The following is a 72,089-nucleotide window of genomic DNA, read 5'->3' as shown; positions in this document are numbered from 1 at the left end:
TTTACTGTAGCAAATAGTGTTTTACTGTAGCAAATAGTGTTTTACTGTAGCAAATAGTGTTTACTGTAGCAAATCACTGTAGCAAAGTCGTTTTCACTGTAGTACTGTAGCAAATCACTGTAGCAAAGTCGTTTTCACTGTAGTACTGTAGCAAAATACGGTTTCACTGTAGCAAATAGTGTTTTACTGTAGCAAAGTCATTTTTACTGTAGCAATTAATGTTTTACTGTAGGAAAGTCATTTTTACTTGTACATCTTATAATATATATATATATATATATATATATATATATATATATATATATATATATATATATATATATATATATATATATACATACATATATGTATATTTACATAATATTAAATCATAAAGAGAATTGGTTTAAATTAGTCGAAATTTTTCGGGTCATCACAGTACCTCCCCGTTAAAGAAAATTTCGTCCCGAAATTTTGAGTAGTACCTGTTTCATGAGCGATATCAGTGAACAAATGTGGATACTTTTGCTTCATTTGATCTTCACGTTCCCAAGTAAACTCGGGTCCTCGTCTTGCGTTCCAACGAACTCTAACTATCGGTATTTTGCTTTGTTTTAATTGTTTGACCTCACGGTCCATGATTTCAACAGGTTCTTCGATAAAATGGAGTTTATCATTGATTCGTATTTCGTCAAGAGGAATTACGACATCCTCTTCAGCTAAACATTTATTCAAATTTGACACGTGAAATGTGTTGTGAACACTACTAAGTTCTTGCGGTAGCTTTAATCGATAAGCAACTGTTCCAATTCTTTCCGTGATTTCAAAGGGTCCTACGTACCTAGGACTTAGCTTTCCTCGTTTACCAAATCGTACAACGCCTTTCCAGGGTGACACTTTCAACATGACTTTGTCGCCCACTTGAAATTCTAGCGGTTTTCTTCTTACATCAGCATAACTCTTTTGGCGACTCATGGCCGTTTTCAATCGCTGTTGTATTTGAATGATCTTTTCGGTGGTTTCATGAATAATTTCTGGTCCAGTAAGTTGTCTTTCTCCTACTTCACTCCAACAGATAGGAGATCTTCACTTTCTACCGTAAAGTACTTCAAATGGCGCTGCGTTGATGCTCGTATGATAGCTGTTATTGTATGAAAATTCTGCCAACGGTAAGTGTCGATCCCAACTGGTTCCAAAGTCAATCACGCATGCCCGTAACATGTCTTCCAATGTTTGTATTGTTCTTTCACTTTGACCATCTGTCTGTGGGCGATAAGCGGTGCTCATATCTAATCGAGTTCCCAATGCTTTTTGTAATGACTGCCAGAAACGTGATGTGAATCGGGTGTCGCGATCAGATATGATAGAGATGGGTACACCATGCCTGGAAACTACTTCCTTCAAATATAGGCGTGCTAATTTCTCCATACTGTCTGTCTCCTTTATTGGTAGAAAGTGAGCTGATTTAGTTAGACGATCAACTATCACCCAAATAGTATCATGACTACTTGCAGTCCTTGGCAATTTCGTAATGAAATCCATGGTTATTCTTTCCCATTTCCACTGCGGAATTTCTGGTTGTTGCAGTGATCCTGACGGCTTTTGGTGCTCAGCTTTGACCTTTGCACACGTTAAACATTTGCTTACATAAGTAGCAATTTCTGTTTTCATATTAGGCCACCAATAAAACTTCTTGAGATCGTGGTACATTTTTCCGTTTCCTGGGTGAATTGAGTACCTCGTTTTGTGTGCTTCATCCAGTACTAGTTGCCTTAGGTTACCATGTTTTGGTACCCATATCCTACCAGCAAAATACAGGGTTCCATCGGCTTTTTCTTCAAGTTGTTTTTCTAACCCTTTGCTTATTTCGCCTTTTTCGTTTACTTCTTTTAAAGTCTCTAACTGTGCTGCTTGAATTTGTTTTGTGAGATCAGTACGAATTGTAATATTCAAAGCTCGGACCCTAAGAGGTTTTACTCTTTCTTTTCGACTTAGGGCATCAGCTACAACATTAGCCTTTCCGGGGTGGTAACGGATTTCACAATCGTAATCGTTTAACAACTCTACCCAGCAACGTTGTCTCATATTGAGTTGTTTTTGATCAAAAATATGCTGAAGACTCTTATGGTCGGTGTACACTGTACACTTGGTGCCATATAGATAGTGTCTCCATATTTTGAGTGCAAAAACTACAGCTCCAAGTTCCAAATCGTGTGTCGTATAGTTCTTTTCAAGAATTTTTAGTTGTCGTGAGGCATATGCGATAACTTTTGTGCGTTGCATTAATACACATCCTAAACCTTGGCGCGAAGCGTCACAATAGATCACGAAATCATCATTTCCTTCTGGTAATGACAAAATGGGTGCAGACGTTAACTTCTTCTTTAATAACTGGAATGAGGATTCCTGTTCCGTGGACCAATCATATTTCTTTCCCTTTTGAGTCAATGAAGTTAAGGGTTTGGCGATTCTAGAGAAATCTTGAATGAATCTTCGGTAGTAACCAGCAAGACCTAAGAATTGGCGAATTTGTGTTGGAGTCTTCGGGGTTTCCCATTTACTAATGGCTTCGATCTTGGCGGGGTCAACTTTAATTCCATGTTTACTGACAACATGGCCCAAAAATTGTACTTCTTGTAACCAGAAATCACACTTCGAAAATTTTGCGTACAATTCTTCTTTCTTGAGTATCTCCAGTACCAGTCTTAAGTGTTGCTAATGTTCTTCCTTGTTCTTCGAGTAAATCAATATGTCGTCGATAAAAACAATGACAAATTTGTCTAAATACGGTCTACATATGCGATTCATTAGATCCATGAATACTGCTGGAGCATTAGTTAATCCAAAAGGCATGACTAGAAACTCATAGTGACCGTAACGGGTTCTGAACGCGGTTTTAGAAACATCTTCTTCCTTCACTCTCAGTTGATGATATCCGGAGCGTAGATCAATCTTAGAATAAACACTTGATCCTTGCAATTGATCAAACAAATCATCAATCCTCGGTAATGGGTACCGATTCTTGATCGTTAATTTGTTTAATTCTCGGTAATCTATGCACATTCTCATAGATCCATCCTTCTTCTTGACGAACAGAATAGGAGCACCCCAAGGTGAAAAACTAGGACGAATAAATCCACGGTCCGATAATTCTTGCAACTGGTCTTGTAATTCTTGCATTTCTGAAGGTGCAAGTCTATATGGAGATCGGGCTACAGGTGCAGCTCCTGGTATGAGATCAATCTGAAATTCTACACACCTGTGTGGAGGTAGCCCCGGTAATTCTTCTGGAAATACTCCGGGATATTCTCTTACAACCGGCATGTCATTAATGCTTCTTTCTTCAGTATCGATCTTCTTTACGTGTGCCAGAATAGCATAACAACCTTTTCTTATAAGTTTCTGGGCCTTCATACAGCTGATAAAGTTCAGCTTTGAGTTGCTCTTCTCCCCATAAATCATTAATGACGTTTCATCCTTACGAGGGATGCGGATTGCTTTCTCAGCGCAAACAACTTCCGTTCTTGTTTTGGACATCCAGTCCATGCCAACGATTATGTCAAAACTTCCTAATTCTACGGGTATCAAATCGATTTTGAAGGTTTCACCAGCGAGATTCATTTCGCAACCATGGCAAATTTTATCGGCTTTTATCAGTTTACCATTAGCTAATTCAATAGTATATTTATCGTCTAGAGGTAATGATGCACACTTTAGTTTAAAACTAAAGTCTTTACACATATAACTTCTATCAGCACCCGTATCAAACATAATAGAAGCTAGTTGATTATTAACGGTAAACGTACCCGTGACAAGATTAGGATCCTCACGTGCTTTACTGGCACTAACATTAAATGCCCTCCCACGTGCGGGTTCTTTGTTCTTCTCCTTATCAGGGCATTGATTTATAAAGTGACCAGACTTCCCGCATCCATAACATTTCTTGACATCGGTCGATTTTGTCTTTACTTCAGAAACAGTGGCATAACAATCTTTCGCCACATGTCCTTTCTTGTTACACTTGTCACAGACCACTTGGCAATAACCTGCATGATGTGTGTAACATCTTTTGCAGAATGGATGGGGTCCCTTATAGTTTGGACTTGCAGTTGCCCCATCTTGGTTACCTTTAAAAGTTTCTTGTTTCTTCAGGTGAGTACTTTTGCCCTTATAGTCTTCCCATTTCCTCTTTCCTTCAGTTGTCTTGACTTTGGTAATTGGTGCCTTAATCGAACTCTCTGTGATCTGGTCCATGAGTTGGTGTGCCATTGTCATGGCTTCCTGCATCGTATTCGGTTTGGACGATGTAACATTTCCTTTGATATTGATCGATAAACCGTCAATATACATTTCTATCTTTCGTTTCTCGTTTGGCACCAATTCGGGACACAACAAGGCTAGTTCCATGAAACGCTTTTCATAGTTATTGAGATTCGCGCCGATAACCTTCAGATTACGTAACTCAGATTCCATTTTTCTGATCTCGTTTCGAGGACAGTACTCCTCGATTAGCATCTTTTTCAGTTCTTCCCAAGAGATATCATATGCCGTATCTATTCCTTCTACTTTAGCATAATTGTTCCACCAAGTAAGTGCACCGTCTTGCAACGTGTACGAAGCATACTTTGACTTGTCTCCGTTCGCACAATTACTGATTTTGAAAACGGACTCCATCTTTTCAAACCATCGGGTTAGACCGACTGGTCCCTCGGTTCCACTAAACGTCTGTGGTTTGCATCCTTGAAAAGTTTTGTATGAGCATCCGTTTCGTGAGTTTGTGTTTAAGGCTGCTGCTTTGGCTGCTGCTTCGGCTGTTGCTTTTGCTGCCTCGGCTGCAGCAATTCTTTCATTCACACGTTTCTCGACTAGTTGCTCAAACTCAGCATCCGACATTTGAGACATGTTTCTTCAATAAACACAACAGATATAATTTAATCATATAGAATATTATAGGTAAAATGAGTTGTCAATAGTTAATCGTAGCATATTAATAATATGAACCGATTATTATAAAAGCCTTTTCTTCTTATTAGCATTTTATAATTATTTCTAGGGTATTACCTACCCGTTAAGTTCATACATAATAGCTAGTACAAGGAATCAACTACTAAAATCCTAATAATATTCCACTATGAAAATTATAGCGAGTTACTACATTATTATGTAATAATAATAATAAGAAGTAGTAATAATACAAATAATCATTCCATGCATTTATTATTAATAAACCAAAATAATACAATACCATACAATACTGATATTTTACATATGCTTATTTTACATAACAAGATAGAGTAGCACACATAAGCAATAAAATAGCGCATGGAAGATTTATGGTTGCGAGGTCGTTCATTCAGAACTATCAGAAACTTCTTCCCATTTGGTTCTCTCTGCCAATTGTTTGTGTGCACATGGTCCGACAGACATTCTGGCAGTGTATTTTATTTTTAGTTGGGGTTTTGAGGTACCCGTTGCCTCAGTGGGTTTAATAATTTAAGGGTGGTTACAGATCGAATGGTCCTGTTCTTTTTTAATAATTAAGGACATTTTATTATTGTGGTTGTTTTTATTATCTATAGCAAGTTGGAATTTCTCCTTAGTGATCTCTTTTATTTCATTAGCGAAATCCTCCTCCTTACTGATCTCGTCTGATGACGAACTGTCTGAGTCATGTGTAGGAGAATATGATGACGAACTGCAAGAATATGTACCGGTGGTCATGAACTGAAATCTGCCAGGCGTAATCGGCACAACCCGCCCGTCGGCGGTATATCTGGACCAATGTCCATATTTGTTTAGAAATGGACGATCCTCGTTTACTCCAGGGATCATGGGTCCATGCCAACGATACTGTGGCTCCGGAAAACTAGAGTTGGGTGGAGCTGGAACCTCCTCTGGGTTTACCGGGAGTTGAGATTCCCCGGCTAACACAATTTCTTCTTTAATAGGTATTGGAACGCCCTTTTCAGTTGTGGATAGAATAGATTCAGTGTCCGATTCCGAGTCGTACAAAATGATAGGATTAGAAGAAGTCATCTATCACATAATTGAAACAACAATTACGTTAGCATATAAATATATTACATATAATGTTTTTGACCAAATGATAAGCAAAAATCAGTAAAAACAAATATGGTCATAGTCCAGACTCACTAATGCATCCTAACAATTACCAGTTAAACACACTAATGTAATTTCTGGTTCCCTATGACCTCAAGCTCGGATACCAACTGTAATGACCCGTCAAAATCGCTATTGACGCGGCACGTTAATCATTGATTCCACAGTGAGGTTTTGACCTCTATATGATACGTTTTGATAAAATATTGCATTCATTAAAATAAGTGACTTTCTAAACATAGAAAGTTATAAACATGTGGGCGAGTGCTTAGGTATAAGCAAAACCCCAAAATACATAAGTCTTTAATTTACAGGTTGACATCACAGTCCAATTATTTATTACACAACGTAGTTCTATTTTGAATGCAATAAACTTTGTACAAAGCATGAGAGACTCCATGCAGGCAACAAGCACATCACAGCGGAAGCATTCTAAGGACCTGAGAATAAAACATGCTAAAAAGTCAACACGAATGTTGGTGAGTTATAGGTTTAATTGCTCGAGTCATAAACATATATAAAGATAGACCACAAGATTTCATCAAAAGTTTATCAATAGATTCTACGTAACAGAGCACCCTGGTAACTAAACTTAACGCTATAGTGATAATTACCCCATTCGTTTTAATACGCGCAAACCAACGTGTCTTAAACTCAAATAACATACGTCCGTTAAAAGGCTAGCGCTCTAGCTCGGATGGGGATGTCAAGCCCTATGGATCCATATACAATTATTCGCGCCTACCAGTCCATATCCTATGTACTGGCAGCTACTAGTTACCAAAGCTAAGGGATTTTCGGTTTAACTCAGTGTAGAATTTTGTATGTACTTGTGTCTTATTGCGTTTAAAATAAATTGCATGTATTCTCAGCCCAAAAATATTTAAAGCATTTAAAAAGGGAGACTATAACTCACAGTTCAATATTGCGATTCAATATTGTAGGCAAATTGCGTAGACGTAATGATGGTAGATGACTGTATAGTTGGCCTTGGATTCAAGAACAATACCCCGAATAATACCTAATATTTCCTTAGCTTAAAGCGGTTTGAAACCCGAATTAAAAACACCCTCGTATATACCTTATTATTATTAAACTTAAATTTAAAATTATAATTATAATATAAATATAAATATTAAGAGAAATGTGAAAAACTTCGTCGAACAAACTGCGTATTTATATTACTTTTCGATTTACTGTAGGTCATGCGATCGCATGAGTTTTCAGTGTTTTTGCCATGCGATCGCATGGCTGCCTTTTCTGTTTTTGTTTGCTAGTTCGTCGACATCAAATAGTATTTACTGTAGCAAATAGTGTTTACTGTAGCAAATAGTGTTTTACTGTAGCAAATAGTGTTTACTGTAGCAAATCACTGTAGCAAAGTCGTTTTCACTGTAGTACTGTAGCAAAATACGGTTTCACTGTAGCAAATAGTGTTTTACTGTAGCAAAGTCATTTTTACTGTAGCAATTAATGTTTTACTGTAGGAAAGTCATTTTTACTTGTACATCTTATAATATATATATATATATATATATATATATATATATATATATATATATATATATATATATATATATATATATATATATATATATATACATACATATATGTATATTTACATAATATTAAATCATAAAGAGAATTGGTTTAAATTAGTCGAAATTTTTCGGGTCATCACAGTACCTCCCCGTTAAAGAAAATTTCGTCCCGAAATTTTGAGTAGTACCTGTTTCATGAGCGATATCAGTGAACAAATGTGGATACTTTTGCTTCATTTGATCTTCACGTTCCCAAGTAAACTCGGGTCCTCGTCTTGCGTTCCAACGAACTCTAACTATCGGTATTTTGCTTTGTTTTAATTGTTTGACCTCACGGTCCATGATTTCAACAGGTTCTTCGATAAAATGGAGTTTATCATTGATTCGTATTTCGTCAAGAGGAATTACGACATCCTCTTCAGCTAAACATTTATTCAAATTTGACACGTGAAATGTGTTGTGAACACTACTAAGTTCTTGCGGTAGCTTTAATCGATAAGCAACTGTTCCAATTCTTTCCGTGATTTCAAAGGGTCCTACGTACCTAGGACTTAGCTTTCCTCGTTTACCAAATCGTACAACGCCTTTCCAGGGTGACACTTTCAACATGACTTTGTCGCCCACTTGAAATTCTAGCGGTTTTCTTCTTACATCAGCATAACTCTTTTGGCGACTCATGGCCGTTTTCAATCGCTGTTGTATTTGAATGATCTTTTCGGTGGTTTCATGAATAATTTCTGGTCCAGTAAGTTGTCTTTCTCCTACTTCACTCCAACAGATAGGAGATCTTCACTTTCTACCGTAAAGTACTTCAAATGGCGCTGCGTTGATGCTCGTATGATAGCTGTTATTGTATGAAAATTCTGCCAACGGTAAGTGTCGATCCCAACTGGTTCCAAAGTCAATCACGCATGCCCGTAACATGTCTTCCAATGTTTGTATTGTTCTTTCACTTTGACCATCTGTCTGTGGGTGATAAGCGGTGCTCATATCTAATCGAGTTCCCAATGCTTTTTGTAATGACTGCCAGAAACGTGATGTGAATCGGGTGTCGCGATCAGATATGATAGAGATGGGTACACCATGCCTGGAAACTACTTCCTTCAAATATAGGCGTGCTAATTTCTCCATACTGTCTGTCTCCTTTATTGGTAGAAAGTGAGCTGATTTAGTTAGACGATCAACTATCACCCAAATAGTATCATGACTACTTGCAGTCCTTGGCAATTTCGTAATGAAATCCATGGTTATTCTTTCCCATTTCCACTGCGGAATTTCTGGTTGTTGCAGTAATCCTGACGGCTTTTGGTGCTCAGCTTTGACCTTTGCACACGTTAAACATTTGCTTACATAAGTAGCAATTTCTGTTTTCATATTAGGCCACCAATAAAACTTCTTGAGATCGTGGTACATTTTTCCGTTTCCTGGGTGAATTGAGTACCTCGTTTTGTGTGCTTCATCCAGTACTAGTTGCCTTAGGTTACCATGTTTTGGTACCCATATCCTACCAGCAAAATACAGGGTTCCATCGGCTTTTTCTTCAAGTTGTTTTTCTAACCCTTTGCTTATTTCGCCTTTTTCGTTTACTTCTTTTAAAGCCTCTAACTGTGCTGTAGCACTGTAGCAAATCACTGTAGCAAAGTCGTTTTCACTGTAGCACTGTAGCAAAATACGGTTTCACTGTAGCAAATAGTGTTTTACTGTAGCAAAGTCATTTTTACTGTAGCAATTAATGTTTTACTGTAGGAAAGTCATTTTTACTTGTACATCTTATAATATATATATATATATATATATATATATATATATATATATATATATATATATATATACATACATATATGTATATTTACATAATATTAAATCATAAAGAGAATTGGTTTAAATTAGTCAAAAATTTTCGGGTCATCACAGATAGTCATTTCAATAGAGGAACATGGAAATTGTCAAGCGGCGCTATGATAGTCGCTCGAGGAAACATTTGTGGCACACTGTACAAGACTCATGTGAAGATCTGCACAGACAGCATTAATGTTGCAGAAAAGGAGGCTTCACAAAATTTATGGCACCAGAGACTCGGTCACATGAGTGAGAAAGGGTTGTCTACCCTAATAAAGAAGGAGCTTATCAATGTAGACAAGGACGCTGCACTAGATCCTTCCAATCATTGTCTGTTTGGTAAGCAACATAGTGCCTCGTTTAATTCCTCTTCAACGAGAAGATAAGAGTTACTCAGTCTGGTACACTCTGATGTTTGCGGTCCCTTAGAGGTTGAATCAATTGGCGGCAACTGATACTTTCTAACGTTTATCGATGATGCTTCTCGAAAGGTGTGGGTATATTTCTTGCGGACGAAGGACCAGGTGTTCGATTACTTCAAACAGTTCCATGTCATGGTAGAACGTGAGACAGGAAAGAAGTTAAAGTTTCTTCGATCCGACAACGGCGGTGAATACTCTTCCAGGCAGTTCGATGCCTATTGCAGATCATATGGCATCCGACATGAGAAGACGGTCCCACGTACCCCTCAACATAATGGTATAGCAGAAAGAATGAACCGAACAATCATGGAACGTGTTCGGAGCATGCTCAGTATGGCTAAGCTGCTAAAGCCATTCTGGGGAGAAGCAGTCAGAGCCGCTTGTTATTTGATCAACCGATCTCCATCAGTACCACTGAATTTTGAAGTTCCGGAGAAACTTTGGTCTGGAAAGGATCCATCATACTCTCACTTAAGAGTATTTGGATGTTTGGCGTACGCACATGTATCCAAGGAGCTCAGGCAGAAGCTGGATGCAAGGACCACTCCATGCATATTCATAGGCTATGGAGATGAAAAATTTGGAAACAGATTATGGGATCCAAAGGAGAAAAAGGTGATCAGAAGTAGGGACGTGGTGTTCCATGAAAGCCAGACAATAGAAGATATTGAAAAGCCCACAATATCTCAGAAGTCAAATGTTGCTGCTCAGGTGCCAGAGGCAACAACGAAATCATTCATGAGAAATGAATTTTCAGTACAAGAAGAAATGCCAGAAGTAGAAGATAATGAGGAAAATGACGGTGCTGAGCAGGGGGAGCCACAACCCCATATGCCAGACGTTCCAGCACCATCACAAGGTCAAGATGATGGTGGATCTCCTCAGAATGTTCCAGAAGTTCGTAGATCTGAACGAGGTCGGATTCCATCGAGTAGATATCCAGAATTCGAGTACCTTCTACTTACTGAAGATGGAGAACCGGAGAGTTTTCATGAAGCAGTAACTCATAAGGATAAAGAAAAATGGTTGCTCGCAATAGAGGATGAGATGGATTCTCTGCATAAAAATCAAACTTATGAGATTGTAGAACTTCCACGCGGAAAGAAGGCACTGAAAAATAAATGGGTGTTCAAGCTGAAAAAGGAAGGTAGTGGAAAAGTGGTGAAATACAAAGCACGACTTGTAGTCAAAGGATTCCAACAGAAGAAAGGGATTGATTTTGACGAGATATTTTCACCAGTAGTCAAGATGACTTCAATTAGAGTCATACTTGGATTGGTCGCAAGTATGAACTTGGAGCTTGAACAGATGGATGTAAAGACAGCTTTTCTTCATGGAGATTTACATGAAGAAATTTACATGGAGCAGCCAGAAGGTTTTGAGGTTTCAGGAGATAACCTCGTATACAAGCTGAAGAAAAGTTTGTACGGTTTAAAGCAGGCACCTAGGCAGTGGTACAAGAAGTTTGACTCGTGCATGGTGAGTCACGGGTACAAGAAAACTGCAGCAGATGAGTGTGTCTACATTAAGAAGTTTTCTGGAGGAGATTTCGTTGCTCTTCTACTATATGTAGATGATATTTTGATCGTAGGGAAAGATACAACGAAGATCAACCAGCTGAAGAAGGAACTCTCTAAGTCTTTTGACATGAAAGACTTAGGACAGGCTCAACAGATTTTGGGAATGCAGATAACCCGAGATAGGAAGAATAAAAGGTTATGGCTATCTCAGGAGAAGTATATTGAACGAGTGCTTTCACGTTTCAATATGAACAATGCCAAATCTGTTAGCATCCCATTAGCCAACCATTTCAAGTTAAGCAAAAGTTCTTGTCCCTCATCCAAGGAAGAGATCAGGGAGATGTTGACAGTACCATATTCTTCAGCAGTTGGAAGTTTGATGTATGCAATGGTGTGTACAAGGCCCGATATTGCTCACGCAGTGGGAACAGTGAGTCGTTTTCTCTCGAACCCCGGGAAAGAGCATTGGGAGGCGGTAAAATGGATTCTCAGATATCTTAAAGGTACAAAGAATCTATGTCTTTGTTACGGGGGAGCTGATCCAATCTTGGAAGGCTATACAGATGCGGATATGGCCGGAGATCTTGATAGTAGGAAATCTACTTCAGGATTCATTTACACTTTTGCAGGGGGAGCTGTTTCATGGCAGTCAAGACTACAGAGGTGTGTTGCATTATCCACAACTGAAGCAGAGTATATTGCTGCCGCAGAAGCTGGAAAAGAAATGTTGTGGTTAAAGCGTTATCTTCAAGAATTTTGAATCAAGCAAAAGGAGTACAAGGTATATTGTGACAGTCAAAGTGCTATAGATTTGAGCAAGAACTCCATGTACCATTCTCGTACAAAACATATTGATATTCGCTATCATTGGATACGCGAGGTAATTGATCGACAACTGTTGAGACTAGTGAAGATCCATACAAAGGAGAATCCTGCGGATATGTTAACAAAGGTGGTGACTCGAGAAAAGTTGAAGTTATGCAGAGACATAACTGGAATGTTCGTGGATTCGGCTGGAGGGGGAGAATTGATGGTTTCCAGTGGTTTCCAGCCGTCATCTAGATGGCTCTGTTCCAGCTGCCATCTAGATGTTCAACGTTTCCAGCTTTGAACAACTCATACGGAAGTAGCAAACTTGAACACGATGACGGCCGCCAACTTCCGCCAACCTTCTTCGTTCACACCATTCACCGCCATAGAATTTTTGCTATAAATAGAGATGCAAACTTTCATTGTAAATCATCCAAAAATCACTCAGAGAAGTGTAATCACAACCTAGAGAGTGTGTGTGAGTTTGAGAGTTTTTTTGTAAGAGTTTTGTAATACTCTGTAAATCTATTCTTGTGAGTAATAGAGTTGTTTTTCTCTCAAATTTATATCTCCCAACGTCCAGGCGATCCCCTCTTCCTAACAATATAGATAGATTTTGAACTATTGGATTTATTTGTATTGTAAATTGTAATAAACTGCTTTTTATTTTTAAAAGTAAAAAGGGTTTGTATACATAGAGACATCAGTATGCATTCATTCATCATGGATATTGCAAGGCAACTTAAACTCTTACAGGCTGAGATATACACCAAACAAAATTGAAAAGCACTAAATCGAGCAGGGAAAAAACATAACATCTCAGCAAGTGACTGCCTCGCATATGGACAAAAAAAATTCATATCTTACTACTCGTACTATATAAGAACTACTATATAAGAACAGGTATTTTCTCAATAGCTACCTCCAAACCTTCCACTTGTCATCTTATCATTGGTTGCAAGTTGTAGGAAGAAACTTATAACTTATCTCTCGCAAATGCAAACGTGTCCAAGGCACTAAATTAAGGAGTCCCACGTATATATTTTTAAGATCCATACGCTTTTTTTCTCTCTCTACCAATAAACCCTCTCTTCACTGTTCCGATTTACTTTTTGATTTCATCTACTTCCGATCCAGTTTTTTTTTTCCTCCAGTGGCTTTTAATCAACTTTTTTTACTTACCTTCAAGAACTTCATCTTCAAATAAACCTTTAACCACCACCTTAAATCCCTTCATTTTCTTATTTTTTATTTATTTATTTTTTCTTCTTCAACAAACATCACTATTTTGTAGATCTTAGGTTGGTACCCTTTCCAACCACCGGCATCTCGCCGGTGGTTCGGCTTTACTTGCTTTCCGTCGTAATAAGGTACAACTGCTCTTTTCTTTGTTTCTCCAGTGTCGATCGGCCTGATTCCTTCTCCGGTCACTTAAACGGCTTCCAGGCGGCGATTTCGTGCTTGTTGCTCGGGATTTGGGGTTTGTTTGAGTTTTGGAAGTTTGGTTTAGGATTCGGTTCATTGGGGATGACGGGGTTTGCTGTTGATCTCACTTGACGGTTCATCGCAGCGCTTTTTTCTTCCTAGGTGGTTGTAGGCGGCGAGTTCCTTTGGAACTCTACAGGTACTTTGGTCGATTTGGGCTTTGTGGTGGGCTTGGTGGGTTCCTGGCAGGTTTGCGGTTGTATGTGTTTATTGTTGAAATCCGGCGGATTCCGGTGGCTGGATGCCTGCGGCTACCAAGGGGCGGTCGGTGGCTGTTGGCGGCCTTGGGTGGTGGCTAGCAGTTGCTGCCGGTTTCTTGGTGGTTGCGGGTGTTGCTTATGGTTGCTGGCTGCTGCTGGCTCTGTTTGCTGGCTGCTTGGGTCCGGGGGTTTGTAAATGTCCTTAGAAAATTTGGCGGAGATGACTGGTCCCTATATGGTTTGATTCTGTAGTTAGTGCTGTTTTGTTGCTGCTAATTTGGGTCATTCATTCCATTTTTCCCGTCATCGGGTCTTTAGTGGGCTGGATGTTGTTGCCGGCGTTGTTGACTTAGTTGACTTCGGTAAATAGGCCTCGGGTTAGGTGTTCTTAGGTTGCCCGGTGATTGGTTTGGATTGGCGGTTTCTGAGGAGTGATGATGCGGGGTTGGATACGGGCTCAGGTTTTTGTGTATGTTTTAGGCTTAGATTTGATGATTTGTTTGTTTGTCATTTCTTTTATACTTTCATTATTGCTCGCTTTGCAGTAGTCGTTCATAATGTTTAGAACGAACAGAGTGAGAGACAATGAGTTTTGGTCATTTGTGACCAAGTACTCCCACCACAGATCGTTATGATCTGCTCAATGTTGTTACACTGGAATCTCGGTTCTATTATATATACATATTAATATTTTCGCTAAAAAAAAATATATATATATTTTTAAGATCCACGTATCCATATTTTATTACAGTTCAAATCAATGACTTAAAAACTGATTTGAAGAAGCCCAACAAAGCTCCCACATTTTCTTTAAGGTCGACTCATATTTGATATTTATTCTCATCACATTTTTCATCAGTTATATATTATGCACAACAAAAACATTCATATATATATATATATATATACATATATATATATATATATATATATATATATATATATATATATATATATATATATATATATATATATATATATATATATATATATATATATATTAATATATTAGACGGATCAAATGACAAATTTTTTGGTGTGAGAACCCTAAGAACTCAAAAATACACTGAAATTCGAACAAAAAAAGGGAAAATCGAGCAAAAAAAGTGGCGGGCGAGCAAAAAAAGGAGAATTCGAGTAAAAAGGGGCAAAGTCGAACAAAAAAGAAGGCGGCCGAACAAAAAAACGAAAGTCGAACAAAAATTATGATATTCGAACAGAAATGTGTTCTACGTTTTTGATAGTCGAAAAAAAATGTAGAAAACAGTGGTAGTCGAACAAAAATATTGAAATTCGAACAAAAATGTGTTCTACATTTTTGTAATTCGAACAAATTTTTTTTTTTTGCTCGACTATGAATTTTCGTTCGTCCGTGTTTTTGATTTTTGCCGGAATTTCCTTTTTTTGCTCGCCCGCCACTTTTTTTGCTCGAATTTCAGTGTAATTGGAGTTCCTAGAGTTCTCACACTAAAAAAGTTCTCACTCACTGGATCATATATATATATATATATATATATATATATATATATATATATATATATATATATATATATATATATATATATAGGGGCAGGATCAATGCGGAAGTAACCAATCGGGGGAAGCAAAATTTTTTTTTCGTTTTTTTGGAATTTTTTTTCCGACATCAAGATCACAAGAAAATATGAACATTTAGAAAAGACACTTCGTGATGAATGTTATTATTAATTATGCGGGAAAACGATCGACAAAAATAACATTCAAGATAATATTGTTCGTGAAGAATGTGAACGCTTTTTTTTCTCATGTTTTGTGAAGTAAAATTTAGCCCGATTTAGAGTTTAGGGTTTAAGGTTTAGGGTTTAGGGTTTGGTGTTTTGGTTACTTCCCTCTTGATCCTACCACTATATATATATATATATATATATATATATATATATATATATATATATATATATATATATATATATATATATATATATATATATATATATATAGTGTGAAATGTCCCGTTCTTATTGATTAAAAACGTTCCATATTAATTGATTTCGTTGCGAGGTTTTAACCTCTATATGAGACGTTTTTCAAGGACTGCATTCATTTTTAAAACAAACCATAACCTTTATTTCATAAATAAAGGTTTAAAAAGCTTTACGTAGATTATCAAATAATGATAATCTAAAATATCCTGTTTACACACGACCATTACATAATGGTTTACAATACAAATATGTTACATCGAAATCAGTTTCTTGAATGCAGTTTTTACACAATATCATACAAACATGGTCTCCAAATCTTGTCCTTATTTTAGTATGCAACAGCGGAAGCTCTTAGTATTCACCTGAGAATAAACATGCTTTAAATGTCAACAAAAATGTTGGTGAGTTATAGGTTTAACCTATATATATCAAATCGTAACAATAGACCACAAGATTTCATATTTCAATACACATCCCATACATAGAGATAAAAATCATTCATATGGTGAACACCTGGTAACCGACATTAACAAGATGCATATATAAGAATATCCCCATCATTCCGGGACACCCTTCGGATATGATATAAATTTCGAAGTACTAAAGCATCCGGTACTTTGGATGGGGTTTGTTAGGCCCAATAGATCTATCTTTAGGATTCGCGTCAATTAGGGTGTCTGTTCCCTAATTCTTAGATTACCAGACTTAATAAAAAGGGGCATATTCGATTTCGATAATTCAACCATAGAATGTAGTTTCACGTATTTGTGTCTATTTTGTAAATCATTTATAAAACCTGCATGTATTCTCATCCCAAAAATATTAGATTTTAAAAGTGGGACTATAACTCACTTTCACAGATTTTTACTTCGTCGGGAAGTAAGACTTGGCCACTGTTTGATTCACGAACCTATAACAATATATACATATATATCAAAGTATGTTCAAAATATATTTACAACACTTTTAATATATTTTGATGTTTTAAGTTTATTAAGTCAGCTGTCCTCGTTAGTAACCTACAACTAGTTGTCCACAGTTAGATGTACAGAAATAAATCGATAAATATTATCTTGAATCAATCCACGACCCAGTGTATACGTATCTCAGTATTGATCACAACTCAAACTATATATATTTTGGAATCAACCTCAACCCTGTATAGCTAACTCCAACATTCACATATAGAGTGTCTATGGTTGTTCCGAAATATATATAGATGTGTCGACATGATAGGTCGAAACATTGTATACGTGTCTATGGTATCTCAAGATTACATAATATACAATACAAGTTGATTAAGTTATGGGTGGAATAGATTTGTTACCAATTTTCACGTAGCTAAAATGAGAAAAATTATCCAATCTTGTTTTACCCATAACTTATTCATTTTAAATCCGTTTTGAGTGAATCAAATTGCTATGGTTTCATATTGAACTCTATTTTATGAATCTAAACAGAAAAAGTATAGGTTTATAGTCGGAAAAATAAGTTACAAGTCATTTTTGTAAAGTTAGTCATTTCAGTCGAAAGAACGACGTCTAGATGACCATTTTAGAAAATATACTTCCACTTTGAGTTTAACCATAATTTTTGGATATAGTTTCATGTTCATAATAAAAATCATTTTCTCAGAATAACAACTTTTAAATCTAAGTTTATCATAGTTTTTAATTAACTAACCCAAAACAGCCCGCGGTGTTACTACGACGGCGTAAATCCGATTTTACGGTATTTTTCGTGTTTCCAGGTTTTAAATCATTAAGTTAGCATATCATATAGATATAGAACATGTTTTTAGTTGATTTTAAAAGTCAAGTTATAAGGATTAACTTTTATTTGCGAACAAGTTTAGAATTAACTAAACTATGTTCTAGTGATTACAAGTTTAAACCTTCGAATAAGATAGCTTTATATGTATGAATCGAATGATGTTATGAACATCATTACTACCTCAAGTTCCTTGGATAAACCTACTGGAAATGAGAAAAATAGATCTAGCTTCAAAGGATCCTTGGATGGCTTGAAAGTTCTTGAAGTAGAATCATGACACGAAAACAATTTCAAGTAAGATTTCCACTCGAAATAAGATTGTTATAGTTATAGAAATTGAATTAAAGTTTGAATATAATTATTACCTTGTATTAGAAAGATAACCTACTGTAAGTAACAAAGGTTTCTTGATATTGGATGATTACTTGGAATGGATTTAGAAAACTTGGAAGTAAACTTGCAATCTTGGAAGTATTCTTGATTTTATGAAACTAGAACTTTTGGAATTTATGAAGAACACTTAGAACTTGAAGATAGAACTTGAGAGAGATCAATTAGATGAAGAAAATTGAAGAATGAAAGTGTTTGTAGGTGTTTTTGGTCGTTGGTGTATGGATTAGATATAAAGGATATGTAATTTTGTTTTCATGTAAATAAGTCATGAATGATTACTCATATTTTTGTAATTTTATGAGATATTTTATGCTAGTTGCCAAATGATGGTTCCCACATGTGTTAGGTGACTCACATGGGCTGCTAAGAGCTGATCATTGAAGTGTATATACCAATAGTACATACATCTAAAAGCTGTGTATTGTACGAGTATGAATACGGGTGCATACGAGTAGAATTGTTGATGAAACTGAACGAGGATGTAATTGTAAGCATTTTTGTTAAGTAGAAGTATTTTGATAATTGTCTTGAAGTCTTTCAAAAGTGTATGAATACATATTAAAACACTACATGTATATACATTTTAACTGAGTCGTTAAGTCATCGTTAGTCGTTACATGTAAATGTTGTTTTGAAACCTTTAGGTTAACGATCTTGTTGAATGTTGTTAACCTATTGTTTATTATAAAAAATGAGATGTTAAATTGTTATATTATCATGATATTATGATATATAATATATCTTAGTATGATGTATATACAGTTAAATGTCGTTACAACGATAATCGTTACATATATGTCTCGTTTCGAAATCATTAAGTTAGTAGTCTTATTTTTACATATGTATTTCATTGTTAATACACTTAATAATATATTTAGTTATCATTTAACATAATTAACCAAGTGTATCAATATCTTAATATGATTCATATGTACCTAGTAAGACGTTGTTATAACGATAATCGTTATATATATCGTTTTCGAGTTTCTTAAATTAATAGTCTCATTTTTATGTATATAACTCATTGTTAAAATACCTAATGAGATACATACTTATAATAAAATCATGTTAACTATATATATAACCATATATATGTCATCGTATAGTTTTTACAAGTTTTAACGTTCGTGAATCACCGGTCAACTTGGGTGGTCAATTGTCTATATGAAACCTATTTCAATTAATCAAGTCTTAACAAGTTTAATTGCTTAACATGTTGGAAACACTTAATCATGTAAATAACAATTTCATTTAATATATATATAAACATGGAAAAGTTCGGGTCACTACAGTACCTACCCGTTAAATAAATTTCGTCCCGAAATTTTAAGCAGTTGGAGGTGTTGACGTATCTTCTAGAAATAAATGCGGGTATTTCTTCTTCATCTGATCTTCTCATTCCCAGGTGAACTCGGGTCCTCTACGAGCATTCCATCGAACCTTAACAATTGGTATCTTCTCATTATTTCGACGGGTTCTTCGGTAAATTGAAGTTTTTCGTTGATTTGGATTTCGTCTAACGGAATAGTGAGATCTTCTTTAGCAAAACATTTCTTCAAATTTGAGACGTGAAAAGTGTTATGTACAGCCACGAGTTGTTGAGGTAGCTCCAGTTGGTAAGCTACTGGTCCGACACGATCTATAATCTTGAATGGTCCAATGTACCTTGGATTTAGTTTCCCCCGTTTACCAAATCGAACAATGCCTTTCCAAGGTGAAACCTTAAGCATGACCATTTCTACAATTTCAAATTCTATATCTTTTCTTTTAATGTCAGCGTAGCTCTTTTGTCGACTTTGGGCGGTTTTCAACCGTTGTTGAATTTGGATGATCTTCTCGGTAGTTTCTTGTATTATCTCCGGACCCGTAATCTGTCTATCCCCCACTTCACTCCAACAAATCGGAGACCTGCACTTTCTACCATAAAGTGCTTCAAACGGCGCCATCTCAATGCTTGAATGGAAGCTGTTGTTGTAGGAAAATTCTGCTAACGGTAGATGTCGATCCCAACTGTTTCCGAAATCAATAACACATGCTCGTAGCATGTCTTCAAGCGTTTGTATCGTCCTTTCGCTCTGCCCATCAGTTTGTGGATGATAGGCAGTACTCATGTCTAGACGAGTTCCTAATGCTTGCTGTAATGTCTGCCAGAATCTTGAAATAAATCTGCCATCCCTATCAGAGATAATAGAGATTGGTATTCCATGTCTGGAGACGACTTCCTTCAAATACAGTCGTGCTAACTTCTCCATCTTGTCATCTTCTCTTATTGGCAGGAAGTGTGCTGATTTGGTGAGACGGTCAACTATTACCCAAATAGTATCAAAACCACTTGCAGTCCTTGGCAATTTAGTGATGAAATCCATGGTAATGTTTTCCCATTTCCATTCCAGGATTTCGGGTTGTTGAAGTAGACCTGATGGTTTCTGATGCTCAGCTTTGACCTTAGAACACGTCAAACATTCTCCTACGTATTTAGCAACATCGGCTTTCATACCCGGCCACCAAAAATGTTTCTTGAGATCCTTGTACATCTTCCCCGTTCCAGGATGTATTGAGTATCTGGTTTTATGAGCTTCTCTAAGTACCATTTCTCTCATATCTCCAAATTTTGGTACCCAAATCCTTTCAGCCCTATACCGGGTTCCGTCTTCCCGAATATTAAGATGCTTCTCCGATCCTTTGGGTATTTCATCCTTTAAATTTCCCTCTTTTAAAACTCCTTGTTGCGCCTCCTTTATTTGAGTAGTAAGGTTAGTGTGAATCATTATATTCATAGATTTTACTCGAATGGGTTCTCTGTCCTTTCTGTTCAAGGCGTCGGCTACCACATTTGCCTTCCCCGGGTGGTAACGAATCTCAAAGTCGTAATCATTCAACAATTCAATCCACCTACGCTGCCTCATATTTAGTTGTTTCTGATTAAATATGTGTTGAAGACTTTTGTGGTCGGTATATATAATACTTTTGACCCCATATAAGTAGTGCATCCAAGTCTTTAATGCAAAAACAACCGCGCCTAATTCTAAATCATGCGTCGTATAATTTTGTTCGTGAATCTTCAATTGTCTAGACGCATAAGCAATCACCTTCGTTCGTTGCATTAATACACAACCGAGACCTTGCTTGCGTCACAATAAATCACAAAATCATCATTCCCTTCAGGCAATGACAATATAGGTGCCGTAGTTAGCTTTTTCTTCAATAACTGAAACGCTTTCTCTTGTTCATCCTTCCATTCAAATTTCTTCCCTTTATGCGTTAATGCAGTCAAGGGTTTTGCTATTCTGGAAAAGTCTTGGATGAATCTTATGTAGTAACCAGCTAGTCCTAAAAACTGGTGTATGTGTTTCGGAGTTTTCGGGGTTTCCCACTTTTTAATAGTTTCTATCTTTGCCGGATCCACCTTAATACCTTCTTTGTTCACTATGTGATCGAGGAATTGAACTTCTTCCAACCAAAATGCACACTTTGAAAACTTAGCATACAATTCTTCCTTCCTCAATACTTCTAACACCTTTCTCAAATGTTCACCGTGTTCTTGGTCATTCTTTGAGTAAATAAGTATGTCATCAATGAAAATAATGACAAACTTGTCAAGGTATGGTCCACACACTCGGTTCATAAGGTTCATGAACACAGCTGGTGCATTAGTTAAACCAAACGGCATGACCATAAACTCGTAATGACCGTAACGTGTTCTGAAAGCAGTCTTTGGAATACCATCTTCTTTCACCCGCATTTGATGATACCCGGAACGTAAGTCAATCTTTGAATAAACAGATGAGCCTTGTAGTTGATCAAATAAGTCGTCGATTCTCGGTAGTGGGTAGCGGTTCTTGATGGTAAGTTTGTTCAACTCTCGGTAGTCGATACACAACCTGAATGTACCATCTTTCTTCTTGACAAACAAAACAGGAGCTCCCCACGGTGATGTGCTTGGTCGAATGAAATCACGCTCTAAAAGTTCTTGTAATTGGCTTTGTAGTTCTTTCATCTCGCTGGGTGCGAGTCTGTAAGGAGCACGAGCTATTGGTGCAGCTCCTGGTACAAGATCTATTTGAAATTTAACGGATCGATGTGGGGGTAATCCCGGTAATTCTTTCGGAAATACATCGGGAAATTCTTTTGCGACGGGAACATCATTGATGCTCTTTTCTTCAGTTTGTACTTTCTCGACGTGTGTTAGAACAACATAGCAATCTTTTCTTATTAGTTTTTGTGCCTTCAAATTACTAATAAGATGTAGCTTCGTGTTGCCCTTTTCTCCGTACACCATTAAGGGTTTTCCTTTTTCTCGTATAATGCGAATTGCATTTTTGTAACAAACGATCTCTGCTTTCACTTCTTTCAACCAGTCCATACCGATTATCACATCAAAACTCCCTAACTCTACTGGTATCAAGTCAATCTTAAATGTTTCGCTAACCAGTTTAATTTCTCGATTCCGACATATATTATCTGCTGAAATTAATTTACCATTTGCTAATTCGAGTAAAAATTTACTATCCAAAGGCGTCAATGGACAACTTAATTTAGCACAAAAATCTCTACTCATATAGCTTCTATCCGCACCCGAATCAAATAAAACGTAAGCAGATTTATTGTCAATAATAAACGTACCCGTAACAAGCTCCGGGTCTTCCTGTGCCTCTGCCGCATTAATATTGAAAACTCTTTCGCGGCCTTGTCCATTCGTGTTCTCCTGGTTCGGGCAATTTCTAATAATGTGGCCCGGTTTTCCACATTTATAACAAAATACATTGGCATAACTTGCTCTGACACTACTTGCTCCGCCATTACTCGTTCCGACACTATTTGTTCCTTTCGTTCTGTTAACCCCTGGTCCGTAGACCTCACACTTCGCCGCGCTATGACCATTTCTTTTACACCTGTTGCAAAATTTGGTGCAGAACCCCGAGTGATACTTTTCACACCTTTGGCATAGCTGCTTCTGATTGTTGTTGTTGTTGCGATTGTTATTGTTGTTGGGACGATTGTTGTAGTTGCTGTTGTTGTTGTTGTTGTTGTTGTTGTTGGGCCGTTTGTTGTTGTTGCGATTGTTGGGATAATTGTTGCGATTATTATTGTAATTGCTGTTGTTGTTGTATTGGTGATTCTTATCACCGTTTTTCTCCCACTTTCTTTTGACTTGCTTCACATTGGCCTCTTCAGCCGTCTGTTCTTTAATTCTTTCCTCAATCTGGTTCACTAGTTTATGAGCCATTCTACATGCATGTTGTATGGAGGCGGGCTCGTGTGAACTTATATCTTCTTGGATTCTTTCCGGTAATCCTTTCACAAACTCGTCGATCTTCTCTTCCTCATTTTCGAACGCTCCCGGACATAATAGGCACAATTCTGTGAATCGTCTTTCGTACGTGGTAATATCAAATCCTTGGGTTCGTAACCCTCTAAGTTCTGTCTTGAGCTTATTGACCTCGGTTCTGGGACGGTACTTCTCGTTCATCAAGTGCTTGAATGCTGACCACGGTAGTGCGTACGCATCATCTTGTCCCACTTGCTCTAGATAGGTATTCCACCATGTTAACGCAGAACCTGTGAAGGTATGCGTAGCGTACTTCACTTTGTCCTCTTCAGTACAATTACTTATGGCAAACACCGATTCGATGTTCTCGGTCCACTGTTTCAATCCGATCGGTCCTTCGGTTCCATCAAATTCCAAAGGTTTGCAGGCAGTGAATTCTTTGTAGGTGCATCCTACACGATTTCCTGTACTGCTAGATCTAAGGTTATTGTTGGTATGTAGCGCAGCCTGTACTGCGGCTATGTTTGAAGCTAGAAAAGTACGGAATTCCTCTTCATTCATATTCACGGTGTGTCGAGTAGTCGGTGCCATTTCCTTCAAAATAGTCAAATGGAACAAGTTAATCATACAGAATATTAAGAGTAGTTAATAGTTTTTCGTAGCATAATATGAACTCATTTATAAAAGCTTTTTCTTTATATTAGTGTTTTATAAGTTTAAATTCGGGTAGTACCTACCCGTTAAGTTCATACTTAGTAGCTAATATACAATTCAACTACTACAATTCTATATGAAAAACTGATTATAATAATATTTCGCGTTCAAACTTTTATGCAATATTTTACAAACTTACAATACCGCTTATTTTACATAAAGCATGAAATATAGCACACAATAACTTTGATACAAGATAGTTGTGAAGATAATTCTAGCTAGTACACAAGTCATTCAGCAAAGGCAATAAAGACACGTAATTCATACTTCCATAAACACGTCATGCATTCTGTTTTTACTAGGACTACTTCCCATCCTTGGTCTTGTGGAACATAACCGTTATGGCCGTTGATAAGACAGCGTGTTGTAATATCTCAAAGGGACGAGGGTTACGTAATGACCAACAGTCTCGTAATAACCTAAAAACCTCATTTCTTACCCCAATTACCGACTCCGTCACTTGTGGGAACATTTTGTTTAATAGCTGTAGCCCGATGTTCTTTTTCTCACTTTGGTGAGAAGCGAACATTACTAACCTGTAAGCATAGCATGCTTCTTTATGTTGCATGTTAGCCGCTTTTTCTAAATCATGAAGTCCTATATTCGGATACATTGAGTCAAAATAATTTCTTAACCCCGTTGCGTAAAATAGCATTTGGGTTCCCCGCAATATATGCGTCAAAGTAAACACATCGTAACTTATGGGTTTCCCAATGTGATATCCCCCATCTTTCAAACGAAAGTCTCTTATAAACCAAGACATTCTTGGAACGTTCTTCGAATGTCTTACAAACTGATCTCGCCTTAAATAGTTGTGCCGAGGAATTCTTACCAACTCTAGACAAGATTTCATCAATCATGTCTCCGGGTAGGTCTCTTAAAATATTGGGTTGTCTATCCATTTTGTGTTTTTAAACTATAAAATAGACAAGAGTTAGATTCATAAAAAAATACTTATTAATACAAGCAATTTTTACATATATCATAAAGCATAAGCACACTATATTACATATATTACACCACACGAATACAACTATCTTATTCCGACTCGCTCGTTTCTTCTTCTTCGGTTTTGGTTTGTTTTGCCAAGTTTCTAGGGATATATGATGTTCCCCTAATACTAGCTGTCGTTTTCCACAACGGTTTAGAAAAACCTGGTGGTTTAGAGGTTCCCGGGTCATTGTTACAACTTAAGGACTTCGGGGGTTGACGATACATATAAAGTTCATCGGGGTTGGAATTAGATTTCTCTATTTTTATGCCCTTTCCCTTATTATTTTCTTTTGCTTTTTTAAATTCAGTTGGGGTAATTTCTATAACATCATCGGAATTCTCGTCGGAATCCGATTCATCGGAGAATTGGTAATCCTCCTAATATTTTGCTTCCTTGGCGGAAACACCATTGACCATAATTAACCTTGATCGGTTGGTTGAGGATTTTCTTTTACTTAACCGTTTTATTATTTCCCCCACCGGTTCTATTTCCTCCTCCGGTTCCTCCTCTTCCGGTTCTGATTCTTCTTCCGGTTCTGATTCTTCTTCCGGTTCCTCTTCTGGAACTTGTGAATCAGTCCAATATATATTTGACTCTTCGTTATTATTAGGTGAGTCAATGGGATTTGTACTAGAGGTAGACATCTATCACACAATATCAAACATGTTAAGAGATTAATATATCACATAATATATACATGTTAATAATATATAGTTTTCAACAAAAATGTTAAGCAATCATTTTTAAAGAAAACACGGTCGAAGTCCAGACTCACTAATGCATCCTAACAAACTCGATAAGACACACTAATACAAATTTTCTGGTTCTCTAAGACCAACGCTCGGATACCAACTGAAATGTCCCGTTCTTATTGATTAAAAACGTTTCATATTAATTGATTTCGTTGCGAGGTTTTGACCTCTATATGAGACATTTTTCAAGGACTGCATTCATTTTTAAAACAAACCATAACCTTTATTTCATAAATAAAGGTTTGAAAAGCTTTACGTAGATTATCAAATAATGATAATCTAAAATATCCTGTTTACACACGACCATTACATAATGGTTTACAATACAAATATGTTACATCGAAATCATTTTCTTGAATGCAGTTTTTACACAATATCATACGAACATGGACTCCAAATCTTGTCCTTATTTTAGTATGCAACAGCGGAAGCTCTTAGTATTCACCTGAGAATAAACATGCTTTAAACGTCAACAAAAATGTTGGTGAGTTATAGGTTTAACCTATATATATCAAATCGTAACAATAGACCACAAGATTTCATATTTCAATACACATCCATACATAGAGATAAAAATCATTCATATGGTGAACACCTGGTAACCGACATTAACAAGATGCATATATAAGAATATCCCCATCATTCCGGGACACCCTTCGGATATGATATAAATTTCGAAGTACTAAAGCATCCGGTACTTTGGATGGGGTTTGTTAGGCCCAATAGATCTATCTTTAGGATTCGCGTCAATTAGGGTGTCTGTTCCCTAATTCTTAGATTACCAGACTTAATAAAAAGGGGCATATTCGATTTCGATAATTCAACCATAGAATGTAGTTTCACGTACTTGTGTCTATTTTGTAAATCATTTATAAAACCTGCATGTATTCTCATCCCAAAAATATTAGATTTTAAAAGTGGGACTATAACTCACTTTCACAGATTTTTACTTCGTCGGGAAGTAAGACTTGGCCACTGGTTGATTCACGAACCTATAACAATATATACATATATATCAAAGTATGTTCAAAATATATTTACAACACTTTTAATATATTTTGATGTTTTAAGTTTATTAAGTCAGCTGTCCTCGTTAGTAACCTACAACTAGTTGTCCACAGTTAGATGTACAGAAATAAATCGATAAATATTATCTTGAATCAATCCACGACCCAGTGTATACGTATCTCAGTATTGATCACAACTCAAACTATATATATTTTGGAATCAACCTCAACCCTGTATAGCTAACTCCAACATTCACATATAGAGTGTCTATGGTTGTTCCGAAATATATATAGATGTGTCGACATGATAGGTCGAAACATTGTATAGGTGTCTATGGTATCTCAAGATTACATAATATACAATACAAGTTGATTAAGTTATGGTTGGAATAGATTTGTTACCAATTTTCACGTAGCTAAAATGAGAAAAATTATCCAATCTTGTTTTACCCATAACTTATTCATTTTAAATCCGTTTTGAGTGAATCAAATTACAAAGGTTTCAAATTGAACTCTATTTTATGAATCTAAACAGAAAAAGTATAGGTTTATAGTTGAAAAAATAAGTTATAAGTCATTTTTGTAAAGGTAGTCATTTCAGTCGAAAGAACGACGTCTAGATGACCATTTTAGAAAACATACTTCCACTTTGAGTTTAACCATAATTTTTGGATATAGTTTCATGTTCATAATAAAAATCATTTTTCCAGAATAACAACTTTTAAATCAAAGTTTATCATAGTTTTTAATTAACTAACCCAAAACAGCCCGCGGTGTTACTACGACGGCGTAAATCCGATTTTACGGTATTTTTCGTGTTTCCAGGTTTTAAATCATTAAGTTAGCATATCATATAGATATAGAACATGTGTTTAGTTGATTTTAAAAGTCAAGTTAGAAGGATTAACTTTTATTTGCGAACAAGTTTAGAATTAACTAAACTATGTTGTAGTGATTACAAGTTTAAACCTTCGAATAAGATAGCTTTATATGTATGAATCTGTGATGACCCGGAAATTTTGACTAAATTTAAACTTAATCTTTGTATGATTAACATTTCCGACACGATAAGCAAAGTCAGTAAAACTGAATCTCAAAATTTTTGAATTACTTTTATATATTTAAATACCCTTCGGTTGTTTTCGACGATTCGCGAACAATTATATGTAAATAGATACATATATACTATAACATGAAAAGGTAACAATGTATTAATTGTTTGATACCGTACATTAAACTTATTGGTTTAAATATCTATTTGAATGTATATGATAAGTTGAAATATTTATTATTAAAATTTATTTATAAATAACTTCCAATGTGTATTTAAAAACTGATTTATGTATATTAAAAAGATATATACATATATATTATAAACGATAGTAACATTCGTTTATTGATTCAATTGATATTTAGATAAGTTAACTAAAGCGTTTAAGATGAACCAGTTAAACACTAATTTGCTACAGTGTTTTCAAATTGCCACATTACTCAAAATGCTACAGTGTTTTCGAAAATCACTATTTGCTACAGTGAAATTGACTTGCTACAGTGAATTGCTACACTAAAACACTATTTCAAAATGAAAATGCATATATTATATATATATTAACAAATAGCGAGGCGATGATTTATAGAAGTAAATGACCAAAACATTTGAAAGTTTAAGTTATACTATGAGTGGTATAGTTTATGAATAATTTAAGGCTATATTTTGACAAAGGTACGTGACACGAAACGTAAAATGCAAGTGTTCTAAAGGTACGAAAGGACATTCGAAAAATCAGAACCGGGACATAAGTCGAGTGATGACGTACGACTTATCGGAACAAAAATTACAAGTCAACTATGCACATGAATTTAATATAATATATAATTAATTATATTAATTATATATTATATTTATATTAATTTAATATTATGTCGACAAACAAGAAAATAAAAATTTGTGAGCTGGAATCTGAGGCCATGCGATCGCATGGCCACAAGCCTATAAATCCATGCAATCGCATGGAGGCAAAAGTCTGGCCTGATGCTATAAAATGGCATTTTGCTCGACACATTAACACACACACATGCATATTACTCCGTATTTATTTTATTATTATTATTATTATTATTATTATTATTATTATTATTATTATTATTATTATTATTATTATTATTAATATTATTATTAAGATTAATATTATTAATAATCTTATTATTATTATTAATTAGTATTATACATAAAATACTACGACGAGGTTATGAGCTTGTCACTTTCAAAATGGTTTCCAAGCGAGCTAGAGCTAAGAAAATTATGGGTTATTGCCAAGAAAATTATGGGTAATGTTCGGGGGTATTTTTGTAAATCAAACCTCGTGTTTATCATCTCCGATGCGTCTACGTGCTTTCCTACAATATTGTATATCAATATTAAACAATGAGTTTCATAAGATCCCTTTTACTCTCTACATTTTTGGGCTGAGAATACATGCAAATGCTTTATTAACCGATATACAATATTTATATGTGTGAGTTTCATTTGCTCCCTTTTTAATTGCTTTTGAAATCTATATTTTTGGGCTGAGAGTACATGCAATTTATTTTAAACGCAATGGATACAAGTACATACTAAATTCTACACCGAGTTTGAACCGAAAATTCCTTAGCTTTGGTAACTAGTAACTGTCAGTTATAAGAACTGGTGGGCGCGAGTAGTTATATATGGATCCATAGGGCTTGATATCCCCGTCCGAGCTAGAGCACTAGCCTTTTAACGGACGTATGCTATTTGAGAAGCGTACACGTTGGTTTGCGTGTATTATTAAGATGATTATACAAAGGGTACAAATTATATAAACGTTAAAGTTTAGTTACCAGGGTGCTCAATTTTGTAGAACCGATTGATAAACGTTTCGGATGAAATAACTGAAATCTTGTGATCCACCTTTTATGTAAAACCTATTGATAAACGTTTTGAATAAAACAACTGAACTTTTGTAATCCACATTGATATACGGATTATGTGTAATATTAAAACTATGAACTCACCAACCTTTGTGTTGACACTTGAAGCATGTTTATTCTCAGGTTCCCTAGAAGTCTTTCGCTGTTTGCTTATATGTTAGACAAGCTATGTGCATGGAGTCATACATGGCATATTTTTCAAGGAAACGTTGCATTCACCAAATCATCACCATGTATCTTATTTTGACTGTATTGTCAACGGAAGTACTATTGTAAACTATTATTTACAGTGATTGTCTATATGTAGAAATCATCAGATGTTGAAAACCTTTGATTTAAATATTCATTTATGGTGTGCCTTTTCAAAAGAATGCAATGTTTACAAAACGTATCATATAGAGGTCAAATACCTCGCAATGAAATCAATGAATGACGTATTGTCCATATGGATTTGGAGCGATCGTCACAGAATCGAATGATGTTATGAACATCATTACTACCTCAAGTTCCTTGGATAAACCTACTGGAAATGAGAAAAATAGATCTAGCTTCAAAGGATCCTTGGATGGCTTGAAAGTTCTTGAAGCAGAATCATGACACGAAAACAATTTCAAGTAAGATTTTTACTCGAAATAAGATTGTTATAGTTATAGAAATTGAATTAAAGTTTGAATATGATTATTACCTTGTATTAGAAAGATAACCTACTGTAAGTAACAAAGGTTTCTTGATATTGGATGATTACTTGGAATAGATTTAGAAAACTTGGAAGTAAACTTGCAATCTTGGAAGTATTCTTGATTTTATGAAACTAGAACTTTTGGAATTTATGAAGAACACTTAGAACTTGAAGATAGAACTTGAGAGAGATAAATTAGATGAAGAAAATTGAAGAATGAAAGTGTTTGTAGGTGTTTTTGGTCGTTGGTGTATGGATTAGATATAAAGGATATGTAATTTTGTTTTCATGTAAATAAGTCATGAATGATTACTCATATTTTTGTAATTTTATGAGATATTTCATGCTAGTTGCCAAATGATGGTTCCCACATGTGTTAGGTGACTCACATGGGCTGCTAAGAGCTGATCATTGAAGTGTATATACCAATAGTACATACATCTAAAAGCTGTGTATTGTACGAGTACGAATACGGGTGCATACGAGTAGAATTGTTGATGAAACTGAACGAGGAAGTAATTGTAAGCATTTTTGTTAAGTAGAAGTATTTTGATAATTGTCTTGAAGTCTTTCAAAAGTGTATGAATACATATTAAAACACTACATGTATATACATTTTAACTGAGTCGTTAAGTCATCGTTAGTCGTTACATGTAAATGTTGTTTTGAAACCTTTAGGTTAACGATCTTGTTGAATGTTGTTAACCCATTGTTTATTATAACAAATGAGATGTTAAATTGTTATATTATCATGATATTATGATATATAATATATCTTAGTATGATGTATATACAGTTAAATGTCGTTACAACGATAATCGTTACATATATGTCTCGTTTCGAAATCATTAAGTTAGTAGTCTTATTTTTACATATGTATTTCATTGTTAATACACTTAATAATATATTTACTTATCATTTAACATAATTAACCAAGTGTATCAATATCTTAATATGATTCATATGTACCTAGTAAGACGTTGTTATAACGATAATCGTTATATATATCGTTTTCGAGTTTCTTAAATTAATAGTCTCATTTTTATGTATATAACTCATTGTTAAAATACCTAATGAGATACATACTTATAATAAAATCATGTTAACTATATATATAACCATATATATGTCATCGTATAGTTTTTACAAGTTTTAACGTTCGTGAATCACCGGTCAACTTGGGTGGTCAATTGTCTATATGAAACCTATTTCAATTAATCAAGTCTTAACAAGTTTGATTGCTTAACATGTTGGAAACACTTAATTATGTAAATAACAATTTCATTTAATATATATATAAACATGAAAAAGTTCGGGTCACTACATAGTGGTAGGATCAAGAGAGAAGTAACCATTCTGGGGGAAGCAAAAACTTTTTTTTTTCGTTTTTTGAAAAAACTTTGTTCACGAACATTATAAATGAGATGAAAATATGAACATTTAGTAGAGACACTTTGTGATAAATGTTTTTATTTTAGCGGGAAAGCGCTCGAAAAAGTAATATATAACAATTATCGTGTTTTTCGAGCGTATTTTGAGGTTTTAGCTATTGGGGTTTAGATATTAGGGTTTAGATATTAGTGTTTATAAGGTTTAGAATTCGGGTTTAGAAATTTAGGGTTTAGGGTTTAGATTTAGGGTTTAGTTTTAGGATTTAGATTGAGTTTTTAACACGAACGGTTTAGAGTTTAGAGTTTAGGGTTTAGGGTTTAGGGTTTAGGGTTTAGGGTTTGGTGTTTGGTGTTTTGGGTTTATTCCATAAACCCAAAACACCAAACCCTAAACCCTAAACCCTAAACCCTAAACTCTAAATCGGGCTAAATTTTACTTCACAAAACATGAAAAAAAAACGTTCATATTCTTCACGAACAATATTATCTTGAATGTTATTTTTGTCGATCGTTTTCCCGCCTAAATAATAACATTCATCACGAAGTGTCTCTTGTAAATGTTCATATTTTCGTGTGATCTTGATGCCGGAAAAAAAAAATTCAAAAAAAATGAATTTTTTTTTTTTTTTGCTTCCCCTTTCCCCCCGATTGGTTACTTCCCCATTGATCCTGCCCCTATATATATATATATATATATATATATATATATATATATATATATATATATATATATATATATATATATATATATATATATATATATATATATATATATATATATATAATGAAAGGATCTAGATAGATATTGACATAGGAGAGAACTCATAGCACCATGTTATTTCACTTATTTCACTTACATGCCGAGCCTTTTTTAACACCATGTTATTTCACTCATATTAGTAAGAGTATTTTCGTTCTATCGCATCAATTCATTCCTAAACATAAATTAGGGTTTAGAAATTAGGGTTTATTAATTAGAGTTTAGAAATTAGGGTTTAGGGTTTAGATTTAGGATTTAGATTGAGGTTTTTTAACACGAACGGTTTAGAGTTTAAGGTTTAGGATTTAGGGTTTTGAGTTTGGGGACTAAACCCAAAACGCTTAACCCTAAACCCTAAACTCTAAATCGAGCTAAATTTTGAAAAAAATTCGGAAAAAATATATTCCACGTCAGCAAATTGACTGCCACGTCAGCCAGACTGACTACCACGTCATCACATACTGAGCCACGTGTCAGTCTGTGCTGATGTAGCCGTCATTCTGGCTGACGTGACATGCTGACGTGGAACAAAAAAAAAATTCAAATTTTTTTTTTCTAGCAAAAAATATTTTTTTACGAAATTTTTTTATTTATTTATTTTTGAATTTTTTTTTCAAAGAATAGGTGCATATAGTAGGTGCATGTGCATTAATATGTGAGTTCTCTAGGTTCTCTTCCTACCCAAGTTCTCAATGGATCCTCACCCTATATATATATATATATATATATATATATATATATATATATATATATATATATATATATATATATATATATATATATATATATATATATATATATATATATATATATATATATATGGGCATGATCAATGCAAGGAAGTAACCAATCGGGGGAAAGCAAAAAAAAATTTTCGTTTTTTTTATAAAAATTTTCAGCCATCAAGATCACACGAAAATATGAATATTTAAAAAAGACACTTCGTGATAAATGTTATTATTTAGGTGGAAAAACGATCGACAAAAATAACATTCAATATAATATTGATCGTGAAGAATATTAACGTTTTTTTTCTTCATGTTTTGTGAAGTAAAATTTAGCCCGATTTAGAGTTTAGGGTTTAGTGTTTTGAGTTTAGTCCATAAACCCAAAACCCTAAACCTCAAACCCTAAACCCTAAACTCTAAACCGTTCGTGTTATAAATTCAATCTAAACCCTAAGTCCTAAATTTCTAAACCCTAATATCTAAAACCTCAACATACGCTCGAAAAACACGACAATTCTTATATATTAACTCTTCGAGCGTTTTCTCTCCAAAATAAAAACATTTATCAAAAAGTGTCTTATTAATTGTTCATATTTTTATTCAATCTATAATGTTCGTGAACAAAGTTTTTTCAAAAAACAAAAAAAAAAATTAATTGCTTCCCCCGTTTCCCCCCGATTGGTTATTTTCCCCTTGATTCTACCAATTTATATATATATATATATATATATATATATATATATATATATATATATATATATATATATATATATATATATATATATATATATATATATATATATATATATATATATATATATATATATATATATATATGATTATTGAAGTTTAAACGGGTCGAGTATACGAATTTGGGTCTTTTTTCTGGTATACAGCGGGTAAGCGGATTTGTACTTAAAATCATCCTCAAACCCGAACTCGGATAAAATTTTAAGACATTCCCCATACCCAGCCCATGGACCCGCAAACCCGGCTCAAAATGTCTGGGTTTCCCATCGAGTACGAATCATTTTACCATCCCTAAGGGTGTGTTTCCAAGTTTCAAATTAAAAGAAAGTGAATGAAATGAAATGAAATGAAAGGGAGGGATGAAGAATCCTTCCAATTTGGAACGAATAAATCAAAGGAAAATTGCACTACATTTCCTTCCCCTTCATTTCACTTCCTTTCAATTAACAAACTTGAGATTTCTTCTTTCTGTAGCGACCCGACTAAATCATGTTTGACGGCGCCGACTACTTCGGTCCCGTTGCGTGGTCATAAGTCTTTATTATGACGTTTGACCAAAATATGTCGCATTCATTTCATAAGTAAAGGGATGTTTCAAGTTTACAAATGTAGTTCAAAAGATTAGTTACAATACAAAGTTTAACGTACGAATGAAACCTATGCGACACAATTTAAAGTAGTCAAAAGACGCTCCAACTATGCATACATACTCGACATCCAAGCAAGTATCAAAAAGAGTGCGGAAGCATGTATCAAGTAGCTTTCAAGGACCTGAGAAAACATATAGAAAACTGTCAACGAAAACGTTGGTGAAATCATAGGTGTTTTAGTAAACGTTGCATTTGAACCACAAGATTTAATATAATATGATTATCAAAATCATTTTCATTCCAAAGTTGTTATTTGTTTCGCGGGCACCCAATTATCAAACTTAACTGTTTTGCACCCTTTGCGTAGTGTTAGAACATACACTAGACCCGAAAATATATTTCATCCGCTAACGGTAGCGAACCGTCCGAATGAGGCTCGTCAAGCCCATGTGATCACATAATATAAGTTCACGTTTACACCCTGCAAGTGTAACTAATGATAATTGAATTGAGGATTTTCGTTCAAACCCGTACGTGGAATGTCCGTTTTCGTACTTGTGTTCAATGTATAAAAGTATGATACGTATATGTTTCTCATCCCATAGTTTAAAGCATAAAAGTTGTTTGAAAGATGGGACTATGATCTCACCTTGAGTGCACGTATGAAAAGTACTTCACAAAGTAACGTGTGCGAAGGATAGTGCTAGTCTTGACCTAAACAAATAGGTCGTATCAATAACGGTAAACACGATAGGTCAAAGATGTTCAATTAGTCCTATGGCTCGTTACGACTCGATTATGTAGCATGTGAAATCAAATTGTCAAGTTTCATGCAAGATACAAGTATAGAAACAAGTTAGGAAGGTTGCATAATCATTTGGTTAAGTTTGACAAAAAGTCAAACTTTGGTCGGTCAAAGTCAACGAAAAAGTCAACACGTTTGGGTCGGGTCCCGAACTATTTTTCTGAGGTTTTTAATCATATATGAGTATGTTAGAACAAGTTACATGTGAATCGGAGGTGCGTAGCATAGCAAACATTATTCGAAAATCGACAAAGTTGGACAGACCACTTTGGCGCGCCGCGCCATTACCTGTGCAGAGAATTCTGGCAGTTTTTAAGTTTTATGCACGAACCTAACTTCAACCAATCACCATTTATGACCCGCAAACAACCAAAGCATGTATCTTATATCATCGAAAAGGTATTTTGACAAGGAAAACAACTAAACACATTTCATCCATCACATTTACTTTTACAACAACCAAAATCACATTCAAAGCTCCTCATTAAATGCACTCAAGTTCATAAATGAAATTCGATGATTCGGCAACCAATTTACATGAATGATATGCCGTTTCGAAGGTGATCAAGCATACAATACAACCTAACACTTACAAATAACATTTCATGTCATTCAAAGCATCAAAAGTTCATTTCAAGTTCATCAAACCCTAACCCAAATCCACCAAAACCAATAATCAAGTTTACGAAGTTTTCTAAAACAACCTACACATCAATTTGAAGCTAGTGCTACTAGTAACACATTTAATACTTGCACTTTACCATAACAACAACATTTAAGCAACCAAATTACCAAATCAAACACACCAAAGTTCATATTCAAGCTAGTTACTTCAAATAACGAAATCGAGCATATAAATCATATAATCATGTTAGACTTGAGCCATAGACACTAATTAACAACTTTATAAGTTAAAAACATCAAGAACACAAAATCTAGTGATTTTAGAAAGTTACCCAAACTTGATGAAATCGGTATGGAATCGAAGAGGAAGATGAGAGGATTCCGAATATGCAATTTGTTTAGATGGATGCTTGCTCGATTTGATTTAGATGATGATTCTTAAAATTGGAGAATTGAGAGAAAATATGGAAGTAGAAGAAGAAAAGGGAAATGAAAAAGAAAAGATGGGGGTGGGGGTTGACTAGTCAAAGGCTAGTCACCTCTTTGGCATTTTGGCGAAACTAGTCCCTCAAATTCGTTTGCGGGTGCGTGAAATACCTAGACGAGATATTTTTAAAACACGTATTAACCGGAGATGTTATAAACATATAACGGGATTTAAATAGTTAAACGGAAAAGTAAACGGAAAAAGGCGGGATGTTACATTACCTACTCCTTAAACGAAATTTCGTCCCGAAATTTTAAGTAGGCGTAGTAGTCGTTGTTTCTTCCTCGGGATCTTGCGTTTCCAGAGCCGGGAATAAATGAGGGTATTTCTTTTGCATTTGATCTTGCCTTTCCCAAGTAAACTCGGGTCCCCTTTTGGCGTTCCAACGGACTTTAACAATCGGAATTCGGCTTTGTTTCAATGTCTTGACGGAGGTGTCCACAATTTCAACCGGTTCCTCCACAAAATGAAGTTTGTCATCAATAGTAAGTTCCTCGAGAGGGATGACGATATCGGGTTCGGCAAGACACTTTTTCACATTAGATACATGGAAGGTATGATGAACGGAGTTCAATTGAGGCGGAAGATTTAAACGATAAGCAACGGTTCCAATACGCTCCAAGATTTCGAAAGGACCAATATACCGCGGATTTAGCTTCCCGCGTTTCCCAAAATGGATTACACCCTTCCAAGGTGCGACTTTTAACATGACGCGATCACCGACTTGAAATTCAAGGTCGTTGCGTCTTTTGTCGGTATAGCACTTTTGACGACTCCGGGCCGTCCGAAGCCTATCTCGTATTTGAATGATCTTCTCGGTGGTTTCGTGAATGAGTTCGGGTCCGGTGATTTGTACGTCACCTATTTCGGCCCAACAAAGAGGAGAACGGCATTTTCGGCTATATAATGCTTCGAATGGGGCGGCTTTTATACTCGCGTGATAACTATTGTTGTAAGAGAACTCGGCGAGAGGTAAGTGCTTGTCCCAAGCTTTTCCAAAATCAACCACGCAAGCTCGTAACATGTCCTCTAAGGTTTGAATTTTACGTTCGCTTTGTCCATCGATTTGAGGATGATATGCGGTGCTCATGTCTAAACGCGTTACCAACGCTTCTTGCAAGGTAAGCCAAAATCTAGAAACAAAACGGCCATCTCGGTCGGAGATAATCGATAAAGGTACACCGTGTTGGGCTACGATCTCCTTGATATAAAGTCGTGCAAGTTTCTCCATTTTGTCGGTCTCCTTCATGGCGAGAAAGTGTGCGGATTTGGTGAGACGGTCAACAATAACCCAAATGGTATCATAACCGCCCGTCGTTTTTGGTAGTTTGGTGATAAAATTCATTGTTATTCTTTCCCACTTCCATTGCGGGATTTCGGGTTGTTGAAGTAATCCGGACGGTCTTTGGTGTTCGGCTTTGACTTTGGAACATATCAAACACTTGGAAACATAAGTAGCTACGTCCCTTTTGATGTTCGGCCACCAATATAGTTGTTTAAGGTCGTTGTACATCTTATTGGCACCGGGGTGAATCGAGTATCGTGACTTATGGGCTTCATCTAAAATAAGGCTTCGTAGGTCCCCATAACTAGGCACCCAAATCCTTCCGGCGAAATATCGGAGTCCGGTCTCTCTAATTTTGAATCGAGAGGCGAGAATGTTCAAGAGCTCGTGTGAAACGTTTTCATCCTTGAGAGCCTCATCTTGGGCTACCCGAATTTGGCTATTAAGGTTGGTGTGGATGGTGATGTTTAAGGCTCTGACACGAAGAGGCACCGCTCTTTCTTTTCGACTTAAGGCATCGGCTACTACATTTGCCTTCCCGGGATGGTAACGAAGCTCGCAATTGTAATCGTTTAAGGTTTTAATCCACCTTCGTTGTCTCATGTTTAGTTGCTTTTGGTCGAAGATGTGTTGGAGACTTTTGTGATCGGTAAAGATAGTACTCTTGGTTCCATAAAGATAGTGTCTCCACATTTTAAGTGCAAAGACAACGGCTCCGAGTTCGAGATCATGTGTTGTGTAGTTTCGTTCATGAATTTTGAGTTGTCGAGAAGCATAAGAAATGACTTTCGTTCGTTGCATCAACACACACCCAAAACCATGTTTCGAGGCGTCGCAATACACAACAAAATCGTCATTGCCTTCGGGAAGTGACAAGATAGGAGCGGTGGTTAGCTTTGTTTTCAAGATTTGAAATACGGATTCTTGTTCGGTCGCCCAATTGAATTTCTTTCCCTTGTGAGTTAAAGCGGTTAGAGGACGAGCAACCAAAGAGAAATCCTTAATGAATCTACGGTAGTATCCGGCGAGACCCAAGAATTGACGAATGTGAGTAGGAGTAGTGGGAGTCTCCCATTTACTAATGGCTTCGATTTTTGTTGGATCGACTTTAATACCTTGTCACTTACAACATGACCAAGAAATTGAACTTCCTTCAACCAAAATTCACACTTGGAGAATTTGGCATAGAGTCGTTCTTGTCTTAAAAGTTCAAGCACGAGCCGGAGGTGTTCCTCGTGTTCTTCTTCACTTTTAGAATAAACCAAAATATCATCGATGAACACGATAACAAATTTGTCAAGATACGGTTTGCACACGCGGTTTATAAGATCCACGAACACCGCCGGTGCGTTAGTGAGACCAAATGGCATTACAAGAAATTCATAACTACTATAACGAGTTCGGAAAGCGGTTTTGGAGACATCTTCCCCCTTAACCCTTAATTGATGATAACCCGAGCGGAGATCGATTTGGAATTCAACCGGTCGATGAGGTGGAAGACCCGGCAATTCGTCGGGAAATACATCGGAATAGTCACCAACAATTGGCACATCATCGATGTGCTTCTCATCGGACTCGACTTTCTTAACGTGAGCAAGGATCGCAAAACAACCCTTACGGAGTAGTTTTCTAACTTTAATACACGAAACGAGGTTGAGTCCAGTGCAACTCTTATCGCCATAGACGATCAAAGGTTCACCATTCTCGATAGGGATTCGGATTGCGTTAAGATCACAAAGGATGTGAGATTTCGTTTTGGCTAGCCAATTCATACCGATTAATACATCGAAGCTTCCTAGTTCCATGGGTATCAAGTCAATTTCAAACTCATTACCCAAAATGTTTAACGTACACCCCCGGTAATATGTGTCAGCACTCAATAGTTTTCCGTTGGCCACTTCAATGGTATAAGTGGTATCTAGTGGGAGTGGTGGAGTATTAAAAGAATGAGTCAAAGTCTTGGATACAAAACTCTTATCAGCACCCGAATCGAATAAACAAGTAACATAAGTGTTGTTGAGGAGAAACGTACCTGTGACTAATTCATTGTCATCTTGGGCTTCCTCAGTGTTAATGTTGAAAGCTCGGCCGCGTGTGTTGGGGTTGGCTTTCTTCTTCGGACATGCATTTCTAAAATGTCTCATTTGGCCACATTCAAAACAAGTACCCGGTCTTGGTGCATTGGGCACCTTTTGAGCGACGGGGGCGGCACTTCTACAATCGTTGGCCACATGACCACCCCTTTGGCACCGGTGGCAAAATAGATTGCTACATTCACCATAGTGGTGCTTGTGGCATTTGTTGCAAAAGGGTTTATTTCCGCCATAACTTTTCTTGGCGTCGAAGGTGTAAGGCTTCTTAGCAAAGTTGTTGTTGCTTGATTGGGAGGGTTCCCACTTTCTTTTGTTGCCGCCCAATTTATCCTCGGCCTTAGGTGCCGGAACTACGATTTCGTCAACCGTTTCGATCAATTGGCGGGCCATGTTCAATGCTTGTTGTAGGTTAGCGGGTTTGGATGACATCACCCCTTGTTTGATGCTCTTTGGAAGACCATACATATAAAGTTCGACCCTTTGAGATTCGGGGTTCACGAGGTTGGGACACATCAAGGATAGTTCGGCGAATCGTTGATTATAGGCCTTGAGATCGTTTCCGACCGCCTCTAAGGTTCTTAGCTCTTGTTCGAGCTTTCAGGTTTCTTCGCGAGGGAAATATTCGATGACCATCTTTTCCCTTAAATCGGCCCAAGAGAGGGCGTGAGCTTCATCGGTACCCACCGATTGTACATAAGTATTCCACCATGTAAGAGCGACACCGGCGAAGGTGTGAGTGGAGTATTTGACCTTGTCTTGGTCCCGACAACCGCTTATGCTAAAGACGGCCTCCGTTTGTTCGAACCATCGAGTGAGAGTAACCAGTCCCCCGGTTCCATCAAAAGTGTGAGGTTTGCACCCCATGAAGGATTTGTAGGAGCACCCTTCGTTTGAGTTACCGGCTCCATTGTTGTTGTTGTTGTGGTTGTTGTTATTGTTGGAGGAGTGATCGGCCATGGCCGCTTCCACGGCGGTGGCTATCATTCGTTGTAGAGCTTGTTCGGGAGTCTCATGGCATGGCACACGATGAGGAGGCATTGTTCCTTCAAAACACAAAAATACCGTTGATTAGTATTCTTAATAATACTAACCATGATATGGAATAAGGATAGAGAAAAATTTTCCTTGACTCGCCTTAAATTCTTTATGTCATAATGTCGGAATGTTCATATGAGTCACCGTAATATAATCCCGGAAATTATATTACCCTAATTCATATGTGCATTCGACACTAATTCATATAGTCAAGGTGGCGCGTCAATTAAATTAAGTAACGTGAGATTAAGGTTGAATAAGAATTTGATGTGATAGACGAGTTCGAGTATAATGCACAAGTAGTCAAGTAATTGCTACTTCAAGTCTATATGTCGGTTGTAGTCTAGACTCACCAATGTACCCTATGACTCGGGTTGACACCAATGAACTCTAAATCCCTACAACCAACGCTCTGATACCATCTGTAGCGACCCGACCAAATCATGTTTGACGGCGCCGACTACTTCGGTCCCGTTGCGTGGTCATAAGTCTTTATTATGACGTTTGACCAAAATATGTCGCATTCATTTCATAAGTAAAGGGATGTTTCAAGTTTACAAATGTAGTTCAAAAGATTAGTTACAATACAAAGTTTAACGTACGAATGAAACCTATGTGACACAATTTAAAGTAGTCAAAAGACGCTCCAACTATGCATACATACTCGACATCCAAGCAAGTATCAAAAAGAGTGCGGAAGCATGTATCAAGTAGCTTTCAAGGCCCTGAGAAAACATATAGAAAACTGTCAACGAAAACGTTGGTGAAATCATAGGTGTTTTAGTAAACGTTGCATTTGAACCACAAGATTTAATATAATATGATTATCAAAATCATTTGCATTTCAAAGTTGTTATTTGTTTCGCGGGCACCCAATTATCAAACTTAACTATTTTGCACCCTTTGCGTAGTGTTAGAACATACACTAGACCCGAAAATATATTTCATCCGCTAACGGTAGCGAACCGTCCAAATGAGGCTCGTCAAGCCCATGTGATCACATAATATAAGTTCACGTTTACACCCTGCAAGTGTAACTAATGATAATTGAATTGAGGATTTTCGTTCAAACCCGTACGTGAAATGTTCGTTTTCGTACTTGTGTTCAATGTATAAAAGTATGATACGTATATGTTTCTCATCCCATAGTTTAAAGCATAAAAGTTGTTTGAAAGATGGGACTATGATCTCACCTTGAGTGCACGTATGAAAAGTACTTCACAAAGTAACGTGTGCGAAGGATAGTGCTAGTCTTGACCTAAACAAATAGGTCGTATCAATAACGGTAAACACGATAGGTCAAAGATGTTCAATTAGTCCTATGGCTCGTTACGACTCGATTATGTAGCATGTGAAATCAAATTGTCAAGTTTCATGCAAGATACAAGTATAGAAACAAGTTAGGAAGGTTGCATAATCATTTGATTAAGTTTGACAAAAAGTCAAACTTTGGCCGGTCAAAGTCAACGAAAAAGTCAACACGTTTGGGTCGGGTCCCGAACTATTTTTCTGAGGTTTTTAATCATATATGAGCATGTTAGAACAAGTTACATGTGAATCGGAGGTGCGTAGCATAGCAAACATTATTCGAAAATCGACAAAGTTGGACAGACCACTTTGGCGCGCCGCGCGGGTATATGGCGCGCCGCGCCATTACCTGTGCAGAGAATTCTAGCAGTTTTTAAGTTTTATGCACGAACCTAACTTCAACCAATCACCATTTATGACCCGCAAACAACCAAAGCATGTATCTTATATCATCGGAAAGGTATTTTGACAAGGAAAACAACTAAACATATTTCATCCATCACATTTACTTTTACAACAACCAAAATCACATTCAAAGCTCCTCATTAAATGCACTCAAGTTCATAAATGAAATTCGATGATTCGGCAACCAATTTACATGAATGATATGCCGTTTCGAAGGTGATCAAGCATACAATACAACCTAACACTTACAAATAACATTTCATGTCATTCAAAGCATCAAAAGTTCATTTCAAGTTCATCAAACCCTAACCCAAATCCACCAAATCCAATAATCAAGTTTACGAAGTTTTCTAAAACAACCTACACATCAATTTTAAGCCAGTGCTACTAGTAACACATTTAATACTTGCACTTTACCATAACAACAACATTTAAGCAACCAAATTACCAAATCAAACATACCAAAGTTCATATTCAAGCTAGTTACTTCAAATAACGAAATTGAGCATATAAATCATATAATCATGTTAGACTTAAGCCATAGACACTAATTAACAACTTTATAAGTTAAAAACATCAAGAACACAAAATCTAGTGATTTTAGAAAGTTACCCAAACTTGATGAAATCGGTATGGAATCGAAGAGGAAGATGAGAGGATTCCGAATATGCAATTTATTTAGATGGATGCTTGCTCAATTTGATTTAGATGATGATTCTTGAAATTGGAGAATTGAGAGAAAATATGGAAGTACAAGAAGAAAAGGGAAATGAAAAAGAAAATATGGGGGTGGGGGTTGACTAGTCAAAGGCTAGTCACCTCTTTGGCATTTTGGCGAAACTTGTAGTGACCCGAACTTTTCCATGTTTATATATATTAATTGAGATTGATATTTACATGATTAAATGTTTCCAACATGTTAAGCAATCAAACTTGTTAAGACTTGATTAATTGAAATATGTCTCATATAGACAATTGACCACCCACGTTGACCGGCGATTCACGAACGTTAAAACTTGTAAAAACGACATGACGATATATATATGGATATACATATGGTTAACATGAGATTATGATAAGTAAGTATCTCCATAAGTAAATTAACAATGAGTTATATACATATAAACAAGACTACTAACTTAAGGATTTCGAAACGAGACATATATGTAACGATTATCGCTGTAACGACATATATACATATAAACAAGACTACTAACTTAACGATTATCGTCGTAGTAACACCGCGGGCTATTTTGGGTTAGTTAATTAAAAACTATGATAAACTTTGATTTAAAAGTTGTTATTCTGAGAAAATGATTTTTATTATGATAATGAAACTATATCCAAAAATTATGGTTAAACTCAAAGTGGAAGTATGTTTTCTAAAATGGTCATCTAGACGTCGTTCTTTCGACTGAAATGACTACCTTTACAAAAATGACTTGTAACTTATTTTTCCGACTATAAACCTATACTTTTCTATTTAGATTCATAAAATAGAGTTCAATATGAAACCATAGCAATTTGATTCACTCAAAACGGATTTAAAATGAAGAAGTTATGGGTAAAACAAGATTGGATAATTTTTCTCATTTTAGCTACGTGAAAATTGGTAACAAATCTATTCCAACCATAACTTAATCAACTTGTATTGTATATTATGTAATCTTGAGATACCATAGACACGTATACAATGTTTCGACCTATCATGTCGACACATCTATATATATTTCGGAACAACCATAGACACTCTATATGTGAATGTTGGAGTTAGCTATACAGGGTTGAGGTTGATTCCAAAATATAAAAAGTTTGAGTTATGATCAATACTGAGATACGTATACACTGGGTCGTGGATTGATTCAAGATAATATTTATCGATTTATTTATGTACATCTAACTGTGGACAACTAGTTGTAGGTTACTAACTAGGACAGCTGACTTAATAAACTTAAAACATCAAAATATATTAAAAGTGTTGTAAATATATTTTAAACATACTTTGATATATATGTATATATTGTTATAGGTTCGTGAATCAACCAGTGGCCAAGTCTTACTTCCCGACGAAGTAAAAATCTGTGAAAGTGAGTTATAGTCCCACTTTTAAAATCTAATATTTTTGGGATGAGAATACATGCAGGTTTTATAAATGATTTACAAAATAGACACAAGTACGTGAAACTACATTCTATGGTTGAATTATCGAAATCGAATATGCCCCTTTTTATTAAGTCTGGTAATCTAAGAATTAGGGAACAGACACCCTAATTGACGCGAATCCTAAAGATAGATCTATTGGGCCTAACAAACCCCATCCAAAGTACCGGATGCTTTAGTACTTCGAAATTTATATCATATCCGAAGGGTGTCCCAGAATGATGGGGATATTCTTATATATATGCATCTTGTTAATGTCGGTTACCAGGTGTTCACCATATGAATGATTTTTATCTCTATGTATGGGATGTGTATTGAAATATGAAATCTTGTGGTCTATTATTATGATTTGATATATATAGGTTAAACCTATAACTCACCAACATTTTTGTTGACGTTTTAAGCATGTTTATTCTCAGGTGATTATTAAGAGCTTCCGCTGTCGCATACTTAAATAAGGACGAGATTTGGAGTCCATGCTTGTATGATATTGTGTAAAAACTGCATCCAAGAAACTTATTTTGTTGTAACATATTTGTATTGTAAACCATTATGTAATGGTCATGTGTAAACAGGATATTTTAGATTATCATTATTTGATAATCTACGTAAAGCTTTGTAAACCTTTATTGATGAAATAAAGGTTATGGTTTATTTTAAAATGAATGCAGTCTTTGAAAAACGTCTCATATAGAGGTCAAAACCTCGCAACGAAATCAATTAATATGGAACGTTTTTAATCAATAAGAACGGGACATTTCAGTTGGTATCCGAGCGTTGGTCTTAGAGAACCAGAATTTTGCATTAGTGTGTCTTATCGAGTTTGTTAGGATGCATTAGTGAGTCTGGACTTCGACCGTGTTTACTTGAAAAATGATTACTTAACAAATTTTGTTGGAAACTATATATTTTTAACATGTGAATATTATGTGATATATTAATCTCTTAACGCGTTTGATATTATATGATAGATGTCTACCTCTAGAACAAGTCCCATTGACTCATCTAATAATAATGAAGAGTCGAATGTAAATTGGAATGATTCGTGGACTGATTCACAAGTTCCCGAAGAGGAACCGGAAGAAGAGTCGGAACCGGAAGAAGAATCGGAACCGGAAGAAGAATCGGAACCGGATGAAGAAATAGAACCAGTGGGGGAAATAATAAAACGGTTAAGTAAAATAAAATCCTCAACCAACTGACCAAGGTTAATTATGGTCAATGGTGTTTCCGCCAAGGAAGCAAAATATTGGGAGGATTACCAATTCTCCGATGAATCGGATTCCGACGAGAATTCGGATGATGTTATAGAAATTACCCCAACTGAATTTAAAAAGGCAAAAGAAAATAATAAGGGAAAGGGCATAAAAATAGAGAAATCTAATTCCAACCCCGATGAACTTTATATGTATCGTCAACCCCCGAAGTCCTTAAGTTGTAACAATGACCCGGGAACCTCTAAACCACCAGGTTTTTCTAAACCAATGTGGACAACGACGGCTCGTATTAGGGGAACATCATATATCCCTAGAAACTTGGCAAAACGAAACAAAACCGAACAAGAAGAAACGAGCGAGTCGGAATAAGATAGTTGTATTCGTGTGGTGTAATATATGTAATATAGTGTGCTTATGCTTTATGATATATGTAAAAATTGCTTGTATTAATAAGTATTTTTTTATGAATCTAACTCTTGTCTATTTTACAGTATAAAAATACAAAATGGATAGACAACCCAATATTTTAAGAGACCTACCCGGAGACATGATTGATGAAATCTTGTCTAGAGTCGGTCAGAATTCCTCAGCACAACTATTTAAGGAGAGATCATTTTGTAAGACATTCGAAGAACGTTCCAAGAATGCCTTGGTTTATAAAAGGCTTTCGTTCGAAAGATGGGGGATATCACATTGGGAAATCCATAAGTTACGATGTGTTTACTTTGACGCATATATTGCGGGGAACCCAAATGCTATTTTACGCAACGGGTTAAGAAATTATTTTGACTCAGTATATCCGAATATAGGACTTCGTGATTTAGAAAAAAGCGGCTAACATGCAACATAAAGAAGCATGTTATGCTTACGGGTTAGTAATGTTCGCTTCTCACCAAAGTGAGAACAAGAACATCGGGCTACAACTATTAAACAAAACGTTCCCACAAGTGACGGAGTCGGTAATTGGGGTAAGAAATGAGGTTTTTAGGTTATTACGAGACTGTTGGTCATTACGTAACCCTCGTCCCTTTGACGACGTTACAACACGCTGTCTTATCAACGGCCATAACGGTTATGTTCCACAAGACCAAGGATGGGAAGTAGTCCTAGTAAAACCAGAATGCATGACTTGTTTCTGGACGTATGAATTACGTGTCTTTATTGCCTTTGCTGAGCGACTTGTGTACTAGCTAGAATTATCTTCACAACTATCTTGTATCAAAGTTATTGTGTGCTATATTTCATGCTTTATGTAAAATAAGCGGTATTGTAAGTTTGTAAAATATTGTATAAAAGTTTGAACGCGAATTATTATTACAATCAGTTTTTCATATAGAATTGTAGTAGTTGAATTGTATATTAGCTACTAAGTATGAACTTAACGGGTAGGTACTACCCGAATTTAAACTTATAAAACGCTAATATGAAGAAAAAGCTTTTATAAATGAGTTCATATTATGCTACGAAATACTATTAGCTACTCTTAATATTCTGTATGATTAACTTGTTCCATTTGACTATTTTGAAGGAAATGGCACCGACTACTCGACACACCGTGAATATGAATGAAGAGGAATTCCGTACTTTTCTAGCTTCAAACATAGCCGCAGTACAGGCTGCGCTACATACCAACAATAACCTTGGATCTGGCAGTACAGGAAATCGTGTAGGATGCACCTACAAAGAATTCACTGCCTGCAAACCTTTGGAATTTGATGGAACCGAAGGACCGATCGGATTGAAACGGTGGACCGAGAAGGTCGAATCAGTGTTTGCCATAAGTAAGTGTACTGAAGAGGACAAAGTGAAGTACGCTACGCATACCTTCACAGGTTCTGCGTTAACATGGTGGAATACCTATCTAGAGCAAGTGGGACAAGACGATGCGTACGCACTACCGTGGTCAGCATTCAAGCACTTGATGAACGAGAAGTACCATCCCAGAACCGAGGTCAATAAGCTCAAGACAGAACTTAGAGGGTTACGAACCCAAGGATTTCATATTACCACGTACGAAAGACGATTCATAGAATTGTGCCTATTGTGTCCGGGAGCATTCGAAGATGAGGAAGAGAAGATCGACGCGTTTGTGAAAGGATTACCGGAAAGAATCCAAGAAGATATAAGTTCACACGAGCCCGCCTCCATACAACAGGCATGTAGAATGGCTCACAAACTAGTGAACCAGATTGAAGAAAGAATTAAAGAACAGACTGCTGAAGAGGCCAATGTGAAGCAAGTCAAAAGAAAGTGGGAGGAAAACGGTGATAAGAATCACCAATACAACAACAACAGCAATTACAACAATAATCGCAACAATTATCCCAACAATCGCAACATCAATCGCAACTACAACAAACGGCCCAACAACAACAACAACAACAGCAACTACAACAATCATCCCAACAACAATAATAACCGCAACAACAACAACAATCAGAAGCAGCTATGCCAAAGGTGTGAAAATTATCACTCGGGGTTCTGCACCAAATTTTGCAACAAGTGTAAAAGAAATGGTCATAGCGCGGCGAAGTGTGAGGTCTACGGACCAGGGGTTAATAGAACGAAAGGAACAAATGGTGTCGGAACGAGTAATGGCGAAGCAAGTAGTGTCGGAGCAAGTTATGCCAATGTAGTTTGTTATAAATGTGGAAAACCGGGCCACATTATTAGAAATTGCCCGAACCAGGAGAACACGAATGGACAAGGCCGCGGAAGAGTTTTCAATATTAATGCGGCAGAGGCACAGGAAGACCCGGAGCTTGTTACGGGTACGTTTCTTATTGACAATAAATCTGCTTACGTTTTATTTGATTCGGGTGCGGATAGAAGCTATATGAGTAGAGATTTTTGTGCTAAATTAAGTTGTCCATTGACGCCTTTGGATAGTAAATTTTTACTCGAATTAGCAAATGGTAAATTAATTTCAGCAGATAATATATGTCGGAATCGAGAAATTAAACTGGTTAGCGAAACATTTAAGATTGATTTGATACCAGTAGAGTTAGGGAGTTTTGATGTGATAATCGGTATGGACTGGTTGAAAGAAGTAAAAGCAGAGATCGTTTGTTACAAAAATGCAATTCGCATTATACGAGAAAAAGGAAAACCCTTAATGGTGTACGGAGAAAAGGGCAACACGAAGCTACATCTTATTAGTAATTTGAAGGCACAAAAACTAATAAGAAAAGGTTGCTATGCTGTTCTAGCACACGTCGAGAAAGTACAAACTGAAGAAAAGAGCATCAATGATGTTCCCATTGCAAAAGAATTTCCCGATGTATTTCCGAAAGAATTACCGGGATTACCCCCACAACGATCCGTTGAATTTCAAATAGATCTTGTACCAGGAGCTGCACCAATAGCTCGTGCTCCTTACAGACTCGCACCCAGCGAGATGAAAGAACTGCAAAGCCAATTACAAGAACTTTTAGAGCGTGGTTTCATTCGACCAAGCACATCACCGTGAGGAGCTCCTGTTTTGTTTGTCAAGAAGAAAGATGGTACATTCAGGTTGTGTATCGACTACCAAGAGTTGAACAAACTTACCATCAAGAACCGCTACCTACTACCGAGAATCGACGACTTATTTGATCAACTACAAGGCTCGTCTGTTTATTCAAAGATTGACTTACGTTCCGGGTATCATCAAATGCGGGTGAAAGAAGATGATATTCCAAAGACTGCTTTCAGAACACGTTACGGTCATTACGAGTTTATGGTCATGCCGTTTGGTTTAACTAATGCACCAGCTGTGCTCATGGACCTTATGAATCGAGTGTGTGGACCATACCTTGACAAGTTTGTCATTGTTTTCATTGATGACATACTTATTTACTCAAAGAATGACCAAGAACACGGTGAACATTTGAGAAAGGTGTTAGAAGTATTGAGGAAGGAAGAATTGTACGCTAAGTTTTCAAAGTGTGCATTTTGGTTGGAAGAAGTTTAATTCCTCGGTCACATAGTGAACAAAGAAGGTATTAAGGTGGATCCGGCAAAGATAGAAACTGTTGAAAAGTGGGAAACCCCGAAAACTCCGAAACACATACGCCAGTTTTTAGGACTAGCTGGTTACTACAGAAGGTTCATCCAAAACTTTTCCAGAATAGCAAAACCCTTGACTGCATTAACGCATAAAGGGAAGAAATTTGAATGGAATGATGAACAAGAGAAAGCGTTTCAGTTATTGAAGAAAAAGCTAACTACGGCACCTATATTGTCATTGCCTGAAGGGAATGATGATTTTGTGATTTATTGTGACGCATCAAAGCAAGGTCTCGGTTGTGTATTAATGTAACGAACGAAGGTGATTGCTTATGCGTCTAGACATTTGAGGATTCACGAACAAAATTATACGACGCATGATTTGGAATTAGGCGCGGTTGTTTTTGCATTAAAGACTTGGAGGCACTACTTATATGGGGTCAAAAGTATTATATATACCGACCACAAAAGTCTTCAACACATATTTAATCAGAAACAACTGAATATGAGGCAGCGTAGATGGATTGAATTATTGAATGATTACGACTTTGAGATTCGTTACCACCCGGGGAAGGCAAATGTGGTAGCCGATGCCTTGAGCAGGAAGGACAGAGAACCCATTCGAGTAAAATCTATGAATATAATGATTCATAATAACCTTACTACTCAAATAAAGGAGGAGCAACAAGGAGTTCTAAAAGAGGGAAATTTAAAGGATGAAATACCCAAAGGATCGGAGAAACATCTTAATATTCGGGAAGACGGAACCCGGTATAGGGCTGAAAGGATTTGGGTGCTAAAATTTGGAGATATGAGAGAAATGGTACTTAGAGAAGCTCATAAAACCAGATACTCAATACATCCTGGAACGGGGAAGATGTACAAGGATCTCAAGAAACATTTTTGGTGGCCGGGTATGAAAGCCGATGTTGCTAAATACGTAGGAGAATATTTGACGTGTTCTAAGGTCAAAGCTGAGCATCAGAAACCATCAGGTCTACTTCAACAACCCGAAATCCCGGAATGGAAATGGGAAAATATTACCATGGATTTCATCACTAAATTGCCAAGGACTGCAAGTGGTTTTGATACTATTTGGGTAATAGTTGATCGTCTCACCAAATCAGCACACTTCCTGCCAATAAGAGAAGATGACAAGATGGAGAAGTTAGCACGACTGTATTTGAAGGAAGTCATCTCCAGACATGGAATACCAATCTCTATTATCTCTAATAGGGATGGCAGATTTATTTCAAGATTCTGGCAGACATTACAGCAAACATTAGGAACTCGTCTAGACATGAGTACTGCCTATCATCCACAAACTGATGGGCAGAGCGAAAGGACGATACAAACGCTTGAAGACATGCTACGAGCATGTGTTATTGATTTCGGAAATAGTTGGGATCGACATCTACCGTTAGCAGAATTTTCCTACAACAACAGCTACCATTCAAGCATTGAGATGGCGCCGTTTGAAGCACTTTATGGTAGAAAGTGTAGGTCTCCGATTTGTTGGAGTGAAGTGGGGGATAGACAGATTACGGGTCCGGAGATTATACAAGAAACTACCGAGAAGATCATCCAAATTCAACAACGGTTGAAAACCGCCCAAAGTCGACAAAAGAGCTACGCTGACATTAAAAGAAAAGATATAGAATTTTAAATTAGAGAGATGGTCATGCTTAAATTTGCACCTTGGAAAGGCGTTGTTCGATTTGGTAAACGAGGGAAATTAAATCCAAGGTATATTGGACCATTCAAGATTATTGATCGTGTCGGACCAGTAGCTTACCGACTTGAGTTACCTCAACAACTCGCGACTGTACATAACACTTTCCACGTCTCGAATTTGAAGAAATGTTTTTCTAAAGAAGATCTCACTATTCCGTTAGATGAAATCCAAATCAACGAAAAACTCCAATTCATCGAAGAACCCGTCGAAATAATGGATCGTGAGGTTAAAAGACTTAAGCAAAACAAGATACCAATTGTTAAGGTTCGATGGAATGCTTGTAGAGGACCCGAGTTCACCTGGGAGCATGAAGATCAGATGAAGAAGAAATACCCGCATCTATTTCCAGAAGATTCGTCAACACCTTCAACAGCTTAAAATTTCGGGACGAAATTTATTTAACGGGTAGGTACTGTAGTGACCCGAACTTTTCCATGTTTATATATATTAATTGAGATTGATATTTACATGATTAAATGTTTCCAACATGTTAAGCAATCAAACTTGTTAAGACTTGATTAATTGAAATATGTTTCATATAGACAATTGACCACCCAAGTTGACCGGCGATTCACGAACGTTAAAACTTTTAAAAACGACATGACGATATATATATGGATATACATATGGTTAACATGAGATTATTATAAGTAAGTATCTCCATAAGTATATTAACAATGAGTTATATACATATAAACAAGACTACTAACTTAAGGATTTAGAAACGAGACATATATGTAACGATTATCGTTGTAACGACATTTAAATGTATATATATCATATTAAGATATAATAATATATCATAATATCATGATAATATAATAATTTAACATCTCATTAGATATAATAAACAATGGGTTAACAACATTAATTGAGATCGTTAACTTAAAGGTTTCAAAACAACACTTACATGTAACGACTAACGATGACTTAACGACTTAGTTAAAATGTATATACAAGTAGTGTATTTAGATGTATTAAAATACTTTTGGAAGACTTCAAGACATATATCAAAACACTCATACTTAACGAAAATGGTTACAGTTACTTTTCCATTCTTTTCTTTCATCAAGAATTCTAGTCGTATTCTTACCCGTATTATACACAGCTTCAAAACGTACTTACTATGAGTATATACCAATAGGAACTAGCATGGGATTCCACTCTTGATTATGTCATGTATGACTATTCAATTTTAACTTCTACCATGAGCTAGTCAACTAACTAGAACTCCTTTTAACCCCACTGTCATAACCCGTCCTTAACCATAAGAACGCGTTAGATAACGTATGATTTCATTGCGAGGTATTGACCTCTATATGAGACATTTTTGAAAGAAAACTGCATATATTATACATTACAAACCATAACCATTATTTTTGTTACAAACTTAAGACAATAAAAAGAAGATTAACGTTTAGCGATAATCTTCGACTTACAAACTTTACAAATGATGACAACAACACGGTTTCTAGCATATTTTACAGTACAACATCTTGGATATGCAGTTTTATTTTTGACACAAACATGCGTACGCAAGATCCTGGTTAGATCCAACATGATGCAGCGGAAGCTTTAGAAATCACCTGAGAATAGACATGTTTAAAAAGGTCAACATAAAGTTGGTGAGATATAGGTTTAATGCCGGCTGCAATATATATATAGACCACAAGATTTCGTATATAATCAGTTTAATAAAAGTATTCTAAGTGGTTGAGCACTCGGTAACCATACTTAACATTTTCACGTCGCATATTCCCTTTAATATGAAATCTTACTACACCGTACCAAGTGTAGTTACAAAAACGAAGTACTGTGCAACCGTTGAATACTGGTCGTCCAGTCCGGTTGGGGTTGTCAGGCCCGATAGATCTATCAACAGGATTCGCGTTTACAATACCGCTGTAAATATTAGTTACCAAGCTACAGGGAAGTATGCCAGTGGTACAACTCAACGTAGAACATATTTTTCAGTTACTTGTGTCCATATCGTAAAACATAAAATACATGTATTCTCATCCCGAAATATTTAGAGTTTAAAAGTGGGACTATATACTCACACTTGTCTTGATGATATAAATAATTTGACTCGGTCTTCCGGTTGATATCACGAACCTATCCATATATAATATATCAATATGTTTTCATTTTAAAACAAACGTTATATATATATACTTGTTATACTTTTAATACTTTGAATATTTCCTTAGTCCGAAGTTAGCAGTCCGAGGTTAGCAATTCAATTTTAATGGTTCATTTTTAGATGTTTAATATACCCGAAATGAGTAAATACAATCCCCAACGAAATAAATAAAACTCCCGTAAAACCCCATCATAAATGTATTGGTCGAGATTAATCTTGACCCATGGTACCGGTGTTGTCAAATGACGTGTTGCGTACAATCATGGGATCTTATGATTAATCTTCTCGTGTTGCTTACGGGTGATCCTGAACCATATGAAATTGAATTATGAGTACATATATATAAAATATCATGTTATCTTAGAAGTATGTGATTTTATGTAAATTTTTCCAATGAATCCCGAAGTCATTTAAGCCTTGGATAACCAATTTTGTTTCGGTCATAGTTTCTTCGTTACAAGTCCGTTTTCGTTGATTCAACTTGCCATCTCCTTGGATCGAGTCCCTCTTTAAGACTATGAACTGTAAATACCTTAGTTTGTATTCAAAATCACACGGCATAGGTCAAACTTTAGTGAAACTTATGAAGTTAATCATTTTCGTTACAACAAAATCATTTAATGACCATTTTTCTAAAAATACTTATACTTTGAAAAACCAAGTTTTACCTTGTTAAATTAGCATATACATAAGTTATATTACAGGTCTTGAAGTATTTTAAAAGTTAAGTTAGAAGGATCTATTTAGTTTGCAAACAAGTTTGAAAACATTCAAACTATGTTCTTGTTGTTAAACTTGTATACCACAAAATATGATAGCTATATATATATGAATCGAATAAGGTTATGAACATATATTCTACCTCAAGTTCCTTGGATGAAGTTGCTGTAAAAGAGAAGTAAGAAGCTAGAATCAAAAGGGTGATAGAAGTGGATGAAAGATTGGTAGTAAGTTGGTGTTCTTGGAGGGTTTTCTTGAAGTGTTTTTGTATGGTTTTCTTATGGTGTTTTAGTATGGTTTTTGAAGCTAGATCTTCTTGGTAAGTTACTGAATTGTTATGGAGTTCTTAGGGCTTTCAAGTAAAAGAGTTAGAGAGTGATTTAGAAGTGAGAATGGTGATCAAAAATTGGTTATGGGGATGGCATATAAAACGTGGCCAAGGGGGGGGGACAAAACAAAATTCAAGCTTGTATTTTTGTATAATTATTGAAGTTAAATGTCAAAAAGAAGTTCCCTCTTGATGAGGGCAAGTATAGGAGCTGATTAGGTGGTGATTTGATGTGTATATACGAATAGTAAATACGTATAGAAGCTAGGTATGATACGAGTACAAATACTCTAAATATACGTATAGAAATTTTGTGAAAAATGGAATGAGGATTCAAATATAGCTATCTTTTGTGAATACACTTATATAATTTTATGTATTTAAGTTCTTAAAAGTGATTAAATACATTACTTATACAATATTTGTATAAACATTATAGTCTTAAGTATTTAAGTCAAATAACGTTACGTATTGTTATCGTTTTGAAAACTTAAGTTAGTAGTTTCAAAATACACATATAACTTGTTGTTATTAATACAAAATGAGATATTAAAACATTCATTAATCATGTTAAATATGTATATATACATATATATACACAAACGTATAATTATCATATATTGTATAGTTCGTGATATCATCGGTCAAACTAGACGGTCAAACGTTGTGTAAAACTCTTTTCGGAAATATAAGTCTCGACAATTTGGATTGCTTATCATGTTGGTAAGGTTTAATTTATGTAAATATTAATCTTATAAGTATAGTATGATCGAAAAAATGCGGGTCGTTACATTACCTCCCCGTTAAATAAATTTCGTCCCGAAATTTTAAAATTGTACCTATTTTGCGTCATCAAGAAACAAGTGTGGATACTTTTGCTTCATCTGATCCTCTCGTTCCCAAGTAAACTCGGGACCTCTTCTAGCATTCCAACGAACCTTAACAATCGGTATATTGCTCTGTTTGAGCTGTTTAACTTCACGGTCCATGATTTCGATTGGTTCTTCGACGAATTGTAGTTTCTCGTCGACATGGATTTCTTCGAGAGGAATGGTAAGGTCTTCCTTTGCAAGACACTTCTTAAGGTTTGAGACGTGAAAGGTATTATGTACTCCAGCGAGTTGTTGCGGTAACTCGAGTCGATAAGCTACCGGTCCAATGCGTTCGATGATCTTAAACGGGCCTACGTACCTTGGGTTCAGTTTACCCCTTTTGCCGAAACGTATTACACCTTTCCAAGGTGACACCTTTAGCATAACCATGTCCCCGACCTGAAACTCTAATGGTTTCCTTCGAACATCGGCGTAGCTCTTTTGGCGACTACGGGCTGTTTTCAATCTCTCCTTGATTTGCACTATCTTCTCAGTCGTTTCATGTATGATTTCGGGACCAGTTAAATGTCGATCTCCTACTTCATTCCAACAGATAGGAGATCTACACTTCCTTCCATACAATGCTTCGAATGGCGCAGCTCCAATGCTCGCATGATAACTATTATTATACGAGAATTCTGCTAACGGTAGATATTTATCCCATCCGTTTCCAAAATCAATCACACATGCCCTGAGCATGTCTTCAAGAGTCTGAATTGTTCTTTCACTCTGCCCGTCGGTCTGCGGATGATATGCGGTACTCATATCCAAACGAGTTCCTAGTGCCTCCTGTAGTGATTGCCAAAACTTTGAGGTAAATCTACTATCACGATCGGATATAATGGAAATAGGTATTCCATGCCTTGAAACAACTTCCTTTATATACAATCGTAATAGTTTCTCCATTCTATCCGTTTCCTTTATAGGCAAGAAATGTGCAGACTTGGTGAGACGATCAACAATCACCCAAATGGTGTCGTATCCCCAGGCAGTCTTTGGTAACTTCGTGATGAAATCCATGGTAATACCATCCCATTTCCATTCTGGGATTTCTGGTTGTTGAAGTAACCCTGACGGCTTTTGATGTTCTGCTTTGACTTTGGAACAAGTCAAACATTCCCCAACATATGTTGCAACGTCGGTCTTTAAGTTAGGCCACCAATAACGCGTCTTAAGATCTTGGTACATCTTTCCAACTCCAGGATGTATCGAATATCTTGTCTTATGTGCCTCGTTCAATATCAACTTCCTCAATCCACCCAACTTCGGTACCCAAATACGATTTGCAAAATATCGAATTCCATCTTCCCGCATAACGAGTTGCTTCGCATACTTCTTCATTATTTCATTTCCTATATTTTCTTTAGTAAGTGCTTCTCGTTGAACTTCTTTGATTTGTGAGTTGAGATTCATGCGAATTTTTATGTTCATCGCTCGTACTCGAATTGGTTCTCGTTCTTTTCTGCTTAAAGCATCAGCCACCACATTCGCCTTCCCGGGATGATAACGAATTTCACAATCATAGTCGTTTATTAACTCGACCCACCTACGTTGCCTCATGTTCAATTGTTTTTGATTGAAAATATGTTGAAGGCTTTTATGATCAGTAAACACAGTGAATTTAACCCCATACAAGTAGTGTCTCCACATCTTCAATGCAAACACGACTGCTCCCAATTCTAGATCATGCGTCGTATAATTCCGCTCGTGAATCTTCAATTGTCGGGATGCAAATGCAATTACTTTCTTTCGTTGCATAAGAACACAACCAAAACCTTGTCGCGAAGCGTCACAATATATTTCAAAATCATCGTTCCCTTCAGGTAACGATAAAATAGGCGCCGTAGTTAACTTCTTCTTCAGTAATTGAAATGCGTTCTCCTGCTCCGAGGTCCATTCGTATTTCTTCCCTTTTTGTGTTAATGCTGTCAACGGCTTAGCTATTCGGGAAAAATCTTGAATAAACCTTCTATAATAACCGGCTAAACCCAAAAATTGGCGTATCTGTGTTGGTGTCTTAGGAGTCTCCCATTTTTCAATAGCTTCAGTTTTTGCTGGATCAACCTGAATTCCTTCGCTATTAACAACGTGACCAAGAAATTGCACTTCTTTCAACCAGAAAGCACACTTAGAAAATTTAGCATAAAGTTGTTCTTTTCTCAACAACTCCAGTATCAACCTTAAATGCTCTTCATGCTCTTGCTCACTCTTGGAATAGATAAGAATATCATCAATGAAAACGATAACAAACTTATCTAAATACGGACTACAAACTCGATTCATGAGGTCCATGAATACAGCTGGCGCATTCGTCAATCCAAACGGCATAACCAAAAATTCGTAATGACCATAACGTGTCCGAAAAGCAGTTTTCGGAATATCCTCTTCTTTGACGCGTAGTTGATGATAGCCCGATCTTAAGTCGATTTTTGAATAAACACATGATCCTTGCAATTGATCAAATAAGTCATCAATTCTCGGTAGTGGATACCGATTCTTGATAGTTAACTTATTTAATTCACGATAGTCTATACACATCCTAAAAGATCCATCTTTCTTCTTAACAAACAAAATTGGAGCTCCCCACGGTGATGTACTTGGTCGTATGAATCCACGGTCCAATAATTCTTTTAACTGACTTTGAAGTTCTTTTAATTCGGACGGTGCAAGTCTATATGGCGCACGAGCCACTGGTGCAGCTCCTGGTACTAAATCTATTTGAAATTCTACCGATCTAAATGGAGGTAATCCCGGCAATTCTTCCGGAAAAACTTCAGGAAAATCTCTTGCCACAGGCACGTCGTTGATGCACTTTTCTTTCTTTTCGACTTTATTAACATGTGCTAAAATAGCGTAACATCCCTTTTCTAAACACTTCTTGGCTTTCAAACAGCTAATGAGTTTTAGCTTTGAATTACCCTTCTCTCCATAAATCATCACCGGTATTTTATCCTTACCAGGAATACGAATTGCCTTCTTGGCACAAACAACTTCCGCTCCTATTTTGGACATCCAGTCCATGCCGACTATTACATCAAAACCTCCTAATTCTACGGGTATTAAGTCGATTTTAAACGTTTCTCCGGCTAGATTTATTTCACAACCACGACAAATTTTATCGGCTTTAATTAGTTTACCATTAGCTAACTCAATCAAGTACTTAGCATCTAGAGGTAATGATGAACAATTCAACTTAGTGTAAAAATTTCTACACACGTAGCTTCTATCGGCGCCAGTATCAAATAAAATAGATGCTGATAAGTTATTAATGGTAAACGTACCCGTAACAAGCTCCGGGTCTTCTCGTGCCTCTCTAGCATTAATAACAAACGCTCTTCCACGTGCAGGTTCACCATTCTGATTCGGGCACTGGCTCTTATAGTGACCTTGTTTTCCACACCCAAAACAAGTAATGTTAGCCAAAGCAGTTCTATTTGCGTTGGTGGCAGGAGTCTTGTTACCATTTGCATTTGTAACGAGAGCCTTACAATCTTCGGCAAGATGTCCCTGTCTATTGCATTTGGTGCACAACACACTGCAGTAACCAAAATGATGTTTGTGACAACGGTTGCATAAAGGACTTTGTCCTTTGTAACCAAAGCCTGAACCGCTACCCGCACCTTTCGTGGTTTCTTGTTTCTTATAAGGTTGTTGTTGGTTACCTCGATCATAACCTCCATTCCACTTTTTCTTGTTCCCCAATACCTTCACCTCAGTATTGAATGCTTTCTTGTCCAAAATGACCTGATCCATTAGCTCGTTCGCCATGGTTATAGCTTCATGAATTGTCTTAGGTTTCGACGCCGTAACGTTTGCCTTGACCTTTTTGGGCAAACCACCTTTGTACATTTCAATCTTCCGTGCTTCGGTTGGGACCAATTCAGGACATAGTAAAACTAATTCCATGAATCGCTGGTTGTAGTTGGTGATTTCAGTACCAACCACCTTCAAACTTCGTAACTCATCTTCTAACTTAATAACCTCATTCCTTGGACAATACTCGGTGATTATCATTGCTTTGAATTCTTCCCATGGAGTATCATAAGCTACATCTCCTCCTACCGCCTTCACATAATTCTTCCACCATGTGAGTGCACTATCTTGTAAAGTGCACGATGCATACTTGGTCATGTCTTTTTCATCACAACCGCTGATTTTGAACACCGTCTCCATCTTTTCTATCCATCGAGTTAAACCGATAGGTCCTTCCGTTCCACTGAATGATGAAGGTTTGCAAGCTTGAAACGTCTTGTAGGAGCATCCTACACGAGGATTTGGATTAACTGCAGTAGCTCTTGCAGCTTCGACCCATAGCATTCTATCGTTGACTCGCTGGTTGATGAAGTTCTCGACTTCTTGTTCCGTCATTCGGTTCAATCGCGCCATTTCCTAATGAAAGAAAATAATTATTCACATGGATTATTATAGATGTAGTATGTATTTATAGTACATTTATAGCTTGTTAATAATATGAACCAGGTATTATTATAAAAGCCTTTTCTTCTTATTAGCGTTTTATAATTATATCTTGGGTAGTACCTACCCGTTAATGTTCATACTTAATAGCTTAGTACAGAATCAATTACTACAATCTAAATAATACTTAACCATGGAAAATTATTGCATTTCATACTTCGCTATTTTACATATGCTTACATCAAACTTTAAACAAACCACACTAATAATATTATACAAAACATTATGTGATTCCATGGCTTAATACGGCAGTGCATCGTTCGGTCTATTTTCTAGGGCGTTTAGTTCCAATGAATGGCCTAACGCTTATCCTAGCTGTCTGCCTACGTTTTGGCTGAGGAGCCGAAGAACTAGATGCGGGGATAGCACTAATAGGAATAGCGGGAATAGGGGTGGTAGTGTTGAGTGGAATTGGTGCTACGTCATTCTCACTAAGTTCGGGATTTGAATTTTCTAATTCATTCGCTTTTCGTTTCTTTCCTTGATCGAATTTTTCTTTCGTAATTTCTAGTATTTCTTCCTCGGGTTCACTTTCCGATATTTCTATAGTTGGTTCATCTGGAAATTGTGAGTCTTCCCCAAAAATACCATTTTCGTCATCGGATATGTTAATGACTGAAACACAATCTGAAGATTCTGATTCGGAGTCGCTGAATGTGATAATAAGTTTCGAGCCCGACATCTATCACACAACAACTAACCCATTAGTACTTACATAATATTTACATATGAATTTTTAACCAACAGTGATAAGCAATGGTTTTTTTTTTTAAAATCAAACCCGGTCAAAGTCCAGACTTACTAATGTATCCTAACGACTTATCGGTTTAGACACACTAATGCAAACCTGGTTCGCTAAGACCACCGCTCTGATACCACATGTCATAACCCGTCCTTAACCATAAGAACGCGTTAGATAACGTATGATTTCATTGCGAGGTATTGACCTCTATATGAGACATTTTTGAAAGAAAACTGCATATATTATACATTACAAACCATAACCATTATTTTTGTTACAAACTTAAGACAATAAAAAGAAGATTAACGTTTAGCGATAATCTTCGACTTACAAACTTTACAAATGATGACAACAACACGGTTTCTAGCATATTTTACAGTACAACATCTTGGATATGCAGTTTTATTTTTGACACAAACATGCGTACGCAAGATCCTGGTTAGATCCAACATGATGCAGCGGAAGCTTTAGAAATCACCTGAGAATAGACATGTTTAAAAAGGTCAACATAAAGTTGGTGAGATATAGGTTTAATGCCGGCTGCAATATATATATAGACCACAAGATTTCGTATATAATCAGTTTAATAAAAGTATTCTAAGTGGTTGAGCACTCGGTAACCATACTTAACATTTTCACGTCGCATATTCCCTTTAATATGAAATCTTACTACACCGTACCAAGTGTAGTTACAAAAACGAAGTACTGTGCAACCGTTGAATACTGGTCGTCCAGTCCGGTTGGGGTTGTCAGGCCCGATAGATCTATCAACAGGATTCGCGTTTACAATACCGCTGTAAATATTAGTTACCAAGCTACAGGGAAGTATGCCAGTGGTACAACTCAACGTAGAACATATTTTTCAGTTACTTGTGTCCATATCGTAAAACATAAAATACATGTATTCTCATCCCGAAATATTTAGAGTTTAAAAGTGGGACTATATACTCACACTTGTCTTGATGATATAAATAATTTGACTCGGTCTTCCGGTTGATATCACGAACCTATCCATATATAATATATCAATATGTTTTCATTTTAAAACAAACGTTATATATATATACTTGTTATACTTTTAATACTTTGAATATTTCCTTAGTCCGAAGTTAGCAGTCCGAGGTTAGCAATTCAATTTTAATGGTTCATTTTTAGATGTTTAATATACCCGAAATGAGTAAATACAATCCCCAACGAAATAAATAAAACTCCCGTAAAACCCCATCATAAATGTATTGGTCGAGATTAATCTTGACCCATGGTACCGGTGTTGTCAAATGACGTGTTGCGTACAATCATGGGATCTTATGATTAATCTTCTCGTGTTGCTTACGGGTGATCCTGAACCATATGAAATTGAATTATGAGTACATATATATAAAATATCATGTTATCTTAGAAGTATGTGATTTTATGTAAATTTTTCCAATGAATCCCGAAGTCATTTAAGCCTTGGATAACCAATTTTGTTTCGGTCATAGTTTCTTCGTTACAAGTCCGTTTTCGTTGATTCAACTTGCCATCTCCTTGGATCGAGTCCCTCTTTAAGACTATGAACTGTAAATACCTTAGTTTGTATTCAAAATCACACGGCATAGGTCAAACTTTAGTGAAACTTATGAAGTTAATCATTTTCGTTACAACAAAATCATTTAATGACCATTTTTCTAAAAATACTTATACTTTGAAAAACCAAGTTTTACCTTGTTAAATTAGCATATACATAAGTTATATTACAGGTCTTGAAGTATTTTAAAAGTTAAGTTAGAAGGATCTATTTAGTTTGCAAACAAGTTTGAAAACATTCAAACTATGTTCTTGTTGTTAAACTTGTATACCACAAAATATGATAGCTATATATATATGAATCGAATAAGGTTATGAACATATATTCTACCTCAAGTTCCTTGGATGAAGTTGCTGTAAAAGAGAAGTAAGAAGCTAGAATCAAAAGGGTGATAGAAGTGGATGAAAGATTGGTAGTAAGTTGGTGTTCTTGGAGGGTTTTCTTGAAGTGTTTTTGTATGGTTTTCTTATGGTGTTTTAGTATGGTTTTTGAAGCTAGATCTTCTTGGTAAGTTACTGAATTGTTATGGAGTTCTTAGGGCTTTCAAGTAAAAGAGTTAGAGAGTGATTTAGAAGTGAGAATGGTGATCAAAAATTGGTTATGGGGATGGCATATAAAACGTGGCCAAGGGGGGGGGACAAAACAAAATTCAAGCTTGTATTTTTGTATAATTATTGAAGTTAAATGTCAAAAAGAAGTTCCCTCTTGATGAGGGCAAGTATAGGAGCTGATTAGGTGGTGATTTGATGTGTATATACGAATAGTAAATACGTATAGAAGCTAGGTATGATACGAGTACAAATACTCTAAATATACGTATAGAAATTTTGTGAAAAATGGAATGAGGATTCAAATATAGCTATCTTTTGTGAATACACTTATATAATTTTATGTATTTAAGTTCTTAAAAGTGATTAAATACATTACTTATACAATATTTGTATAAACATTATAGTCTTAAGTATTTAAGTCAAATAACGTTACGTATTGTTATCGTTTTGAAAACTTAAGTTAGTAGTTTCAAAATACACATATAACTTGTTGTTATTAATACAAAATGAGATATTAAAACATTCATTAATCATGTTAAATATGTATATATACATATATATACACAAACGTATAATTATCATATATTGTATAGTTCGTGATATCATCGGTCAAACTAGACGGTCAAACGTTGTGTAAAACTCTTTTCGGAAATATAAGTCTCGACAATTTGGATTGCTTATCATGTTGGTAAGGTTTAATTTATGTAAATATTAATCTTATAAGTATAGTATGATCGAAAAAATGCGGGTCGTTACACCCACTCACCACTCACCAATTACCACTCATCATTCACTCCATTTCACTTCCAATTCTCTTTCTAATTCTCTCTCAACACACACACACACACTATTATGAACGTATTTTTCCAGTAGTTAATCATCATCTTCATCAAAAATCACTTCAAGAATCAAGCTATAATCATCATAGGAAGAACACTTCAAGAACACTTCAAAAATCCCTTCAAGTTTACTAATTTACTTCCAAGCTTTCTAATCCATTCCAAGTAATCATCTAAGATCAAGAAACCTTTGTTATATATAGTAGGTTATCTTTCTTATTCAAGGTAATATTCATATTCAAACTTTGATTCAATTTCTATAACTATAAACTATCTTAATTCGAGTAAAAATCTTACTTGAACTTGTTTTTGTGTCATGATCCTACTTCAAGAACTTTCAAGCCATCCAAGATCCTTTGAAGCTAGATCATTTCTTGTCACTTCCAGTAGGTTTACCTACTAAACTTGAGGTAGTAATGATGTTCATAACATCATTCGATTCATATATATAAAACTATCTTATTCGAAGGTTTAAACTCGTAATCACTAGAACATAGTTTAGTTAATTCTAAACTTGTTCGCAAACAAAAGTTAATCCTTCTAACTTGACTTTTAAAATTAACTACACACATGTTCTATATCTATATGATATGCTAACTTAATGATTTAAAACCTGAAAACACGAAAAACACCGTAAAACCGGATTTACGCCGTCGTAGTAACACCGCGGGCTATTTTGGGTTAGTTAATTAAAAACTATGATAAACTTTGATTTAAAAGTTGTTATTCTGAGAAAATGATTTTTATTATGAACATGAAACTATATCCAAAAATTATGGTTAAACTCAAAGTGGAAGTATGTTTTCTAAAATGGTCATCTAGACGTCGTTCTTTCGACTGAAATGACTACCTTTACAAAAATGACTTGTAACTTATTTTTTCGACTATAAACCTATACTTTTCTGTTTAGATTCATAAAATAGAGTTCAATATGAAACCATAGCAATTTGATTCACTCAAAACGGATTTAAAATGAAGAAGTTATGGGTAAAACAAGATTGGATAATTTTTCTCATTTTAGCTACGTGAAAATTGGTAACAAATCTATTCCAACCATAACTTAATCAACTTGTATTGTATATTATGTAATCTTAAGATACCATAGACACGTATACAATGTTTCGACCTATCATGTCGACACATCTATATATATTTCGGAACAACCATAGACACTCTATATGTGAATGTTGGAGTTAGCTATACAGGGTTGAGGTTGATTCCAAAATATATATAGTTTGAGTTGTGATCAATACTGAGATACGTATACACTGGGTCGTGGATTGATTCAAGATAATATTTATCAATTTATTTCTGTACATCTAACTGTGGACAACTAGTTGTATGTTACTAACGAGGATAGCTGACTTAATAAACTTAAAACATCAAAATATATTAAAAGTGTTGTAAATATATTTTAAACATACTTTGATATATATGTATATATTGTTATAGGTTCGTGAATCAACCAGTGGCCAAGTCTTACTTCCCGACGAAGTAAAAATCTGTGAAAGTGAGTTATAGTCCCACTTTTAAAATCTAATATTTTTGGGATGAGAATACATGCAGGTTTTATAAATGATTTACAAAATAGACACAAGTACGTGAAACTACATTCTATGGTTGAATTATCGAAATCGAATATGCCCCTTTTTATTAAGTCAGGTAATCTAAGAATTAGGGAACAGACACCCTAATTGACGCGAATCCTAAAGATAGATCTATCGGGCCCAACAAGCCCCATCCAAAGTACCGGATGCTTTAGTACTTCGAAATTTATATCATATCCGAAGGGTGTCCCGGAATGATGGGGATATTCTTATATATGCATCTTGTTAATGTCGGTTACCAGGTGTTCACCATATGAATGATTTTTATCTCTATGTATGGGATGTGTATTGAAATATGAAATCTTGTGGTCTATTATTATGATTTGATATATATAGGTTAAACCTATAACTCACCAACATTTTTGTTGACGTTTTAAGCATGTTTATTCTCAGGTGATTATTAAGAGCTTCCGCTGTCGCATACTTAAATAAGGACGAGATTTGGAGTCCATGCTTGTATGATATTGTGTAAAAACTGCATTCAAGAAACTTATTTTGTTGTAACATATTTGTATTGTAAACCATTATGTAATGGTCGTGTGTAAACAGGATATTTTAGATTATCATTATTTGATAATCTACGTAAAGCTTTTTAAACCTTTATTGATGAAATAAAGGTTATGGTTTGTTTTAAAATGAATGCAGTCTTTGAAAAACGTCTCATATAGAGGTCAAAACCTCGCAACGAAATCAATTAATATGGAACGTTTTTAATCAATAAGAACGGGACATTTCAAAACTAGTCCCTCAAATTCGTTTGCGGGTGCGTGAAATACCTAGACGAGATATTTTTAAAACATGTATTAACCGGAGATGTTATAAACATATGACGAGATTTAAATAGTTAAACGGAAAAGTAAACGGAAAAAGGCGGGATGTTACACTTATTTTCCTTCCACTTCATTTCACTTCCTTTCAATTAGAACATCATTTCTTCTTATTTTCCTTCCCCTTCATTTCACTTTCTTCCAATTAATAACTCAAGAATTGAGCGCCCTTCTTCATTTTTTCTCTCTCCTACTGTGTTTTCTCCCAACGTTCTAAAAATCCTACAGCCACCAACAAATTTTGACTGTAAATAACAAGCATTTACCCGAAAATTAGAAGACACCACCACTTCCATTCAATTGGAAATTAGCTTACGAACCTACCCAGCCTGGTATTGACGTTGTCGGAGCTCCCACGCGCCACCAGGAATAATCCATCAGAGGTGCGTTTTTCGGCAAATAAATTGGGTTTTTCAGCCATTTTCCGGCAAGTGGGTTACCACCTTCTACGGATCGGGCTAAGGAACGTTTTTCCCCACAAGAAACAACCACTTTTGTTCTCGCCGGCTTCACCGTTTCACGTCAATTGTCGCCGGCTGCTACCGGAAAATAAATTTCTGGCCGATTACCTCTTACCACTCCCTTTATTTGTTTTGGTTAACTGCTTCTGTCTGCTGCCTATTATTTTACTTGTATATATATATATATATATATATATATATATATATATATATATATATATATATATATATATATATATATATATATATATATATATATATATATATATATATATATATATATATTATCTCTTATTCATTTTTTTATTTCGCTTATTCATATAGTAACATATATTATATCTTTTGAGCACATAAAATTACTATAACTACTAAAATTACTGTCCACGTCTATATAAAATTACCTAAAGGGTTTTTCATCTATTTACATTCATTTCATTTTCAGTTTTAAATATTTTAATTTTAACATATTCATTTTTTAGCTAGTTTTGGTGTATAGGTTAATATAGACCCTACACATACTTATGGTTACTTGAGGGCATGTCCTCCTACTTTAGGGGTGGGTAGGCCTAGAGGGGTTAGAAGAGGTAGTAGGGTAGCCACATTTGGTAGGATTAGAGTGGGTAGTTGGAATATAGGAACCTTGACGGGCAAGAGGATCGAGCTCGTTGATACCTTTCTTAAGAGTAAGGTGGACATAGGGTGTGTCCAAGAGACTAGATGGAAGGGTGAAGGGGCGGTTGATGTTAAGGACTATAGGTTGTGGTACTCGGGTTCTAGGATTGCACGCAACGGGGTAGGTATCTTTTTGTTAAAACTACATAAGGATAACGTCATTGACGTGGGTAGGTTTAGCGATAGGATTATGTCGGTTAGTCTAATTATTAAGGAGGAGACTTTTACGGTCATTAGCGCATACGCACCTCATGCGGGTTTAAGTGATGCGGAAAAGAAGAGTTTTTGAGATTTGTTAGATGACGTAGTGAGGGGGTTCCCAGCTGACCATCGACTGATTATAGGGGGGATCTGAATGGACACATAGGAGCGGAGGTAGAAGGTTACGAGGGAGCCCATGGGGGCTTTGGGTTTGGTCCTAGAAATGAAGAAGGGCGCTCAATTCTCGAGTTTTCCATTGCCCACGAGTTGGTTGTAGCAAACTCTTTCTTCAAGAAGAGGGATGCTCAGTTAGCCACTTTTCATAGCGGGGGTCGTAGCACCCAGATTGACTTTTTGCTACTTCGTAAAGGGGAACTTAGGACATGTAAGGTCCTTCCAGCCTTGACGTGCTCCTCCCAGCATAGATTGTTGGTCATGGACCTAGTCACCCGGGGAAGAGTTGGCAGGAGGGCCAGGGTTGTGCAACATAGAATCCTTTGGAAGAACCTACATGGTGCGAAGGCGGAGACTTTTAGAGCGACTGTTGCTGATAGATTGAGTGTAGAAGGGGATAACATAGCTCATACTGACGTAGACCAGATATGGAACCGCATGGCATCTACTATCAGAGAGGTGGCAAAAGAAGCTTTAGGGGTGACATTAGGGACATTGAGAGCCCACAAGAGTAGTAGAGAATCGTGGTGGCTTAGTGATGATGTCCAAACGAAAGTCGCGTTAAAGCCGACGAGGTTTGGGGAGCTCATTACTTTTGGAGAAGGAACGCCTGCAGAGAGGACTAGGGTAGAAGAAAGATATAAAGAAGCTAAAAGAGAAGCAAAGAAGGCCGTAGCAATTGCAAAAGACAAAGCTTATGAAGATTTATATAGGAAACTAGACTCCAAGGAGGGAGCCAATGACATATATAGAATAGCTAAAGCTAGGGAGCGAAGAGGCAGGGACTTAGTTAACGTCAAATATATCAAGGATGAAGCAGGTCAAAGTATAGTGAGAGAAGACCTCATTAGGAAAAGATGGGAAGAGTATTTTTCATCCCTTTTCGGTAGGGATAGACTTGAGTGGAACGGGGAACTCCACGACGAGGTTCATGAATATCAAAACAACTGTTTCTGCACGAGGATTAACCACGAGGAAGTTAGAACGGCCTTACGAAAGATGGGGAGAAACAAAGCAGTAGGACCAGACCAAATCCCGATCGAGGCGTGGAGGTGCCTAGGAGACGATGGGGTTAGATGGTTGACAAACCTTTTCAACACAATGTTTAGAAGTGCAAAGATGCCTATGGAATGGAGACTCAGTGAGGTAATTCCCATTTACAAGAACAAGGGAGATGCACAAATATGTAGTAATTACAGAGGCATTAAGTTACTTAGACATACTATGAAGCTTTGGGAGAGAATGATTGAGACGAGGCTCCGACGCGAGATAATGGTTTCAGAGAACCAATTCGACTTCATGCCAGGACGATCGTCCATGGAGGCGATTCACATCGTTAGAATCCTTATGGAGAAGTAAAGGGAAAAACAAATGAACCTACACATGGCATTCTTAGACTTGGAAAAGGCTTATGACTGTTGATATGCCACTAACGGACAGTTTTATTTGTGTGATGTCGTTAAGTCGCAGGATGTCCGATTCGGTAGCACACAGTGTCTTCGTTTATTTATATTTTGTGGGGCCTAAATTTACTTTTACTTTCTAAGGTGTAGAAGGTGTAAGTTAACCTAGTGTCGTATTTTATGCTGATTAACGAATTGAAGATCAAGTGGATAATTGTCTTTTAGTTAAATTACCTGGATAAAAGATAGTAGTTGATTTTAGCTAAAGGTCCTAAATGCAGAAAAGTAAAGAAAGTGGAAGGATATCCGGAGTATGCAGATCAGGGAAATGTTGACCAAGATATCAGTATTGGGTTAGGGAAGGTAATTATGCTTATGTTAAGACTATGCTTGAATTGATGTAGATCTGGTTGGATGAGCCAATTACACAGACCTACTTATCTCTGAACTCTCGGAGTTCTCTTTGAGCAGTGAGAAGTATGTCACTTGGTTGTATAACTGAAGTGTAACAATACCTTGGAGGTTATCCTCAGTAGAGTACTAGGTTTATTAGTGAGTTAAGCTCTAATCCTAAACCTCATTATCAGTTTAGGTAACTGAATAACAACGTGCTGTGTTGATTGAACACTGATCACAAACGGAAGGAGTCCATAGGTTTAAGTTGGCAAAACCTTAGGTGAAAACTAATAACCATTTCATCATACTAATGAGATCACAACAATTCAAACATTATACAACATCACAGTTAATATACTGATAGTAAAGCAGATAGAAACCTAATGAATACCTAAACAGTTGGTATGACTAAGACCCAGGGCAACAATCAAACAAGAACATGCAATAGGCTTGAGTCATACAGTAAAGGCACTAACTAGATCTTAACAGCTCCTAAGAGGTCTCTTCGGAATAGTCAATAGGCATACTAGGTCATTCATGTCTCAATTCCTAAGTTTTGTGTCCTAAAAGTGCATCAGATGCCTCTCAGGAACTCCAGCCATACCGAGTTCATAGAATCTTCAGATACAGATACAGTATAACCAGGGGTCTTAATCCTATGAAGTAGCTAATTTCATATAGGTGGACAAGTCCTGATCACAACCTAGGTTGGTCAATCCTTAAGATGTTAGCGTACAATCTATCAGACTTCCTAGTTCAGTATTATAACAGTAATCGTACTAAATTAACATAATTACGCTAACCCAAACTTCTATCATGGCAACATATAGATTAATTAAGCTATCATGGCAATATCGGAACGCATTATTAAACATAAAAAGTAAGAGTACATGTTTAATACAAAAGACAAGCGTTTCGGATAAAAACCTGAAAAGGTCGAACAAATCTGCCCGAGATCGCAGGGACTCGCCGGGATATCCTCCAGGAAAATAAAAGCTAAGCTAACTACTACTAAAACTAACTAAAAGATTGAAAATATAAAATGAATTGAAAGTTAAGTGTGTGTTGGAATGGATGGAGAGAGCCCTTTAAATAGACCTCATTTTTGCCTGCAAACGGATGGCAAGCCGTATGGCAGGCCTTTTGGCAGGCAGTATTTGGTAGGCCGTTTGCATGGCAAGCCGTATTAAGGGGCCGTTTGCTGGACCATTTGGCAGGCCATACCCCATACTGGCAGGCCATATGGCAGGCCATATGGAAGGCCGTATTCGGTGCTGGTCAGCCTTGATTCACTGGATCGTAACTTGATTTCTTGTCTTTCACCGTTTTCGCTCTAGAATCTTCGTTTTAGCTCCGTTTTACTTGATTCTTTTTGCATCGCCTTTGTAATTACTTAATCTACAAAATCAACCGAAAAAATGATAATTTTGCCGACAAAGTTTTAATCTTTATTGTTCTAGGGCTTAATTTAGGGGGTAAAAACGTGACTTTTTTCCTAATATCAAATACCTCACACTTAGCTTTGCTTGTCTTCAAGCAAAAAGCGGGAATATAAGGATCTTTCTAATAGATTCTCCCTTGCCCTACCCGTAGATCTTTTTATTATGCCTTCATCAGAAGTCGGCACATCTTTCGAAATTATTAGAAAAAGTTTCGAGCTTTGATGATTTGGTCGCTAGATTTCAATTGCGTCCATAGTGAAAAAGGCGTACTTTCCAACTCTCAGATGTAGAGTATACATGATCAGGCTCCTCTCTGAAGGATCACTCGTATCACTCAAGTGTTTAGGGTGTCCTATTCTAATTGTATTGTCGCTCAGAAGCCAGTTGTGTAACAGTTCTCATCATAGGCTTGGTAAAGCATCGATATCTCCACCGGTTAAGTAAGGATGGCACTGATCTTCTTCCGAAGCATTCTTTCAAGAGGAAGATAGGTTATAGGGTTTGGTTGGAAATTTATGATTCGGTGAAAGATATCCAGGTCTTTTGATTTTTGAGAGAATTGATAGACTTTGATTCTTCAGAGTATCCATTTTGGATAGAGAATGGCTTAGAATTCCGTAAAGGTTTTCTTCGAAAGAGGCGGATTTTGCTAAGATTTTGTCTAGAATTTTTTTTTTGCTCTTCCAGCATTCTTCTTCAGGGCATCTCCTCGGGTTTCTTTTTGCCTTATTTAGAGACTTTGCTCTTTCAGATTAATCATTTTGTTTTCCGGCATACCCTTTCTTCATAACTTTTATTTTTCATTCCTGGTGCCCAGAGAGGAAGTGATAATCCACTGAAAATAGGTCTTTGACCTATCAAAAACAATCAGGGGTTCGGAATCTTTCAACAAGTGCTT

At 36.2% G+C, this 72,089-nt stretch overlaps 1 protein-coding gene across 1 annotated transcript; it reads left to right on the top strand.

Moving 5' to 3' along the window:
- Positions 1-13,957: 13,957 nt before the first annotated feature.
- On the top strand, positions 13,958-69,309 carry LOC139875228 (uncharacterized). Its single transcript, XM_071862570.1, has 3 exons — positions 13,958-14,104; positions 67,400-67,856; positions 67,943-69,309. The coding sequence occupies exons 1-3, from the start codon at positions 13,958-13,960 to the stop codon at positions 69,307-69,309; spliced, it is 1,971 nt and encodes a 656-aa protein (XP_071718671.1).
- The last annotated feature ends 2,780 nt before the right edge of the window (positions 69,310-72,089 follow it).

Source organism: Rutidosis leptorrhynchoides, chromosome 11, assembly GCF_046630445.1.
Source record: "Rutidosis leptorrhynchoides isolate AG116_Rl617_1_P2 chromosome 11, CSIRO_AGI_Rlap_v1, whole genome shotgun sequence".
Lineage (NCBI taxonomy): Eukaryota > Viridiplantae > Streptophyta > Magnoliopsida > Asterales > Asteraceae > Rutidosis > Rutidosis leptorrhynchoides.
This window is presented reverse-complemented; position numbering and strand designations above follow the sequence as displayed.

Bases quoted from the DNA above. Each gene is read 5' to 3' on its own strand.
- LOC139875228 (XM_071862570.1), top strand. From the start codon at position 13,958: ATGCCTGCGGCTACCAAGGGGCGGTCGGTGGCTGTTGGCGGCCTTGGG. The intron at 14,105-67,399 runs GTTTGTAAATGT...TTTGGTGTATAG, and splicing joins CTGGCTGCTTGGGTCCGGGG to GTTAATATAGACCCTACACA. The intron at 67,857-67,942 runs GTTTTTGAGATT...ATGGACACATAG, and splicing joins AAGTGATGCGGAAAAGAAGA to GAGCGGAGGTAGAAGGTTAC.